The 72,089-nt window shown below is 36.6% G+C and overlaps 4 protein-coding genes across 6 annotated transcripts in view; 3 read left to right on the plus strand and 1 right to left on the minus strand.

The window, feature by feature from the left end:
- Positions 1 to 16,286: 16,286 nt before the first annotated feature.
- On the plus strand, positions 16,287 to 22,788 carry LOC121235710 (PTI1-like tyrosine-protein kinase 1). The gene is made up of 9 exons (XM_041132084.1): positions 16,287 to 16,502; positions 17,824 to 18,004; positions 19,130 to 19,383; positions 20,197 to 20,323; positions 20,438 to 20,711; positions 21,713 to 21,845; positions 21,975 to 22,061; positions 22,188 to 22,333; positions 22,382 to 22,788. Exons 2-8 carry the CDS (start codon positions 17,908 to 17,910, stop codon positions 22,305 to 22,307), a joined length of 1,092 nt encoding a protein of 363 aa, XP_040988018.1. The 5' UTR covers positions 16,287 to 16,502; positions 17,824 to 17,907; the 3' UTR covers positions 22,308 to 22,333; positions 22,382 to 22,788.
- Positions 22,789 to 37,357: 14,569 nt separating this feature from the next.
- On the plus strand, positions 37,358 to 49,613 carry LOC121267965. The gene is made up of 5 exons (XM_041172061.1): positions 37,358 to 38,517; positions 40,081 to 40,345; positions 48,075 to 48,252; positions 48,827 to 49,413; positions 49,464 to 49,613. The coding sequence occupies exons 1-4, from the start codon at positions 37,437 to 37,439 to the stop codon at positions 49,379 to 49,381; spliced, it is 2,079 nt and encodes a 692-aa protein (XP_041027995.1). The 5' UTR covers positions 37,358 to 37,436; the 3' UTR covers positions 49,382 to 49,413; positions 49,464 to 49,613.
- A 1,363-nt stretch (positions 49,614 to 50,976) lies between these two features.
- Positions 50,977 to 51,382, plus strand: LOC121236395 (60S ribosomal protein L6-1-like). Its single transcript, XM_041132823.1, has one exon. It carries the CDS (start codon positions 50,977 to 50,979, stop codon positions 51,340 to 51,342), a length of 366 nt encoding a protein of 121 aa, XP_040988757.1. The 3' UTR covers positions 51,343 to 51,382.
- A 15,845-nt stretch (positions 51,383 to 67,227) lies between these two features.
- Positions 67,228 to 72,089, minus strand: part of LOC121234469 (vesicle transport protein GOT1-like) — a 14,426-nt gene continuing 9,564 nt past the window's right edge. For all 3 annotated transcript variants that reach the window (XM_041130412.1, XM_041130426.1, XM_041130420.1), the window contains exon 7: positions 67,228 to 67,462. In XM_041130412.1, coding sequence (XP_040986346.1) covers positions 67,424 to 67,462 — 39 coding nt within the window. In that variant the 3' untranslated portion in view covers positions 67,228 to 67,423. The remainder of the gene's footprint in view (positions 67,463 to 72,089) is intronic.

Genomic DNA, 72,089 nt, shown 5'->3' on the forward strand with positions numbered 1-72,089 from the left:
GACTCAAGTGGTGGAGGAGTGTTTCTCTCAGGAAGAGGCAGAGCTTATCAAACAAATCCCCATAAGCTACTTTAACTGTGAAGATAAGCTTATTTGGAATGGGACTTCTCAAGGCACTTTTTTAGTCAAAAGTGCATACCATTTGCATAAGGAATTAACAGATATGGATAAAGGACAGGCTTCAAGTAGCTCTCAACACAATCAGTTATGGTCAAAACTATGGAAATTGAAAGTTCCTCCTGCTGACAAAATTTTCTATGGAGGGCCTGTAATGAGGCTTTACCCACCAACCTCAATCTGCACAAGAAGAAAGCTTTTGAGAAACCTTATTGCCCTATATGCTTACAAGAAGAAGAAATAGTCATACATGCCTTATGGACATGCCATGCTGCACAAGATGTCTGGCATCAATGTTCAAGACAGATTCAAAAAAGCTCATCCAGTTTTAACTCCCTCAAGGATCTGTTTCTTGAACTGGATTCAGTTGGGGGCCAGGAGCGTGTGGAAGAGTTAGCAGTGATTAGCAAGCGCATTTGGTTGAGAAGGAATGCTTATGTCTTCCAAAAAGAATTCAAGGGGCCAAATTCAGTAGCTGAGCTTGGCAAGTCTATCCTGAAGGACTTGTTGGATCTGCATTTACAGGATTTAGTCAAGACTCGACAGCAACATCAGATGCCCTCAACTTGGTTACCCCCACGTTCTCAGGTTTTCAAATTAATTGGGATGCAGCAATTGACAAGTCTAGATGCAAAATTGGTATTGGTCTGATTGTAAGAGATTGGAATGGGTTGGTGTTGGCAACATCAAGACAATTCAGATCACTCTATCCTGATCCTTTCCTAGCTGAATCTGTTGGAGCTATGGAAGCTGCTTGTTTTGGTTCTCACCTGGGTCTTAAAAGAATAATACTAGAAGGGGATTCACTCCTGGTTACTCAAGCTATTAAAGGCAAAGTAGAGAACTGGTCTGCAGCTGGTATGATCATTGATGATATTAAGGGTCAGTTAACTGTTTATGACTCATGGTCAGTCTTACACATTTGAAGAGAGGGTAATAAGGCAGCTCATGTGCTTGCCAAGAATGCTCTTTTGTCCTCTACATCCTCTGTTGATGTAGGCAGCATTCCCTCTTGTATTGTTGATTACATTTGATGATTCTTATAATGAAGATGTTCCTTTTCAAAAAAAAAAAAAACTATAATTAATAATTACTTATTAAATATTCTTACCATTGTGAGGTTCCAAACCATTATATTATTAAATATATATATATAAATAAAGTAAAATACTCGTTAAGAAAAAAGTCTTGAACCTATCAAATAAGTAGAGAGTTGGAATAAATAAATATACATATTTAAAATAAACTAGAGAGTAAATAAATAAGGATCAAATAAATGCTTATTTAGAAATTATATATATACTTATTGTCTATATAAATAAATAACTCACTCAATTAAGTATAACAATTAAAATTATAATTTAGAAATGATAATAATTAAAATTATATAATAAGCATTAAAATTATATAATAACAATTATAATAAAAATTATATAATAAAAATTAAAATTACATAGGTATCAATTAACAATGTTCTAAGATATATAATAACAATTAAAATTATAATGTAGCAATAATAGTAGTAAACGATCTTAACTAAATTTTAGTTTAATTACTTGACTGTCGTAGTCTCTCCGAGCTTGAGAGTTTGTGACAATTAAGTAATTAGACTAAAATTTAGATATTTCTTCAAGATTATTCTCCGTCGTTATCTACTCATGATATGAAACTTGTGAATATATTCTTCTATCTCTCTCTAGTTTAACAATATAACACTACTATTTTTTTGACATTGTTAATTCAAACAACATGGGGATATTGTTTGTAATTTCTTTTATAGATATTGTGTGACATTACATAAATAACCTTAGACCCGTTTGGAAATTAGTGTACATTTATGAATCCACTAATTCCTGAATTGTCCAGTGTAGACAGATTGAGATTATATTATACATTTTTGTTACTCTTACTCTCCATGTTTAATATGAAATTTAGGTGTCTTCCTCTACTGTTCTTCGGGTATACTGTTCATAGGGTCACAATCCCTTTATGTGAACATGTATACTTGGAGAACTATAGGAAAGTGTTGCCGAAATTTCTACTAACGTGAAAAGTAGTAGAGTGATGAGATTTGTGCAATATGAATAATATAATCTCGAATGAGATAGGACCAACTACCTTATAAAAAAAATGAGAATTTGAGCATGACATGCATGTGAATTTTCTATGTACGTGTTACTAATATATAGATGTTTCTAGAAATGGACAAAAGCTGGATGTGTCTCGGCGATAGACTTGAAAAGGATTACGTACCTTATGTGCATGAAGTAAGAACCTTCATTGATTTTGCACGGGCCTCTGCTAACAGTCATGGTTACATTAAATGTCTACGTCGAGAGTCATGGTTACATTAAATGAAGTTGAAAGTCATATATTTGTGAACGGTATGAATCTGGGATATTCCCGATGGGCACTGCATGGTGAGCCGTATGAACAGTCAGAGGATGTATTGGTCGATCATCTAAATTATTTGCGGCATATGGATGATGATTATGACATTCCAAAATGTCGTTTATTGTGCGGTTGCTTCACATTAAGTCATTCTATGGGATGTCGACAAAAGCAATAAACATAGTATTGGACTTATTTAACGAGGTGTTTCCCGAAGGATTTGCATTGCCGAAGAACTTTTATGAAATGAAACAATTGAGTAAGGGATTAGGATTTGAGTACAAGTCCATACATGCATGCAAGAATGATTGTGTTTTGTTTTGGAAGGAGAACGAGGAGAAACAATCATGTCCTGTACGCAGAGAGCCGAGGTGGAAGGGTTAAAAAAAAGTGTCAGTTAAGGTGTTGCGGTATTTTTCCATGAAACCTAGGTTGCAAAAACTATATATGTGTAAGAAAACAGCTCACGATATGAGGTGGCACGAGGAGAAAAGATTTAATAATGACACATATATGAGGCACCCAGCTGACTCACTTGTGCGGCAATCTTTCAATAATCAATACGCGGAGTTTAGGATAGAAGCTAGGAACGTGCGCCTGTGACTCACAATCGATGAATTCAACCCTTTTGGGAATATGAGTACAAGTTATAGCACTTGGCTCGTAGTGTTGATTTTGTACAATCTTCCACCATAGATGTGCATGAAGGTGCCCAACTTTTTGTTAGCTTTACTTATCCTCGGCCCGAGATCACCTAGGAATGACATTGATGTATTCATGCAGCTATTGATTGAAGAGCTGAAAGAGTTATCGGAAATAGACGTCATAACTTATAATGCATCCACATCGACATCTTTTCATATGCATGCTGCGGTAATATAGACGATAAATGACTTTTCGGCATATGCGGAGAGTACGAAATGGAAGTTAATGTGTCCGACGTGCAATAAAAAAACTGTTAGTGAGTGGTTAAAATATTCTCAGAAGTTGTGTTTTATGGATCATTGACGTTATCTACCAGCAAATCATGCATGAAGAAGTGAATGTGCTAAGTTTGATGGGAGAGTAGATGACAGAATTGCACCAAATGAATTGTCTGGGGAAGAGATAGTGGAACAACTGGTACATATTAGAGCGAACAACTTTGGTAAATGTTGAGAAAAGAACAAGAGAAAATGAGGCGTAATAGAATTGAATTGGACAAAGCGTAGTATTTTTTTTGACTTGTTGTATTGGTCGTCTTGCATGTTACAACATAGTTTGGATGTAATGCACATAGAGAAGAATATCTATGATAATATACTGGGTACATTGATGAGCATTAACAAAAAGACGAAGGGCATGATCAAGATGAGGAAAGATCTTGAGAGAATGTGAATTAAACAGAATCTAAATTTGCGGGTGGAAGGCAATAGGGTGGTCATGCCGCATGTGTGTTTTATGATGACGAGGGAGGAGAGGATGGACTTCTGCAAATGGTTTCAAGGTGTGAAGTTGCTAGATGGTTATGCTTCAAATATTGGTAGATGCTTGAGCCCAAATGACTGGAAAATCAGTGGATTGAAAAGTCTTGACTGTCACGTATTTTTGCAGAAGTCATTACCTGTGGGAATTCATGGGAAGCTGACATCTAATGTACATGTTGCCATATCTTAACTCTGTATATTTTTTAAGGATTTGTGCACTCGGGTAGTAAATCGAGATATGTTGTGGAAACTGGAAGAAGACATAGCTGATATACTATGTAAATTCCAGCAAATCTTTTCACCATCATTTTTTGATATCATGGTCCATTTAGCAATACATTTACCTCGAGAGGTACTGTTGGGTGGACCGGTGCAGTTCCGTTGGATATATCCAGTTGAAAGATATTTGGGTCAACTGAAGCGCACTATTGGGAATAAAGCCAAAGCTGAGAATTTAATATCAGAGGCCTATATACACGATGAATGGTTAACATTTTGCTCTCTATATCTTCGTGGTGTTGAGACATGATTTAATCGTCAAAAGCGAAATGTTAATCTTGTTGTTCCGCCTCCTTATGAGCTATCAGTGTTTTCCCAGAATGTACGACCCTTGGGTGCACAAACGGGTTACGATTTAATTGATGAAGAGTTGGGTAAAGTTCAATGGTATGTGGTAAATAATTGTCGGGAGATTGATGACTATCTCAGGTATGTCGCTGCATGCTTCGAATAATTCTAGTTTTTTGAAGTTTAACTATAACTGTTATGTTCAAAATATACTTTTGTTGCACTTATATATAGTGAGCACATTGACAAACTTAGGACAGAAGGCGTAGAGAATATAGAGGCAAGACACGAGGAAGAATTTTTTTGATGGTTTGAACAACATGTATGAACTAAAATTATATATATGTTACATTTTGAAACTCTTAACTTTGGGTAACTTTTAATAAATATATACTATTTCGATTGTTAGATTTTGGAACAACGTGCTCATGATCTCGAATCAATTTCTCCTGAATTGTATGCATTGGCCCGTGGTCCCTTAAATAATGCATTTCAATACATTGCATGCACGGTTCAAAGTTATAGATTCCATACTCTGGACTATGAACGTAATAGAAAGACTCGAAACTTTGGTGTGTCAGTCGAGGGGAGTTATGGAACAGATGATATTGACTATTATGGTGTCATACGTGATATTATCGGATTGAAATATCTTGTGGGTCTATAACATGTCTTTAAATGTGATTGATGGGATCTAGGCAGTGGTCAGGTTTCGATACATAGGGATAATTACTTTACGAGTGTTAATACTACATCTAAATGGTATGAAGATAATCCATTCGTATTGGCTTGTCAAGCTACCCAAGTCCATTACTTGATTGACCTAATGAAAAGTGCTGATGAAGATAGTGGAGAGATAACTTGGCGGGTTGTACAAAAATTTATCCCTCGAAATATATATGAAACAGGAACGAGTGTAGATTACGAGAATAGTGGAGATGAAGATGACACTCTGATTGTAGAGGCATACCAGGAAGATGGAGAGGGTATTAACTAGTTTGTTGATCTCGGTGCACTCGAGTTGCTCCCCTTGTGTAGAGATGACATCTCACCCGTCCATCTCGACCCGTCCGTATTAAATGATCATTCAATTCAAGTAAGAAGGAGAAGACGAATCAGAATCCGAGGAACAGGTGGATAAGGAGGACGAAGAAGAGGTTGATGATGATGTTATTGAGGGAGATTCTAAAACAAGCATGGAAAATACATCCGAAGATGAAGAATAAAAGTACTAAATATTTTATTCATATAGGTGACTATAAAATATTATACTTCTCATAATTTTTTCTAATTAATTTTCTTTGATATAATTAATTATTTTCAAGGATGCCGCCAAAACGACAACAAGAAATGTGCCTCAGCCAAATCCAAATCCCAAATCCATTGAGGACTCCCCATCCGAGGAATCTACTCTTGAATATCAAGTTAACACACAAGAGAACAACAGTCAGTCGACACCTACCTGTAAGGAAATATTGTCATTGATAATTAATTATATAGTTAATATTTTTGTCTCAATAACTATATAATTATAATTATACTATTATCATATAGTTGATGCATCTACACGTCGCGGTTGTGGCTATACACGTGGCATCTCTCTTGAGAAAAATAGAATGCACGGTAAACTCAAGATCACAATTCCTGATAATTCCACTGGAGGAGTGAATGATAGTACAGTAGCGCTTTCCTCCTATATTGGCATAGTAGTTCGAACTTATGCTCCATTTTATGTACGCTCATGGCGAGATATTCCGAATGAGATTAAGGAGTACATTCGAAGTTGTGTGCTTGTGAGTTTACTTTGAGAGCACATTTTTTTCACCTAAATTAGTATATCATATTTTTTACCTAATTCACTTATTAGGATAAATTCGACTCGACTTTGGCCGCAGCGAAGATTTGAGAACTGTGAATCAATTGATGGCTACACTATTCCGACATCACAAGAGATGATGTCATGACCACTTCAAGAAGTTTGAGTCGTTGGAAGAGGTTACGCAGTCCCCTTCCCAGCAGATGAAGTTAGATGATTGGAGAAAGTATTGTGATATTTTTGCATCTCCAGATTATCAGGTATTTTACATTTATATCCTTTAATTATTTACATTCATATTCGTTGTATATATTATATGTATATATATATTACAATTAACATTCTTAATTAATTTTGTAGCACTTAAGTTCTACAAATGTACAGAATAGAACTGCTCTGATTGTCCACCATTGTGCCGATTCAAGGTCATTCCACCGTCATAATGAAAAAATAGTAGTTAAAAAATTATAGAATTCATTTATTTTTCTGATATTCTTTTATTTAAGTACTAACATTATCTTTTTAAAATTGCTAATGTCGCTTTATTAGAAACGTGACTGTAACATCCCGCTCCTTCTTCCTGACATAAGCAAATTCAACTGCGAGCCTCGTTATGCATGCCGAATCTCAATGACGTATTTTTAAAGATATTATGCGATTTCTAAAATATGCTCAGTGTTTTAAATGCACTGAAAATATTTATATGGGGTATTTCCAGTGTTATTGAACTAAGTTTGATCTTAAATAATACAATTATAATATTTTTGAAGAGCTCCAAAAATATTATAATTGTCGAAAATCATTTTAATATCATTTATTAAAATGATTTCAGCTATTTAAAATATTATGAGATTTAAATTATATTGAAAACTTAAGTTTTATTCTTTAAAGATATTAAATAAGCCTTCATCATTTTATTAATGATGAATGAATATTATTTTATAAACTAAAGTTTAGTTTAATTGATATTCTACCTTAATTCCTCTCAGTGCTTTTAATTAAGTTAATATTTACGCATTTTAAATCATTGTTTTAATTCCCCACCGTTAGATCGTCTTGTAGATCCCAAGATGAAGGGCCTGGATTAAATACCCAAGCCCCCTCTCTTTCTCCCTCACTTTTCCCTTCCCTCTCTCTCTCTCCTCCCTCTCCCCTTGAACCCGACAAAAGCCCCCTCTCCCTCACCCGATTCTCTTTTCCTCCAGCCCAGCGCCGCCACACGCCGCCCGATCTCATCGCCACCACCACAGGCATCCTCTCTAGACGGCGAGCTCCCACCACCGAACTCAATCTCCACCTCACAGCCACCCTCTCTCACGCACGCCCGTAGCTCCTCATGCACAGCTTCACTGTGCGCAGCCCCTAGCGCTGCCGTACATGGCTACCCAGGCCATCGAGCACCACCACGAGCCCCTGGGCCTCCCCCTTTCTCCTCCCCTTGACCTAGCCGCCATAGTTCCTCCCTAGGCCATGCACGAAACCCACGGGTTTCTCCCTTTCCATCGTCATACGTCGCCACCCACGGCGTCCAGTCGCCTTCTTGAGCCTCCTGTAGCCACCATCGGCCTACCACCCATAGCCCCGATCTACCCCTCACGCACGCCCTCTTTCTCACGGACTCTCCTTCCACCTCACAGCTAGATCTGCCACCTCTAGCCACCGTGGCGCCTCCCCAACGCCACCACAGCTCCACCAACAACCCCCTAAGCCCCTCCATGGCCAGCCACGACCATCCAAGCTTTTCCCCCCATTTTCATGCTTTGAGACGCACGAGTTCCCCTTGGAAGCCCACAGCTTTGCCGTGCTCCACCACCCCAACCACCATGAGACCACCCTTAGCCTCCCTTGGCTTTCCCTAGCCTAACCCTAAGCCCAAACCGCCACTTTATGTGGTGGACAACCACTGTACGTGGGTTAGCCGCCATGTACGACCCTTCCGACGTCATCAACTGTGATAGTCAGCGAGCAACTCACGTGTTAGTTGGTTGGTTAGGTTGTGGATTGTATTGTTAGTAATTGTGGAGTTCGTTATGTAGTGTGGTGATGTGATGTGTTGTGTATGCAAAGTGTTGAGCATAGTTGGGAGGTGTGCTGTGTAGTGTTGTGGACTATGCTATAATGGTGGCATGGCATCGTGTGGATTGGGAAGAGAGTACACGTAAAGTGTACTCTTGTAGTGTAGTATGGGATAAGGAGAGTATATGTAAAATATACCCTCCTAACGTAAGGTGAAATGGAAAGAGTACACGTAGAGTGTACTCTGTGAGGAGTAGCGTGTGTGAAGGGAGTACACGTGGAGTGTAATCCATGTGGTGGAGTGATGCACCATATGGCCAGTATGCCGTAGTGGTGATGGGTCGTAGTGTGTATGGAGAGAGTACATGTGGAGCGTACTCCATGAGGTGCAGCGATATACCATGTGGCTTGTCGCGAAGACAAGAATGGTTGCGTAGTTGATGGGCGTAGAGCGTGGTGAGTAGTGTTGGGAACTGTGGAACAGTGTCCTGAAGTAGTTGTGATGTGGCTTGTAGTATGAGGTGGCAGGTGTCACCATGTTTGACTTATGGCTGGGAGTATGTGTGAAGTGACAGAACAAGTGTAAGAGTGCGCAACGGAAGCATAATTGGGGAATGTCACGAAGTGACATGGTTAAACCAGAAGTCGTGCTTGGGATGGGTGATAAGTTAGTATAGGAGTGGCGTAGCAGGAACGTGACGAGATGTCACGATGTGACAGGAGTACGTGAAGGACCGTACTCACGATGAGTTAGGAGTGGCGTAGAAATGACGTAGCAGGATGTCAGATGATGTGACAAGGTCACAGTGTAGCTTGGGAGTAGTCTCGAGCTATATGACATGACGTAAGGCATAGTTGTGAATGGAGTCTTATCATGTTAAGTATTGGGATGAATTGTCAAAAGGGACGGGTAGCATGAAGAGTCATGCTAGCCGGGTTAAGAGAATGTTGGTATCGAAGTATGATGCTTGTCCTTATGAGCATGTGATCAACGTGTTATATGATGGTTTTAGGTGATGAAGGGGTAAGGTACATGTGTAATCTGGTGAGACACATGTACCGAATGGATTCACCATATGTAATGGATAATTTGTCCTAAGTACAGGCACACGGTGCTTAACCCTCAGAGTTGGCTTAGAGTCGTGTGACGTGTATGGATGGGAATAAGGATTAGTGTGAGCTAAGGTGCATGGAGGTAGTGACGAATGTATTGTCTAGGATTGGGATGAGTGACTCCATCGGTTGGAATCATGTGTCGGAATGCGGACAATAGGAAGAGTAAGATGAAGGTCTTAGTGTCTTAATCCTAACGTGAATCATGAGTTCACTTTAGTGGATGGGCACTCAAGGTAAGACCTTGAGTTTGGAAGATGTAGTGACCGTAAGTGGATCTTGAAGGTTTTAACTTAGTAAAAGGCACGTAAGAGCACATAATAGAAAGAGAGTGTTCCAAGTAAATTGTAGTTTATGTCTTCTAAGTTTAGTTGCTTATGCATTAGATAAAGAATGAAGTCAAGGCTATGTGTATGCATGTAGGTTGCCATCTGACACGCATATGAATGTACTGCATGATACGAAAGTAGCATGGAGTCCAAGTAAGTATTATGTTCATACTCTTCTAGAGTTTTCGAAAATATACGAAATGAAAACGAAATGCTTTTCCTTTACGATACCTTACGAAACGAAAGGAAACAATGTTTTATGAAAAACATGCTAAGTGTTTAAATGTATATGTATGTAATGGCCCTTCTTGGCAGCCCCTTTTTACACAACCAAATTATTAATTGTACGCATGTGAATGGATGACTATACGCAGTATATATTGTATGTATTTTCCACAAAAAGAAATGTTGAGACTTATGCCTGATGTTTTAACTGATGCTTTGACTGAAGCGAAGAAAGTGTTTTAAACGTCCCTATGAACTGATGTTTTAAGAATGCCATGAACTGATACTTTAAATGATGCCATAAAAAATGATGTTTAAGCCCATGCTCTTAAATGATGTTTTTCTATGAATGAACTGTTAAATGAAAAGGATTGAAAAGGAAAAGACTGAACTGAAAGAAATGACTGAACGTTTAATGTATGAAAATATGTAACGGCCATATGAATGAATGAAAAGGGTACAAAAGGAATGGGCAGATTGCAATGCCGGGTATGTAGTACTGGTAGTGCACCCAGTGCTGCCCCCTAATGGAAAATGGATTCCCAACCCATGGCCCCGGGCCGAGTCCGGGTCCAAAAGATCGCTAACCCCAACACATAGGGCGTAACAGTGTGTTCCGACCAATGAAAGTGATAAGAAAGAATGTATGAATGCATTGAACTCTTGAAGAAATAAAGGCACTGACGGGAGATACGTTTCACGAGAAGAAAACCCTTTTTAAAAAAAAATCTCGTCCAGTGATATTTTCAAATAAACGCATGTATGCATGTGCGTATAGTATGTATGGAATGATGAATGCATGACTGAAAATCTATGTTATTATATTTTAACTATATGAAGTAATGCTTACTAAGTATTCGACTGATTTTAGTTTTTATATGTGCCCCTCCCCCGCAGGAACTGAACGAGCAGTACGAGTCAGGACGAACACAGCCCAAGGGGAAGAGCATGGAAGTCTAGGCATGAAAGTTTTAAATGTATAAGAGGCATTTTTATCTTAAGATTAATGTTTTTTGTTCTAAACCTCTTTTATTCTCAAAGCACATTCTATTTTATAACGTATAGTCTTGCACCCTGGGTATAAAAGCAAAAATTTTTAAATCGAACGGTAATTCTCGTCGTTTTTTCTAAAATCATTTTATAAAAAGTCCCACCACAAGAACGGACGTTACAATGACGGTCCTGAAAATTTTTCCCTCATTCATGTCTATGCTGCTGCTCACACTAATGAGCGCAGTGAGTGGATGGATCCTACCACTGCAGATAATTATGTAAGTAATGTTAATTTTGTTAAATAAATTATGTAACATGTGAATAATTTATTTTTTATTTGTATTTCTTTTAATACGTTACTTATTATGTGTTTTCATTCAAATCGCAGGAAAAAATGATGGAGATGCAGTCAGCTTTTGAGGAATCCTCTCCTAGTGACATAGACATATTCATGCAAGTGCTCGAGCCGTAGTCTAGTATGGCAAGAGGTTTAGGACGATCTTTCAAGCATAGATGTTCATCATCCTCAACCTCATCGACTTCACAAATTAATAATCTTACCAAAGATTTAGAAGCTGCACGGCGCGAGAATGAGTATATGAGGTTGAGATAGCAAGAGTTAGAGTCTCTCTTAGAGCGACAGTCTCATTTAGAGACATGTTTGCAGGACCAACAGAACAATTAGGAGGAAAGAATATGCAATGAAATCCAAGAGCAATTGCAACTGGAGATGATGGTGCAAATGGAGAGTATTATGTCATTGCAACAGATTCGCTGTGATGATGAAAGATAATAGATGAATTTTATCAATTTTATCAGTGTATATAACTAATTTTAATATCTAATTTTGAAATTTTATAAGACATTGTTAGTTGTTAATTGTTAATTGTTGGTGTGTAATATAATACAATTGATATGTTTTTAATTTTATGAAATTAGTATTTTTGATTTGTACGTTCGAATGTAAATTAAAAATATTCGAACATTGGTTCACATTCAAACCAACGTTCGAACGTGAATACACAAAATTATATAGTAACATTCAAACATACGCCTCAACGTTTGAACGTACTTACCCTCAAACGAACAAAACGTTCGAATGATTAAACGATTAACATTCGAACAAAGCTCAGAACGTACCACTTGCGTTCGAACGCTTTTTCATTAACATTCAAAATAACGTCCGAATGCTAAACCCATTACGTTTGAACATTGGTCCATTAACGTTCGAACATAAATATGATACGTTCGAGCTAGAATCAACGAACGTCAACTTCTGTCATTCGAACACCAATCGGTCTGGTTGCCGTTCGCACGTTCAAACGTTACTTTCTATGACAGATCTCAACTGTCACAAAAAATAGAACGTTCGAATGTTACACCAAACGAAATACCTCCAACTGTCACTAAAAATATTTTTAGTGACGGTTCAACAGTAAACCGTCATCAATTGTTTTCTGTGATGCACATTAGGTGACGGTCGTGGTGACAGTTTGAGTGACGTTTTGGTTATTTTTTATGATGATTTCATCTGTCACAAAAGACAAATTGTCTTGTAGTGTAAAGTGAACTTGGTTGACACGTAGATCCATGTTTGCATATTGATAAGTTGCCTTAATATAATCATCGATCGAACATTTTTAAAACTTTTGTGAAAGGAGTTACGTACGTACATAGTTGCTTGTCATGCATACGAGAACTATATGTTTCGTCTTTCTGATTTTTAAGCTGCAAAGTATGAAGAGCGCATAGAGTAGTACTAGTTATACTCTTATCATGCAATTTAAAATAACCATCTATTCAAATATATCCAATATATCTAGTTGTTATTATCGACAATTTGTTGTATAAATGGATTCTTTGAAAACAGCCTCTCAAGTGAGGAATGTTGTTGACAATCTGGTTATCTTGTATTTATTTTTTTGGCCTAAGTAGTGGTTGTCTTTACCTTGAGATAGTGGACATAGGTTTGTGAAGCTTAGACTCATCTTATGGAATCATTTGCAAATAAACAATTTGTAGAAGCTTTTATTGAAAATTCACAAACGATTAATAAGATGGATAGTATCAAATAATTTATATTATGTACCATGTGGTTGAGATGCTTATACAACTTTGTGTTTCAACTGTTGCTTGCTTATGGGAGTTAGAGATTGGGATTCTATTAGAAGGTAAATATGATTTTTCTTTCGTTTTGGTGGAGAGAATTTTTTATGTGGCTTGGACAAGTCATTAGAGATCATGACCATCCTGTTAGGATTATCCTTAGAACAAAGTCTTAATTGATTTATCCTAAATGAATTCGAAGGTTGGTTATTTCACATACCGTAGCTAGATACAAAGAGATTCCTTTAATACTTTGAAGTCACAATGATATGTGTTAACCAATATCTAAGGCCATCTTATGAAGGCCTTACAGTCATAATAGGACTTGCTGACTAGAATCTAAGAGTTACATTTGAGTTTGACGGAATATGAGAGTTGCAACACGAATCATAGGCTTTGTGATTGTATAAACACATTTCGTAGGTGAAAGTTGAATCTCTTTATTTATGTTAGTAGGTACATGGGATTTTTTTAGTGTAATTACATGGGCGATTGAGCATGGAGAGAAATTATCCAAACGCTACTTGACCACGTGACGCGATCTCTCTTTTAATTGATTATGTTGATCATAGAGCAAATTACTCTAATTTGTTTAATGAGCAGACAGAGCACCAGGGTACGAAGTTTAAATTATAGGGATATGTTGTATGTGATCATTGTGATATGATTTTGAGCATTCAAAGAGCACACATATCACCATAGGTCATAGTGAGAAGGTATGTCAAATTTCTAACACAAAAGTTTGCCTCTAGCTCTAAGGAACCCAGCAGAGTTAAGATATTGTGTCCATTGATACTTATACAACATATATAGTTGGTTGATATGAACTAATCTCGCCTCAGTTCGGATTAAAATGATGTCTTTATTATTTCACAATTAATGTACCTTGTGGTTAGCAAGATGTAAGATTCTCTATGGTGTCATGGATGTCAAATAAATAGATGGACTCAAGTTAGACATTGTGACACTTTAGAATTTTTACAATGTTTTAAGATTTGGCATACCCACTTTTGAAAAGAAAGCTTCACGTTAACGTATATTTCATACTGCTTTTTTTCAATATGTATATATATATATATATATATAAAATTCTTCTCATCAGTCATTATTCACCACCCCACACGCTATAAAAAATATCTCATAGCTTATGAAAAATACTCACACACCCTATGAAAAAACTATAGACGTGGGATGTGAGATTGAATATTGGTTGATGCATAGTAAATCTCATATGTATATATATATATATATATATATATATATATATGGGAGAAAATAGGGGCCAATCTATATATATGTGTGTGTAGTAGTTTCTCTGTATTTGTAATGCGTGACGTTTATAGAAAATAAAAATAGACAAGAATTAAACTCTATTCGACAGTAAATTCGAAGTGATAAAAATATATAAAAGTTACATTTTTATTAAATCATCTTAAAAAGAATTGCTATTTGGAAATGTAAAAGCAAAATTTTGAAAACACAACTTAGCATCTCTTTATTTTCAATGACAATCTTTTATGGAATAAAATTCTTTCATTATCATCTTTGTAATGAACTTATTTGTAATAATTTTCTCAATATAAATTATCAACCTATATTTTATAAGCTCATCTTTAATTCTAGTAAGTAAGTTATTTTATACAAGTTTTACATAAAATATGGTTATTTTGATGTCACATCAAATTTATAATCAAATATATATATATATATTTTTTTTTTTAAATATGTACATGGATTTAAGAAAATCTTGGGAGCATAAGGGAATTATAATTTTTTTAGGAGGGGCATTTTCTATGCACCTAGAATTGCATTCAAAAAAAGAAGTTAGGGGCATATTTGAATTATTAAGATTTTTTGAGGGGCCATGAACTCCAAACCAATTGTGGAGTTCCACCCCCTGAAAGTAAGGTTGTGTTTGGATGTTGAAGTGAGTTGAGTTGAGTTGAGTTGAGATGATAAAATATTGTTAGAATATTATTTTTTAATATTATTATTATTTTGAGATTTGAGAAAGTTGAATTGTTTATTATATTTTGTATTGGGATTTGAAAAAGTTATAATGATAAATTGAGATGAGTTGAGATGATTTATAATTTCAAACGAAGCCTAAAGTTAGTTGTTTTGAGTAAATTCTCATTCTTTCTGCTTTGTTTATCGTTGCATTTTTTGATTTATCAAAAAGTGAAATATCCTTATTTTATTTATTTATTTAAGAGTTATGTTAGATACAATCATTTTTATATATTCTTTACGTACTTTAATAATGTGATTAACTAAATAAGTTATTTTATATTTAAAAAAATGACGCAATCAATCTTATTAATACAGTGCGTAAAAAGTATGTAAAATGAATTTTTGTTTATCTAAACTTTAGCATCAGTAACTGAACATCTTTATTAAACCAGTAGATAATGATGGAGATCAAGAATCTCAAACATGAATGACAGAACAAAATGATGGATATCTCCAACTACTTATCCAATTAAATCCGTATGTTGATCTCAACCAACCACATGCCCACAACATTGGAAAAAATATAAAAAAAATTACGGGATTTCATATCATATCTGAAATTATAAAATTATAAGATTATAAAAGTTGTCAAAAAAAATTATAAAATTATTTTTATTATTAAATATATACGTTATATTATATTAAATCACGTTAATTTAATTAACAGGTATTCCATTTTATAATATTTTTAATCAAATTTATTAGAATTTGAAAAGAAGAGGAAATGAAAATACCCACATTTCCTTATATATATATATATTTTTTTTTAATTGTTATAAACACAAATGAATTACATAAAAATAAATTTATAAACTGAGGTGCTTCGTATAATTCATTAGAATCTGATCTATTACACATCAATCTACGTGAATTTGTATATTTATTTTAATATAATTTATTTATAATTAAAGTATTTCTCTTTTTATAATTATGTTAATAGGAATAATAGTTATCTACAAGCTGCAAAGTTACCGTTACACATTAACAGACTGGAAGGAAACACCCGTGTCCATTATTTTCTCCCAACAACGAAACCAAATTACCAAAAAAAAAAAAAAAGGCTTACAACCGTACAACGTCCGTTTTCCAAATCTCAAAGAATGCTAAAAACCTGTTTTGAAGTTCAAATCTGTTTTAAGAAGCGAACGTTAACAAAAAAAGGAAAAGAAAAAGGTTGCGGTAGTCTCTCCCCGCGTTGCCTCTCTGTCTTCTCTTTCTCAACACCCCACTACCCTTCCAAAAGCAAAACCAAGCCTCTCTGTATCTACAAAAAAGGAACACAGCGCATCTCCTATCTGCTGGCGACAGAGCGAGAGAGTTGGAGAAGTTAGAGGCTGAGATAAACAAAAGGTATGATTATTTTTATTTTTATATTTTTATATTCTTCAATTTCCTCTCCGATCCAGTTTCTTTTCTGTTATACCTAATCCTGTAATTTCGGATCCGATCTGTAGGCCGAACTCTGGCCTAATCTTGGCTTTTCCAATCTGTCATTTCCTCTGTTTTATTTGACTCTTTCCCTTTTCTTTCATTTCATCTATCCCACAATTCAATCCATCTCTGGCTCTGTTCCTTTTGATTTTCTTTTCAAATTTAGGGTTTTCTTTGTGAATTGGAATTTTCATTCTTTGATTCTTTTCCATTGGACTTTATCGAATTGAGGTTCTTTTGCTTCTGGGTTGTGTTTGAATTTGCGCTGCCATTGGACATATTAAAATTTTTTGTGTGGGTTCTTTATGGAGGGCCGAGATTTTCGTGTGCGTGGTTTAGTGGTAAGGATTAACTCCTCATTTCTTATGCATTCTTTGTAGGATATGTTGAAATTGAAATTATTTTTAACGTTTGTATTTTTATTTTTTTTTTTATTGATTCGGTATTGGTGTTGTAAAATTTGGTACTTGTGTTGTGTTCTGCGTTGCATTGTAGAATGCGCTAGTAACTTTGTTGAATTATTACGTAGATTTGATTCTTTGATTTAATCCTGGTAGTTCGATGGTCACCGGGTTTTATCTAAGAAAAAAATCCTAATCATTTTTGGATTCAAGTTAGCTTTTAAAAGTATTTTCTGATACTAAAATCATTGTTTGTTTTGATGTTCGGGTTAATTAATTTTGATGCCTTTGGATTCTTTACTTGTAACTGTTTCATAATGTCTACTTTTTGACAATAACAGCATAATGAATGTTTCACGCCATTCTGGAGTCTATTATATCACTTTTTTCATAGTAATTGCCGCAAGTTGGATTTGGGATTTTCTTGTATTTGTTAGTTTATTATGTTTAATAACTAGAAGGTGATTTAAGATGAATGTTTATGCAATCAAGATGGATATATCAAATGATTTTGAATGTAGGTATGAAGGTAGACTGTAGGCTTTGGAGTCTTAAAGGTAGCTTGTTTATTTATCCTTTTTTTTTTTTTTAAATCGCAATTTCAGCAGAGTGCCATGTTTCCATGTGATGGTCCTCATTATTTCCCGGTTGAGTTTATTTGTCGGTTAATTGCAGACACTGTATCCAAAGCCTCACCCATCTGTACCACTGGCACTGATACTTTATCACTATCCTAGGAAACTATTGGTCCATTGTTCAATATCAGTTGTTTTTGTTTTAGGATCGAATTATTAAGTTAAATGGGGAATATTCAGTGAATATCTGGTGGCACTATGCAGGCACATGTGCCTCCTCCTGGTTACTTTGTCCGTCTGGAGAATACTAGTTCAGAAGATAATCTATATCCAAGCAAGAAATCCAAGATGCGTAGGTGGCTCTGCTGTACATGTCAAGTAGAAGAGTCTTACCCCTCGAATGAAAACGAGAACCTGAAGAGTCCAAGGAATCATGCAGATGTTGGTATGTTTCCTTAATTCTAACTCTATGCTTCTGGAAACATGCCCCATGGAAAAAGCAAAACAGATTATTACTTCTAATTTGGTTATATTGATAGAAGGTTAGAATCAATAAGGGTTTTGTTTCTTGGTTTTTATTTCTTCCAAATGGCTGCTGCTTGTGTAGTTATGTTTCTTACTATATAGAACGGAGTTCCTTAACCTTTTGTGTTCATGAACTTCATAATGTGGGGTGTGCTATTGAATTGGATGTAGCCATTGGCATTGTTATATGAACCTTGTAAATTTTGAACGTTTTCTTTATATTCTTGAATAAGAACAGCTTAGACACATAAGTTGACAAATATTTGTATCATTTTTTAAATTCTCATTGGAATTCTGTTAATCCTGGTGCACGTGGTATGAGTTCTGGACCAATTCTTGAATCTCTGCTCTCTATTCCACCGCCACTGTCACCACAAAGCATCTGTCACCATCATAATCCTCAGCTGCACAAAACCTATCTGCATTATTTGGATTTTGAATGCCATACTTACCGTGCTACCTTTACCAAATCACTGCTCTACTTTAGTCGAACGGTCGCCGTAACTTTTAGCAAGCAATTAATTGTGAGCTGGTACTAACTTCCCTGCTAGGTAGAGGACTTAAATATGCAAGGCAGTATTGTAAGTGGCAAAGTGGTCTTGCTGCCATGACCTAATGATACCAACCCGTGTCACTTTGATTCTTCAATTTATTTTTAATAAAATAGAAACTCTTATAAGAAAACTAACTTCCTTCCAGGGCAGGATCGCCTAGTCTGGGGAGTCTGGTGGTGATTAGAACATCTTCCTATCTGTACATTGCTTTTGAAAGTACCGACAATTTGTTAAAGAGGGCGATTACATTCTGTAACAGTGTGAAAATTTAATGTTTCTTTCTTTTTTTTAAAAAATCTGAACTTCTGACTTATATTTCTAGTAGAATGTTATATTATGAATTTTCTTGGGATTACTGGGTATAACTGCATCTGTTGATGTCTTCTGGTCTTTGGCAAACCTGCCCTCCACTTTTGGCAACTCATCAGCTGATTTTGCACTCTTGCATTCTTTATCACTGCTTGTATTTCACCTTTTCTCTGCATTTTTAGAGCACCAAAAAGGCGCTAAGGTGGCAGCTCCTGTCAAATCTGAAGTTCATAAGCCAGAACTACCTATTGAAGTGCCTTCTTTGCCTCTAGATGAACTGAAAGAAAAGACTGATAATTTCGGATCGAAGGCCTTGATCGGTGAAGGATCATATGGTAGAGTCTATTTTGCAAATTTAAGTAATGGGAAAACTGTGGCAGTGAAAAAGCTTGATGTTTCATCTGAACCTGAGTCAAATACTGATTTTTTGGCACAGGTATGCATTGATCTCAAGTAAACATAGAATCAGAATATGTCTTTATTCGTACAGTAATTTTATCTCATATTTTCTTCTTCTTCTGAGATTAGGGGATTTGACTACCAATTGTCCCAAGTGTTGGTAAAAGCGCACTTGAATGCAAAGTGCCAAGGCCAAAGCACTTCGCTCACCAAAATGGAAGTGCGTTTACAAAAGCATGCTTTAAGTGCGCTTTTCTGTGAGCTTAAAAGCTTAAAGCGTAGAAAAGCATGAATTTTTATTTTTATTTTTAAAAAAGTTATAAAATATCGGTTCAAGACCCAGAAAACGAGAGCATAAATATTCGTTGATATAGAAGATCATTTACGTACCATAGGCGCCACATGTGGTATGTGATGTATATGCTCTGAACCCGATATGATAGCCCAAGTTGGCTTTCTAGATGGATTGATAGTCGATTACTTATGAGCTTTTTTGGTCATGGCCTTTTTGGTATATTTTGATTCAAACATGTACTTTAATTTGATTATAGCTACCAAATATCATAGATTTGTATATTTAGTAAAACACGAGAATTATATAAAATGTTATGTTTAGATTTTATGTGATTAGTTGATTTTTATGTTGCATGATACTCTAATTAATTGATTTAATAGGCTGAATTTTTATGTTTGCGCTTAAGTGTGCCTAGTGCTTTCACAAACATTGGTTGTCCCATACTTGGGGCAGGTGGAGGTGCCAACTAGCCTTAGGGCTATTAGCAATTTAATTGGTACATGGTTTTGTTTTTAGTTTCTTGACATATCACTGCATTTCTATTTTCTATATTAGGTTTCTATGGTTTCAAGATTGAAGCATGGAAATCTTGTTGAGCTGCTTGGTTACTGTGTAGAGGGAAACCTCCGTGTGCTTGCGTATGAATTTGCAACCATGGGATCTTTACATGACATATTGCATGGTATGCACAGCCAGCTGGTTCTACTTCATAATTACAATATAGACTTAACGCAAACAAATATTAGAAATATAGTTGAAAGTGAGACATTTATGTGATCTGCATTAACAATTTTAGGTAGGAAGGGAGTTCAAGGGGCACAACCAGGTCCAACGCTTGACTGGATGCAGCGTGTTAGAATTGCAGTTGATGCAGCTAGGGGATTGGAATATTTACATGAGAAGGTTCAACCCTCTGTAATTCACAGAGATATCAGATCTAGCAATGTGCTTCTCTTTGAAGACTTTAAAGCCAAGATTGCAGATTTTAACCTTTCAAATCAGGCTCCGGACATGGCTGCTCGCCTCCATTCTACTCGAGTTTTGGGAACCTTCGGTTATCACGCTCCAGAGTAATGCTTCTGAAACTCCTCTATCTTTTGTTTATTTGCTTACAATTTCTTTCCATGGAATGCTTTTTTAAATAGGTTTGTACCATGTTCATATGCGTCCATTCCCAATTGAGAAACTTTTGCAAAATTTTCCATTTGATTTTGAATGCTCTAAGTTTGGATTATAGGTTGGAAAATATTCTCTAAGACGTGAATTGATTTAGTTATTCTTAACCTGAATTAACATAAGTGCAGTTTATATCTCAAAGCAGTTGAGTGGCAGCATATATATAAGCATGAGGAACATGTCCTACAGTGGTACCATTTTATGTTGTCTCCATTGTCCTTTTGCCCTAGTGCATGTCCTTAGTTTTTTTCCCCATTTAGATTGGTTTTTTTAGATAAAATAGAAACCAAAGAAAGAATTGTCAGAAGGATAGAGGATTGATAGAAGTTCTTGTGAACAAAAATTTTCCTTATTTAAGGTTTTGGAAACTTAAATATTTATGTTACCCATTTTCAAATTATCTTGAGCAGAACCTAATCATCAAATGACACTCCTTTCATAAAAACTGTTTGTCATTGTTAGAAGATTGTTTGATGTAGCATAAACCTATATTTAATATGTGTTTGAATGACTTTTGGTTGTCAAGCTGGGGCACTCATGGAAACTTGTTACTCTTTTAATTATCGATTTCAGTGGATCAAACTTCAAACTTGCTGATGAGCTTTAGGCTCCATATATGGATCTTTTTTGGGCTTCCCCCCACCCCCAGGGGCAGGGGGACCAATACCTAGGTGGGTTTTAAGGCTGTTGCATGTACTGGAGAGCTATGTTCATATAATAGATATAATTGTCTCATCATGCATGTGACTGTTGGGGAATATAATTTAGTGAAATTTTATGTTTATGGACATATCCTATACCTTTCCAACTCTTCTAAGGTGTATGTGGCATCTACTTTTCTTAGGATCTTCCAAGTTCATATCGTTTAGGCTTGTTAATTAAAACAATCTTGCAGGTATGCTATGACGGGACAGTTGACTCAGAAGAGTGATGTCTACAGTTTTGGGGTTGTTCTTCTAGAGCTTCTTACTGGGAGGAAACCTGTTGATCATACCATGCCTCGGGGACAACAGAGTCTTGTGACTTGGGTAAGTATTTCTGTTTAGTTTCTTTTGGTGCTGTCATTTTTAGTTCCCTTCTCTCGTATGTCTGTTTGCCACCATGTCTCTTTTTTAAATCTGGAATGCTTTTACCATGAAACTACTCATTTTTTATAGGCTACTCCAAGGTTGAGCGAAGACAAGGTCAAACAGTGTGTGGATCCAAAACTGAAGGGAGAATATCCTCCTAAAGGAATTGCTAAGGTCTCTCTCTCTCTCTCTCTCTCTCTCTCTCTCTCTCACACACACACACACACACAGACCCGAGCTAATCTCTTGTTTCCATTAAGAAATAGTACCTAACAATGTGGTTGTGCTTGGGCAATGCAGCTGGCAGCTGTGGCAGCACTGTGCGTGCAGTATGAAGCTGAGTTCCGGCCAAATATGAGCATTGTTGTCAAGGCTCTGCAGCCACTTCTGAAACCTCCGGCCCCAGCTCCAGTGACTTGAGAAAATAAACTTAGTTTTTTTTTTTTTTTTTTTTTTTTTTTTTTTTTTTTTTTTTTTTTTTTTTTTTTTTTTTGTGTTTTGCAATTTCTGCTTGTGCAGTTTGGTTGAATTTCTCTGCGGATTTCATCAATTTTTTACATATCTTTTTTAAATTTTAATGAATGAGATTGAACGGGCAGGACTGGATTGGCCTCATAATTCCCATTGCTAACTTCTCTGTGTTGTTGGTACTGCATTTGGTGCTAAGTCTGCGGGGTCATAAATTGACAAAGGGATTGGGTTTCATGGGTATGTTCATCTCTGGATGTATTTTTTGCCCGTTCGTGTTTGTCGTATAAAATGGGCTCTCCTTGTATGTATTGTCTTCTCCTGTTTATTACACTGGTTGAGCTCAGGCTCGACTCAAAGTGGACATATTTGTATTCAGTCTTGTTTCTTGCCGAAATTCGTTTATTTAGAGTAATTATTAGGCGTTTCTGGTGTATCTACATGTGCCATTCTCATTTTATCATTGGATGCCGTGTCAATTAAAATTGATGTTTATGAAAGCAATTTTAATTACATGAAATGCTGCGACTAATAGAAGCATCATCATGTTATCTGTCTTCCGGGAGTATCTAATAATTTTCAGTGTATGGTTGCCTATTTTTCAATTTCTAATTTAGCAGAACATGGCGGATCCATGTCGGATAAACAGGCCTAATTAATTACCGTACTGTCATTTTTTCTTTCTTCACTCGCTCTAACCAGAGCTTATTTCCATTTTTTAGCACCAGAAACTTCCAATAGAACGAAGTGGGGTGAGGTTTCCCGATTTGAGTCCAATTACGCAACCTATCGTCCCAAATTCAGATGTCCACAAACCTCATAATCCATCAAGCACAACCTTTCTTTCCGAGACCATTAAGTCTAATGTTCTCATTCAAACATATTACCTGTGCATTGCACAAACCTATTTCTTCCCGACCTCTGTAACCACCTCATCCATCAAATCCTTACCTCTAGACACTCTATCATCCCTTACATGAAGCCACAACAAGACCACCCGATCCATGAACAATATCTACAAGTTGAAATACATTTACCTACTTACCAAACATCTACTTCATCCATTGAGCAAATTTTTGTCTTAGGCACAACGCGGTGTCAGGGGAGTTCAATGCACTCGTTGGCAAAGAAACATTGAAGCTTGTTCCTCCCCAACTACATAAAAATATTGATGCAAAGTGGATATTTTGCATGAAGTGTTGTCTTGATGGTACTGATCTTGAAAAACTGACTAGTAGTTAAGGGATTCTGCTTGAGGCTCGGGCTTGACTATGTAACATTCCGTATTTTAGTGTATTTTTATTGAATGATTATTTTTAATAATTTAAAAATTTATTCTCGTGTTTAAAATTATCGGATATTTTAGATGGTTTATTTTATGATCTTTAAATTGTGGAAATTAATTTGTTATGTTTTCTTAATATTTATTATTGTGATGCATTTAAATTGTTCTTTATTTTAAATTAATTGATTGTTAAATTTAATTATTTTATTTTCATTTTATCATTACGTTTAAATTATTTTATTTGACTTGCTGTTTTAAAATCATTTTCGTTTGATCATTTCCTGTGACCCAAGATGTGAGGATTGGACCTCATTTCTTTCCCTCCATTTTTTTCTTTTCCTCTTTTTCTTTCTTCTCCTTTTCTTTTCTCCCATTTCTCCCCCTGCTTCCCGCGCGCGCACGTCCCTCTCTCCCTCTTCCCGTGCGTCGTTCACCAGCCCGCCGCCGTGTGCCACCGTCCAGCATCATCGCCCACTACCACAGCTTCCCCTCCTGCCGGTCATCATCCCCCACCAAGCTCGGCCCCTATCTCGCCGGCGTTCTCCTCCACGCACGACTTGAAGCCGCGGCGTTCCTTGAGCCCGCGCGCCGCCGTCGCGCCACCTCCGGCCACCATTTCTTCACCACTTCATCCTCGACCTCATAGAAACCCAATACACCCAATCCCAGCTCCGATCCACCACCAGTGAAGTACATCCAACTCTATTTTCGTTTTGGGTATTTTTACACTTCAACCACCCTCTACGCCGCCACCCACGGCAAACCACCACCACCACTAACTTCACCGACATCTCTAAGCCCTACCCTATCAATTTCGGGTCTTAGTTTGTCCCCATTCAAAAATGGGTATTTGAGACCCACGGCCACAGTGCATTTTGCACTGTTACGTTGCTGTGCCGTCACTTCTTGCAGCTTCATGATCCTTCAAAAGTTATTTTATAGCACTGTAAGTATTTTTCCAAATAACTCTATGATTTAAATATATTTTTGCACTAACTCATATTATTGTGAACTGGTTGGACATGTCGAACTGAGTGCGAGGAGTTCGAGGGTCGGATGGATTGTGGACGGAGTTGTGTGTTTGGTTTGCATTGTTGGTTGTTGGTATGGTGTTGTTCATGTACACGGGATATTGCACGCATGATCATGTTTGTAAATGAAACTGAGTTTTCGTGTACATGCATTCATGTTCATGTGTTTTATGACAACTGGATTTTCATGTGAGAATGGATTTTTGGGTGTGTGTGTATCACGACCCCAAGCCGAAATGGGGTATTATCTCGGTGGAGCTCCTTTGATCATTTGGGAGCGGAATATACTGAGTGACGTCCCTAGGTTGTCGTTGGGCGACAATGGGATCGGACGAGATGTTCTCGTGCCGACTCCGTGGCCCCTCTGCTGGCGGGGGCTAGAGGATGCTTGGCTACGAACGCGCTGGGTGCAGAACTGGGCATCGCTCGTTGCGTAGTGGATGCTCGGCCACGAACGCGCTGGGTGCGGAACTGGGCATATCTATGAAGCCAATACGTGCGGATGATCCCTAGGGGAGATCATGGTGCATATGATTAATGGATTAATGGGCTATTTTCTGGAAAAATAGCGTGTGTTGAATAAAAGGATATTATGTGATTCATTTTCTAGGAAAATGATGTTTTATTGATTTGGGTCATTTTCTGGAAAAATGACGGGTTATTATCTTTGGGCCAAAATGAGATTTTGGCGTGTGTTGAAAAATATCTATTTTCAAGGAAAATGGTATTTTTGGATTTGACGCATATTTTGTCATATGCATGCATGTTGGTTGCATCAATATGTTTGTATCCTGAGAGTTGTTTAGTTTATACTTACCTGTGGTACCATTTTATGGTATCGCAGATTTTGATGCAGATGAAGATGACGAGCCTTAAGCTTGGCTCCGTTGAAGGAGTGATCTGAGATTGCTCCCGTTTATCGAGATTCGCTTTATCAATTATTTATGTATTTGTTTTGTAATATATTTTGGAGATGACTGTATAACTTTTTAAAGATGATTTGTTTTAAATATTTGTATTTAAAAATTATGGTACTTAGTAGACTTATTTATATTATCCGCTGCGTTGTTTATTGTATATTGTTGCATATACACACACTTGGCACTTTCGTTGGGATGTGTGACCGTGTTGTCATCATCCTGACGTTACGATTTCCATTTTTTTTGCATGTGGGAGTCGGAGCGTCACAACTATGTCATGAAATTTTGTCCTTTGCACTCTTGTATGGTTTACCATTTTTTAGCTCCGACTCCAACGGAGTTGGAAAGTCCAATTCTGACCTCCAACTCAAACCAAAGTCGGAGGCCAAGTTGAGGTCCGACTCTGACTCCGATCAGAAGTGGACTTCAACTCTGATCAGAGCTTTAGAGCCGGAGTTGGAGGTCGGAACTCTACTCGGAGTTAGGCTTCCTTAGAGTGGTCAACTCGTGGTGGTGTGTAGTGGAAGAGATGCACTGATTTGGTGATGGTGCCTAGCGAGCTCATTTTCTTTTTGCAGTCCTCTCTCTGCTCTCTGTAGAAAAATAAAATAAACTACTACTAGAAAATAGGAAAATTAAAAGAAAAAAAAAATCGCTAGAACTAAAACAAGAAGAAAAAAATAAAACCCAGTAAGAGAGAGGTCGATGAGTCCAAAGAGAGAGTGAGAAAGGGAGGAATGAGAAAAAAAAGATTGAGTGAGAAAGGGAGGAATGAGGAAAAAAAAAGGAACGGAAGAGAGAAAAAGTACAAAGGGATATAAAGAAGAATTGGAAAGAAGACAGAGAGAAAAAGAGGGAGTGAGAGTAGAAACACTATAGCTGGGCGATCTGAGTGGAAGAAATGTATATATTTATTTATTTGTTGATGAAGGTAGATGAAAGGATGGTGGACCCTTCAACTATCCTTTGGCCATCACTTGCACCCTTCAAAACTTCATGATGGTTCCCAACCACTCATGCCACAAAATAGTGCTGCACCGACATTGCTTTTGCATCTAATACTTGGCTCTCACTTGACCCGACATTGCTTCTTCTATTAACAAGCTTTCATAGTTCGTTGCTTTTTCTATTAACAAGCTTTCATAGTTCATTGCTTTTTCTATTAACAAGCTTTCATAGTTCATGCATCGAAGACCCGACATTGCCTTTTCTATTAACAAGCTTTCATACTTGGCTCTCACTTCGCCATTGCCAAGAGACTTTTTCGATATTTCAAGCAAACCATCCATCATAGCCTCTTTCCTAAGGACCCAAACCTTTTTATAACATTGATTAGGCCTCGATGACTGATCCTCTTCTTTTGCATATACTGTGTTCCTTGGTGAGAATCCCATTTCTTGGACTTCTCACAAACAATGATCCCTTGCCCATTCCTATATATATAGGAGTCTAAGATCACACTTTTTTCACTGTTAGATTTGAACTTTCTTATAAGAATGAGTCCCTCCTTTGAACTTAATGCCAACATAAAACAACCTCATCTCCAACTTTGTGATAATATTGGTGTTACTAATTTCAATGTTGATCCTGCCCTTGACTTCTACATGAAACATATTATTATTGATCTTCACTTTGTCTGTGACCATGTGAACAAAGGCTTGCTAACAGTCTCCCATGTGATAAACTAGCTGATATCTTAACCGTGCCTCTTATCTCTTCCATGGTTCTAGACTAGACTATTCGAGACTGGTCATGTCTCCGAGTATTAGAGACAAAGCTTCATCTCATACAGAACCAGCCTTATATAAAACAAAAGCCATGGGAGTCAATTCACACAAGCAAGAGCACCTAAAAGCGGACCATGGATCCATTAATGTAGAACCATATCATAGCATTGGAAGTCTTCTCTCTTGTAAATATTGAAACTCAAAGTGTGGAAAGACATTGATTCAATATATAGGCTTTGTTTGTACAATTGAATCTAGTTTTGTAAGTTCTTCGTTAGACACACAGTAGGATGGTAGTGTAGAGAAGATTGATATTATCTGAGCCGGGACTGCTGCCTAAGCTAGCTAAAAGTGTTTGCTTGCTAGCCTTATATTATCATGGTCTGAATTTTTTGTTGGGTAGATCTTGATAGTTGTCTTTTGAAGTGAAATAGTACGATGGTAGAGCAAAGAAGACTGATCTTATTAGAGAGCGTCTTACCAAAGATAAATTTTTGGCTTGCTAGCTAGCCTTGTATCTTGGTACGGAATATTTGCTTCATAGATTTTGGTAATTATATTTTGAAGTACTAGACATATATATAGTAGGATTGCAAAGAAGACTTACCTTATTACAGCTGAGTGTAATGCCTAAGAAAAAATTTTACTTCCTAGCCCTTGGTCTGGATTTTGGTAAGTATTTCTTCAAAATCTTTTTTTTTTTTTTTTTTCCTTCTTCTCCTTCTAGTTACAGTGAGTGCCAATCCCAAGTTTTCTTTTTTGAATGGCTCTCTCACTGAGAAGACCTATATATCACTATATTACACAAAGTCACATCTTCGTAAGTTTATTTTGTAAATCTTTTTGTGACTGTAACACTTTTTAATAAAAGTAACTTCATAATTTGACATATTACATCAATACGTATCAGTTTGTGAGTTTACTTTTATGAAAGCATTTCTCCTATTTCTTATAAATTATGGCCATTAGTGAAGAGAAGTTCTCAAGAGAGGAAACTATTGACCAGTATGGATAGTTGAGTTATTGAGAGATACGAATGAATCCAATTAACCATTTTGAATTTTAGTGTTGGGGAAACACACAGTAATAAAATAAAAATTATAATGAAATTAAAATTTAAATAAAATCAGTTTGGACTGAAGTATGTAAATATTGTTATCTTTAAAGAGATTTAAATCCTTTGCAGTATATAAAGTTTTAAATGAACTGATACAACAAACCTTCTTTTGACTTATCTTCTTCAATATACAACAATCCATTATTATTATTATCATATAGCTCGAAACAATTTTGTACGTGGTTGAGCTAAAGCTAAAAAAAACACGTATCTTTGTTGAGTGGCACTACAGCCACGACTCCCAGCTACTATTAGTGGTTTTGAGATTTTTTTTTTTTTTTTTGTATTTTTTTATACATTTAAATATTTTTTAAAAAATAAATAAATTCATAATATTATTAAAAAGTACTTACTTAATTATTACAAAAAATAAATAAATAAAAAAATCACAACGATAAAAGCAAACGGTAGAAACCATTGGTAAGAGTAGTATTACTCATCTTTGTTTTAAAAAGTTGGTGAAAAATATCTGCACTATGCTCTTTTTATTTGAGAAAGTTTACTATGCTGCCCCAAACATACCGCTCAGTTTGACCGTTCGGTATTTATTTATTTTTACAAAATGATGAAGAAATTAATTTTAAATGTATTGATATATTTTTTATTTTTAAAAAAATATTTAAATACATTAAAAAATGTGAATAAAAAAAAAGTTACTTTTGCAACTAAGGGTAACATTGAGTAGTGCTTCTCGAGCAGTAGAGTAGCACCGCTCTTTTCATTTTTACAAGTCATGCTATAGCTAATGACATCGTCACTGAGGATGCTTATCGAGAAGACAAAAAAAGAAGGAAAATGCTAGATCTTCCGCTCGAGGCTCCCGTTGGGGTCTACCAATGTATTTTTATGTGTTTTTTTAAATTCTTTTATTATATAAATTTTTTTAACAATTTAAATATTTAAAAAAAATCATTATATTATTAGAAAGTATTTTCTTAATCACGAAGTAAAATAAAAAATTATAACGTGATTACGAAAGTATTTTTTAATGATTTTTTTTAACTTTTTGATTAAAAAAGTATTTTTTTAATGATATTTTAAATTTATTTTATTTTTTTAAAATATTTAAAAGTATTAAAAATTTATATAAAAAATAACTTAAAAATATATATATATAAAATAATACTATACTCCAACAGGAGCGCCCAGCGAAAAATGTAGCATTGTCTAAAAAAGAAATTCATCTGCATTATGCCCTTTTCATTTCTACAAGTCATGCTACAGCTAACGACATCATCACCGAGGATGCCTAACGAGAAGACAAAAAAAGAAATTCTATTTTTTGTACTTTTCAAACATATTTTTAGACCCTTCAAATATTTAAAAAATAAAAATAAAAAGTATAACACCGTTTTCCTTTCTACAAAACATCTCTCAATGAATAGTTTACTATCAGTCTACCACTCTTTTACTATTTTATATTATATCTGAAATTTTTATTTTTTTCATATTTTTTGCAATATTATTTTAACATCTTAATTACAAAGAAAAAATTAAAATAATATATGTAATTTTACTAATAATCACTTCCTTAATTATTAAACAAAAAAAAAATTAAAACAATAAAAAATAGTAAATGAGTGATAGAAAATAATAAAGTTGCGTTTAGATGTTGAGTTAGGTTGGATTTTTTATGAATAATAGTGAGTTGGGATAGTGAAGTGAATTTTGTTGGGTCCACCTACGATGAGTTTAAATATGTTTTGATATTAAGATGAATTTAAATATATTTATAAAAAATTGAAAAAAATTATGAATCTTCTTGTAAAGAAATATTGAATTAAAAAAAATTATAAGACTCACGTGTAAAAACATTTTAAATTAAGATAAATTTAATAATTTAAAAATTAAATTAAAATTAAAATTAAACTGCATTAATCTCAATTAAATCTATCAATCAAACGGGCCTAAGTCTATCGCTATCTCTCTATGAAAAAAATCAGTCCTTTCCGTCTTTAGACTCTTAAAACTGACATCAGTTTGTATTCTCTAGGTAACCTCGCCAGAGTACGAGAAATAAATGACAGGAAGTAAAGCCTCAATAAACGTGCAAGAAAATTATGAGAAACAAATGATGCAAACGTAAAAGAGACTCACGTAAAAGGGATTACAATTAAGAAAAGAGAAGTGTTACACTCACAGCAAGAGATGGGTCCCGATAAGAACAATTAGTTTTTTTCATTCATTTTTTATGCCTTTAAATATATATATATATTTTAAAAATTCATAATATTATTAAAAATATTTCTTTAATTATTAAATAAAAAAAATTGTCAGGACGTAATCGAGACCCAACTAAGACTGAGCAAAAATCTAAAGATTTGGATTCGCTTCGACTCGGATTCGGAATTTTTTTTTCTTGAAAAGTTAGAGTTGGAGTCAAAGGCGAAGGTGTAGATGGACTGGGTCCTGCTCTGCTCCGATCCGACTCCGACTTTGCCCTCCGACTCCAACTCTGACTCCTCCTCCGATATTATACATATTTTATAAAATATATGTATTTTTCTATTTATTAATCATATAAATTTTATATAATTATATTTTATATAGTTAGTTAAACTTATGAATAATATCATAGCATGAGCTAATTATATAAAATAATATATTTATAGTATAATATATATAGACTAAATTGATTAACAATAGTTTAGTATATGTAAATATTATACTATTACAATATTACTGCCATGTAACACTAAATTACTAATGTATTATAGCATGTAATAGTAATGTATAATAATTAAAGTATAATAAGATATAATAGTCATGTATAATAACCAATGATCCTGTTAAGGACGTGTTTCACACCACCAACCTCACGAATGACCTACAACTAATAAAGGGCCAGCACTGGTTGCCCTATGAGTCTCCGATGTCAAAGTCAGTATAGCAATATGAGAGTAAGTATATAAGTAGCCAATAAATCGAGTAAAGTATTTGTTACTCCCTGTAGGCTATTTATAAAGGTTATTCCTTGGAGTGATAGAGTCAAATTTGTCTTGTGAAGCCTTTTCTTTTTAAGAGTCCGAGTCTATCTCTTATTAGGAGCCTAAGTCATCTCCCTCATAGGAGTCTGAGTCCCTTCTTGATTTTATCTCTTAACTAAAATTGTGGGGCTCAAATATCCATTTCAGTTACCTTGCTAATTTTCTTTGTGCTAACATATGGGAAATTAAATACTTTACATTCTCTGTACCTGCCTTTTACCTTATTGGCTCGTGGGCATCTGCTTGCTTTTATTTTTCCCTACCCTGTCGAGGATCCATGCTAGCTAGTGTGTGTGTGGGTGTCTTCACTTCCTTTTGGTTAGCTAACAGTTGGCTACACCGTGAACGAGGCTCGACTTTTGGTGGCTCGACCTTTTGGTTGTCTTGGAAATCTTCAAGTCAACTATGATAGAGGTAACTTGGAAAAAAAAAACAATTCTGGTAACTGTGCTCGGTGATCATTTTTTGTTTTCGGTGGCCTTAGAGGATTTCGCCCTGTGTTGTATTTTTTGTTGGCGTTTTTCCATTTTGATGTAGATGTAAGAGTTTGATTATTTGTGTGAATGTTTGCCTAAGAGATTGTTTATTGTCGGCGGAGAGTAATTGTTTTTGTTTATTGGTTTTTGGTGTGTATTTTTGTGATCGTTTTTGCTTTTATGGGTAGTAGTGGATTTACTGCCCCTTGGTGTAAATTGTTGTTGTGTTCTTATTTTGTTGTTGGTGTTCGTTGGTAGTAACCCGCACTTAAGTGATCAGGGAGCCCGTTGACTCCCTGAATCCACATTAAGTAGTTGTTGAGCCCATCGACTCGTTCTCGAAGGAAACCCGCGCAAGGCGGTTGTGGAGCTCAGTGTCTCATTCCAGAAGATAACTTTGGAAAGGGTCATGTGATCTTCTGACCTCCACGCTCGTTTGATGGTAAACTCTGGAAAGGGTCGTGAAGGTCAGAAGACCTCTATGCCCATTTGATGGTGAACTCTAGAGAGGGTAGTGTGGGCTTCTGACCTTCACGCTCGTTCGATAGCGATCTCTGGAGAGGGTCGTGTGGTTTTCTGACCTACGCCTGTTTGATGGCTATGTCTGGAGAGGGTCGTGTGGTCTTCTGACCTCCAAACCCTTCTTGATTGCTGAGTGGGTCATGGGATTCTTTGACCTCCACGCCCTTCTTGATTGCACCGCATCTTGAGGGATTTTCACTAACACAAAATATGTACGTGTAATACAATTTACAAGTTTGAGATTTGTAAACCTAAGTCATCCTGTTAATGTGTAGTGAAGGTTGGTGATACATGGGCAATGCTCGTTGGCCACCATGTTTTGGCAACGATGAGAACATGGGATGCTCGTGATATTGAAAAGTCTATTCTGATGACAACAATTTAAGATGGCGAACAATGCTTGAAAGGAGAGGCAACCGATGTTTCACGCCACATAGGTGATTTCCAGCAAAATATATTCCTGAGACGTATAGACACTAAATCTTCGTCGAATCTCGATGAATTTTGTGGAGAAAATCTTCAAAAAATCAAATTTGTTAGTAAAAATAGCAAGTTTGAAAGAGATGAACCCGAGTAATTTGTCCTGATTGAGATCATTCGCTGTGAATTATTTTTGGATGGGAAAATTGACCGTCTTTGAGCTTTTGACCATAATTGTCTGTCCTCTCTCTTTTTTTTTGGTTCAACTAAAATCATCAAACTAAATACAAGTGAGTAAATACTGAAATAGTGTTTGAAAATAGAATTCAAGACCTAAAGAAAATCTATATCCCGGTTTAGGAATTGAAGAACGCCACAAAAACCCATTCGTATTAATCCACACTTGAAATTGCATATTAACTTCCTATAGTTTCACTTGTGCATATATATATATATACACCAAAATTAATGAAATAAAAAAATAATAGATTAGTACATAAAATTCTTATCTTTTTTTTTTGGAGATGGTCTCATGAGTTAAAGAACCTGGACTTTTGTAGATGATTGTCATTTGCAGATGATCGCGTTATAATTGACGTTTGAAAATCATGTTGAAGTCTGCTGGTATATGTTAATTATTATGAATAATATTTATAGACTAATAGTCTAGTATGTGTACACATCATAATATCACTAATACGCTATCATACATATTACATATGTTAGGATAGATAAGACTTGACCAGCTAATAGTTAGTCATGTACCATGGTACAATGCATATATTGTAAGACTAGCAATCTATTATCTAGATTATTGAGTAATGTGTAGTTTATAACTATTAACAATTGCTCTATCTATGTATATAATTACACGCCATTTTTTTTATACGAATTCCACTCAATTTTTTTTAGTTACATGCTACCATACAAGAATCTAGATAATAGATTGCTAGTCTTACAATATATGCATTATACATGGTACATGATGAACTATTATCTAGTCAAGTCTCATCTATCCTAACATATGTAATATGTATGATAGCGTATTAGTGATATTATGATGTGTACACATACTAGACTATTAGTCTATAAATATTATTCATAATAATTAAGATATACCAATAGAGTATTGAATATAACTATATAAGTTATAATATGAGTATATATGATCACTATATAAATAATATATATTTTTATAACTTGTTTATACTAATCTTAGAGTCGGAAGTACAAGTCGGAGGCAGATCTCGTTGTGGAGCCTCAAGTCAAAGTCAGAGGTTAGAGTCAGTCAGGAAATAACTCTAACTCTTATTCTAATTCCAATAAAAATGACATTAAAACCTCGTCGATAGTGCGGAGTCAGATAATTGGAGTTTTGCACAACCCTACTACTACACAGTCAACTACCCTGATGAATTGTTTTTATGAGCAGTTACCCTAATAATTAATTGAAAGCCCCCCACCAATTACTACATAGTATAAGTGGTAATATATGACACAATATGTGAATTTGACACGAAATAAGTTGGTTTTGGTTTGATATAAATGAGTTTGGGTTAGAACTGATTAACCCAATAAGGCATGATTAATAAATGAGTCAATAGCTTGAAACCCACAATCAACCCATATAATATGAATCAATTCTATTTTCAAATTGAAAAAATGTATAATTTTACATGCATTGTTTTGTTGTTGGGATGTATTATTAATATTAGTATTTGACTAAATATCTCAACTATTAACCTTTTCTTTGTTAATATGTAATTTGATTTTATGAAAATATTAATTTTCTTATATATTATTGATTTGAATATTGATAATAAAATATTTTATCATAAACCTAGTTGTAATTGTGAATGATTTATATAACTATCCATGTATTATATTTGAAATTATAGAGTTATGCTACCTCATGCCCTATACACTCACACCTTAAACGTGGTCACCAAAGTGGGTATAATTTTTTTTGAAACATTTTTCCAAAGACAAAACATTACCTAGAGACAAAAAATTTCTCCTTCGGGCTTTGATAAACATTTGTTTGGTTGTTCCAAACATGGTAGAAGTGCATGAATGGTCAGGCTCCCAAAGCAATAATAATAGATCAAGATCGGACAATGAAAAGTCCAATTGCCATTGTATTTCCAGATAGTCGTCATATATATTGCCTTTGACACATCATGTGGAAATTGCTAGAGAAATTTGGAGAACACTCCCAATTCAACGCAGGATTGAAGACTTCCATTTAGAGTTATCTATATGACTCACAAACTTGTGGAGAATTTGAGGATAAATGGGGGCAACTGCTTGATACATACAAGCTTGGATCTAATCTTCATTCTGACTTCCAGAATTTTTGTCAGTGCTATTTCAATAGGTATCTGTCATTTTGGAATAAGTACTTATTGCAGACTGCTTAAAAGATTCAAGTTATTTGAAGAATATTGATCTAGTTATGGGTTCATCCTATATTAGGATTTTAAAGTTAGATTAAGTACTGAACAATTCTTTTGTTTCTTTATGAACATGTGGTGTAAGCATAGCAAACATGGTTAGAAGTACTAAGTAGCATGAGTACATGAGATTTGAAAACATCTGCACATCCATTGGATGCTAGAAGGGCAAGACATGAGGACATTGAGAGATGAACTAATTTCAATGAACATTAATTTATATGTTGTACTAATTTCAATGAACATTAGCTATGTGGACTCTTAAATTTTCTGTGTGGGTGTGTAAATTTTCTATGTGGGAGCGACTAGGTCCTACTTTATATCGTTGATTGCTAAGTTCATAATCTTGACCTCCTTATTTTGGTAGTCTTGTTGTATTCTTTACCACATGAACAGTGGAGTTAATATGATAATTGGGTTCATTTGGTAAGCATTTTCAAGGTCACTTTTGTCGTTTTGGGGTCTATTTTTAGGATAAATGTAGCTGCTTGGATATGCCATTATAAGTATAGATTTCCACTTTTTTGTTTTGGTTGGTGAAGTGCTGAGCTTCTCATTTGTATTCCAGACCATATAGTTTGAAGTGGAGTTAAATGAAAGTAGTGATGAATTCACTTGTTTCACTTTGTCCATTTCTCTCTGTTCTCCCCACCTTTATTTGTGTAGCTGCAAGTCGAATATAGAGCTTGATGGGAGACTCTCACTACTCATAAAGAGAATGAACCATTGAACATTACTACATATGTTATCTCTTCCTGCCCCCATCAAATAAGATTGACATCATACCATAGTTTTTTTTTTTTTTTTTTTTCATGTCCTGGTAATCAGGAGATGTTATGTGTAATTTAAGAGCCCCTCCATTTAAGGGTCCCTCAACACTTGAATCTTTACTTGGGAAGTAAGAAAAAAAAAAAGGGCAATGAGTTGGATAATTTTGATACAGACAAAAACTCATGCTGCTGAATATATCGTTATAGTAAATACCGATCAACTTTGTCCATACACTAACAGTAACATTTACAGTTTGATAACATTAACATTAATAACAACAACACCATACATCTTTTTTATTTTATTTGTAAGTAACACCATACATTTACAGTCCATAAAGTCATTGACTAGCTATTTACATGTGTCCTATATTGTTGATCTAAACGAACCAAAAACTATTACAATTGATAAAACATAGTATAAATACAATAATATTCATGCATATCTATTCTCTATGATTCACTTTCGAAGTCCGCTATCAAGCTTGTGAAACTCATTCTCTCTCTCTCTCTCTCTCCCCTTAGTTTATCTTCTTTTCTCGAAACTTTATATCCGCGCAACAATACATCATCATTCTTCTTTCGAACTGTATATTCTCTTATCAAAATTTTCTCATCTTTCATTTGAAGGGAGAGAATCAAACAGGGGTAGAGGACAAGGAAAGCAACCACACTAGGGAGGGGGTGATAATTAGTTGATAAACTGTGACACGGTTTCACACTGAGTTTGCCATGTCAATGGGTGTGTGGTATGTGGTTTCATACTGGACTCGGAATAGAATTTCTTGAAATTATATTAATTCAATTAAAAAATAAATATACAGATAAGCAAAATTCATTTATATGAAACTTGTTAAATAGGTTATACCCAGGTTAATCTAATTAAAGTTAACTATTAAACAGATTAAGTGAGTCGTGTCGTATTACCTCTTATTTATATGGATCGTGTTAAGGTTTAGGATCAGACTCGTTTAATTAAACAAGTTATGTTTGGGTTGATCTATATAATCTAGGATAATATTGGGCGTGCCCTCTAGTGCATTTCTAGTTTTTTTTTTCTTTTAAATATCTTTTAGACATATTTAAACATTTTAAATAAATATATATATTTACTAGTTGTTATTTTTTTAACTATTGAAAAAAATAAAAAAAAAATGATAATTAAAATAGGAGACTAGATTGCATTTCCTATAATCTAATACTCATAATTACGTTAGGCTAACCCCATATAGTCTCTTTGACACGAGCAGCGTAAAGTTTCACGTGGGGATCACTCATCTCAAAAACTCTGTTTAAAACCCCAACACTCGCCCTATTCTGCTCTCTCTTAAGGCAGAACCCTCTCTCTCTCTCTCTCTCTCTCTCTCTGAATCATGGATTCTGATGGATGCTTCGGTTGCAAACAAAGAATCACGGAGATCGGAGACACCCAAGAGTCTCTCACACCATCTCCCCCGTCACTGCAATCTTCCACTCCTCTTTATCCCCAAGAAAATAAAGAAGAGCAAGGGATTGCTGAGAATAAGAAGCTGAGCTTCCTTCCTGACTCCAAGAAGGCAAGCTGTCCTTATCTTGAGGCATCTCAGATCATAACTGAAGAAAATCAAGAACTGGGTTTTACTTCTTTTGCTGGAAAAAGTCGAGAAGTGTTGGGTTCTTTGGTTTCTGGTAATGGGGGTTTGAGGAAAATGGTCGAGGATTTTGGTCAAGGCGTGGAAAAGATTGAGGATTTCAAAGGAAAGCAAGAAAAGGTTGGTTCTGTGAAGGGTGAGGATGAAGAGAGTTTCAAAGAAAGCTCTTCGTCTGATTTTACTGAAAAGAAAGAGGAGGCCTTTGTGATAAACGAAGTGGGTGCCGAGGTGGGCTCTTCTGTTAAAGAAGTTAACGTCGAATCGCCAAAAGAAATGGAATCTCGAAGTCTCTTGGAAGTGAAAAAGAAACAACTTTTGGAGGAGCTTGAAGTTGTGTTGATGGCTGAAGATAAAACACATGCGGGAAAAGTCTCTGATTTTGAGGGTTCTTTGAAGATTGAAGTAATCGATCAAACGGCATTGATTAAATTCAATGACCACTGTGCAGGGAGGAAAGAGAACAGGGATGTGAAACAAGAAGTGGATGGAAAGAAGGCGAGGCGGTCACGTAGAAAGGCTAAAAAGGATTTCGAGTTGATTGGGAGGCCCAAGAATGTCCTTGTGAAGGGTCAAAATGAAAATGGGTGTAGAAACAATGGGGATGGAACCAAGAAGGTATACTCGAAGAAGGAGATGGAGGCCCTGAGGTTTGCAAACATTGTAGAGCAACGGGAAATCTGGAAAGAGATATACAACATGCTCGGGGCTGCTGTTGCGAGGGAGTACGATGACTTGGCAAGCTCTAAGAATCAGAAGCATATCTACTTGAATCTTGATCCTCGGCCGCGCTTCGCGAAGAAGGAAGGGGCCCCTGCGATTCTCAGTAAGTGCTATTAATTCCTTCACATTTATGGTTGTTTTGTTGTGATGAGTTTTTAGTTCACAGCATTTTATTTGAATTGTGAAAACATTATGAACGAACTTGTTTCTGTGGATGCTGTGTTGCAATTAATATGAAGGATTGTAGGTCAATTAATTACGCGTTGACTGTATATTCCCTTGTATCTTTTTAATGTGAACTTTTGTTGTGTGGAATAGTTAGTGGCATCAATATCTTTTGTAGTGTAACGTTGCAATATCAGAAATATGTTAATGACGTTAATGATTCACTAGCTGTAAGAGTTGTACCAGATTTCCCTGAGTGATAGAAGTTATTCACGGCAGCATTTGGAATTTCTAAATTACTTTAAATAGATGTATGAAAATGAAATGTTGCTTCCTAAAATATAATGACCCGAGAGTCAGGAAGAACAGTATAGAAGAAAACATGTCTGAGGAGGTGAGGACTGGTAACTGGTAAATTTCTTCTTCTAATGGAAGGTCACATTGCTTGCTTTTGAAGATTCCAGCGAGGAACTGTTAATTTTTTTAATACTTTTGGATATTATCCTCTGAGGTACTAATGTAAGGTGTATTTAGATTGTTGTGATCTTCAATATTGAAAGACTTGCCAGTGTTGGGTATGTTAGACCTTGGAAAACCTTTATTAAATTTCTAAACTACAGGCGAAATTCTCAAGGTGGTTCCCAATTATTAGAAATAACTCCCTTTCATCTCCTGGTTGACTTGCAGAAGCTTTAGTTAATAGAAGGATGCGAGATCATTAGTAAGCTGTTTTGGTAAAAAGGAAAGTGATTCTTGTAGAGCCTAAATTTACGACCTCAATTCAAACTTAAATAACACTTCAGTGGAGATTTGTATTTGTGACTTGGGCTAAGTTCTTCTAGAGTACAAGGCAAGTACATGGTATATGCGGCCACCTCTTCCTAGAATTGTAATAGGGATTGGAAGGTTTCTGGTGTTCCATGTTTCTAATCTCTTTTGGCTGCTGCAGTCTTTCTCTAAGATACCCTGTTCCTGAATTAAAATCTTTTGTCAAGAACTTGTTGAAGATCATAGAGCTTTCTAAGACCTTTTATTCGTGCACCCTTTCTTACTTGGTTTTTAGGCCTGGTTGGTCAATTTGATGGCTCCAATTCTATTCTGCACAGGGATAGTTGCTGCAAGAGGAAGGAATCACATGAATGTCTTTGTGCACTGAAGAATGGCCTACAGGAACCTGCAGAAGAACTATGTGCTACATTTACCATATATGTTCCTGATTTGTAAACTGGGCACATGATGATTGTTGTGTATACGTTGTGTCCAGTCTTGTACATTGCTGTTGATGGGGTTTAGGAAAACATTCTTTTGTAAAGGAAAAAAAATAAAAGAGCGATTTGGCTGAGTTGTTTGACTAACCATATGAATCAAAGCAGATGATTTTACTTCTTCACCGTTACTTGCATAGATGTCAAACTTAAGCACTTTAATTCTCCTTCTTTCCTCTAGATAATACTTCACAGTATTTAGAACTGTGTTGCTAAAATTTTATGGTGGCTTCCAGGGGAAGCATGTGCTGAAAATATGGATTGTGGTCTTATAAGCATGGAAAATAATGAAACAGAGAGTCTGTCTCTCGTGGATCCCTCTTGTTGTCCGAATGTTAGTGATGGAGATGGCTGCACAGGTCTAGAAAAAGAGAACAGTGAAGATGATGACAGTGATGAAGATTTTGCAAGCATACAGAAACCTGCCTTTTCAGTTGAAGGAGAACCCAATTTTGAGTCTGGTCCTCCAGAAGATGGATTAGAATATTTGAGGCGTGTTAGGTAAATCATTTCTTTCTTTCTTATTTTTTTCTTTATGTTTTTCTTTTCAATTTATTTATAGAAGGCTTTTCTTTGAAGAATAAACTAAGGTACCTTTTTACTTATAAAAAATAAATAAATAAATAAATAAACTAAGGTACCTTTGCCTTTTGAAAATAAAACTGTTACTATAAAAGATTTCATCTAAAGTCCTTGGATATTTTTCTCTCCATACACTTCTATGATGGGAGGACTGTTCCGGTTATTTTTGTCAGAACCAATTTTCTATAGCCATTTTATGATTATTCTGCTGTTTCATGACAAACATGGGCTTCCTAAAACACCTTATAATAGAAACAAAGGTGTTTATTTTATCGTTGGAGGGGGGGAAACTATTGTCGTACCACGAAGAGGAGTAGGAAGGTCACTAAGGAGATGGTGCTAGTTGGTTGGCGACTATGGTGGAAGTGTGCTCACTATTGGTGGGAGGAAAGACTTTTACAAGATATATTATGATGGGACCAAGGCTCTGTTTGCTCATAGGAGTTCTAATGCTTTCGGGCGTTTCTTGGAAGTAACAAACTATTGTGGTGGTAGTGGGGGTCGAGGTCTTCTAGCAATCCCTAAAGGAACATAAGGAAAGGACTAGAAAAACATGCTTTGTCCATGCATATTCCGGCAAACAAGGCTCTAGCATTGGCTCCATGTCTAGACAGAGTGGTGAACAAGGGGAAAGAGATGGGGAGGCAGGCCATCTCTTTTCTAGTCCTTTTCCCTACACCGCGATGGGTGGTGTAGGGAAAAGGGGTAGTGCCCGGTGGTACAGGCCCCTCCTTGGCGTTACATCAAGGAGAAAAAACAAAATGGGGTGCGTAGCAGGGGAGTGTATCACCACTGCAGAGAAGTATGGTCGATGTGATGTATCGGAAATAGGGAGTGGAGGTTTGTCCTATGTCTATCTAGCAGAAAGTGAGATGCAGAAGGCCCTGTCTAGTTTGAAAGAGGAGTTTTTTTGGTGTGAAGGAGGAACTTGGATTATTGAGGAAGGCGGTAGAAGCTCTTCTTTGTAAAGTGGACATGGGCTTAGTCCTGGGCCAAGGCCAATGGTATTTTGAGAAAGGAAAAGCCAAGGTTGTAAATGGGTTGAATCCACTTAGGCTCGATAAAGGAAGGGCAAAGATTGGTTTGGGACGGACAGGCCCAAATCGCTCTCCTAGAATGAAATGGAGGCTAAAACGGACTAGGCCTTCTTTCGAAACGGGCTCCATTTCCACGTCCACGTTTGGCCCCGTTGGTCTGTTTCTTGGCCAGGGAAGCCACCAATCTCTGCGCTAGCAACACTTGGGATTGTTTCCGGCAGCACCTATGCCGAAGACCTAACATCAGTACCGAGTCTGTGCAAACTCGTACACCGGTGCTCTCTGGGCTGAACTGCGAAACTATGGGAGAGCAACTGTTCTGTGGGGGTGGCACATGCTCGTGTGCTGGTGCTCTCTAGGCTGCCTCCTGTCACCAAGGCGGAGGAGACGACGGTCCAGATGTCGCAGATTGAGACGTCGCTTCAAAGTCTCATAGATGAGAGGGTTGCAGAGTCGCTAGGAGGCCTAGAGCATTGTGGGAGGCCATAGAAACTTCTGTCGGAGACTTCTGTGCTGGCATCTGACTGGCGTGCCGTGCAGTTCATTGTTCCGGCATTGGAAAATAATTTGTAGCCGAGAAACAGTTGTCTGTCGTTTGAGAGAGTGCGGAACCAATGGGTGAAACCTTTTATATGAAGGGAGAGGTTGAAATGGAAGGAACACTGGTTTTATTTAAGTCTAACAAGGGGGGAGATGCAACCGTTACTAATGATGGTGGCTAAAGGTAGGGAGGATACAAGGAGGGGTAGGTCATTTGTTAAGGTGGAAGAACCCACTCCTCTAAACACTTTTCATGCCAGTGTCAAATTGGGTAATCCAAAAAGCTATGGAGATTAAGGACAAGTTTGGGGAGTGAGATGAAATGAGATGAGAATTTTGTGAATAGCAGTAAGATAGTTTGTGAATAAGATAGTTTGTGAATAATAGTGAGATAATTTAAGTTAATATTTTATGTGGTTTTGGGAAAGGAGAAAAAAAGTTGAATAAAAAATATTATAAAGTTAAAATATTATTAAAATATAATTTTTTAATATTATTTTTATTTGAGGATTTGAAAAAAATTAATTGTTTTTTATTTAAAATCTTAGGAAAGTTGTAATGATTAGTTTGAAAAAATTGTAATGATTAATTTGAAAGTATTTGTGTTTGAGTGATCTATCCCTTAATTCGGTTAAAAAAAGTGGAAGAGAACTTAAGAGGCTTACGTGGGCAATGAATGATGATGCTGGGGAGAAAAGTTGTAACCGGTGGCGTCTCAAGGGGAGGGGTAAGATGGTTGCTTTATAAAGCCAAAAATAATATCATGGAATGTGAGGGGGGCTACATGAACATAATAAACGGCTCCAAGTTAGAAATTTACTTCGCCAATAGAAGGGAGATATTATTTGCTTACTAGACCAAGTTGGAAGTCATTACTAGAAAACTAGTCTGAAGTTTATGGAGAGGGCAATATGTAGGGTGGTCGTACTTGCCATCTAAAGGAGCATCCGGTGGTGTCCTAATTATGTTCGATAAAAGGGTGGAGGAATGTGTGGGTGATTTCACTATGGCTTGCTCTTTTATGAACTTAGAAGACGACTTCCAATGGTGGGCATTTGCTGGAGTTTATGGCTTGAATATTGATTCAAAGAGAAGGCCATTGTGGGAAGAATTGTCGGGATTTCTTAGTTGGTGGGAGTTACCAAGCTGCATAGTGGTTGACTTTAACGTAACTCACTTCCCGAGTGAAAGATCGGGTGTGTCCCACATCACTCTCGTGATGAGGGAGTTTTCTAATTTTATTTTAGAATATATGGATATTCCATTAAATGGAGGTACGTTTACTTGGTCTAACAACCGAGAACTCCCATCATGGTTGAGGATTGATAGGCTTTTGTTAACTCCATACTGGGAGTTACATTTTCCGGGTAACTCAAAGGAGATTATCCCAGTTATGCTCTGATCACTTCCTCATCATTTTAGATTTTGAAGGCATCCAAGTGAGTACAAGGTATTTCAAATTTGAGAATATTTGATAGTTTTGTAGACAGGATCGGACAACGGTGGTCTTCTTACAATTTTCAAGTCTCTCCAAACTTCATAATGGCAAGAAAGTTAAAAGTGCTGAAATGATATGAAGTTATGGAATGACCAAGTTTTTGGCAATGTGATTCAACAGATGCGCTCTCTCTTAGATGAGCTATAGGATTTGGAGGGCGAGGAGGCAAAAATTCTCTCTGAATCCAAGAGAACTTGTACGAGTCAGGTAATCACATAACTTGAAATAGTAATATTGATGGAGGAGATCTCTTGGAGACAAAAATCAATTGCGCTATGGCTCAAGGAGGGAGACAAGTGCATGAAGTTCTTCTATAGGGTGGCTAATTCTCATTGGAGGAACAATTCTATGGATATGTTGATGATAGATGGGGTAGTTTCCTCGAATCAACTAGTCATCAAGAACCACATCGCGCAGTATTAACACCTGCTATCTGAACAACACACCAGGCAACCGGTGGATAGTATAACTTTTTCAGCATTAGATCAAAAGTGTGCAGGGTGTCTAGAGAGGCATTTTGAAGAAGGTGAAGTGTGCAAAGTAATCCGTGGCATGGCTAGTGACAAGGCTATAGGCCCTGACAGTTTTACCATGGGCTTCTTCCAAGCTTGTTGGGAGGTGATTAAGGGTGATTTTATGTGGGCCTTTCAAGATTTTTATACTAATGCTAGATTTGAAAAAAGTCTTAACGCTACTTTCTTAGCATTCATTCCCAAAAAGATGGGATCCACAGATGTTAGAGACTTTCGCCCCATTAGCTTTGTGAATGGGGTTTACAAGATTCTCTAAAGTGTTAGCAAATAGATTGAGTTTGGTGATGGAAAAGTTAATTTCGAAGATGCAAAATGCATTTATCAAGGGTAGACAAATCCTAGATTTGGTCTTAATTACAAATGAAGTTTTGGATGGACGGCCCAAATCTAGAGAACCGAGTTACTCTTCAATATTAAATATGGAGAAAGCCTATGATCACGTCAATTGGAAGTTCTTACTTTATTTACTTGCAAGATGTGGCTTTGGGAGAAATGGCTGAATTGGGTAGAGTATTTGCATCTCTACAGTTCACTTCTCTATCTTGGTGAATGGTTCACTGGTGGGTTTCTTTGACTCATCCCATGGTTTGAGACAGGGAGACCCGTTCTCTCTTACTTTTTTTATTCGTCATAGAAGCTCTCAGTAAGATAGTTTTCTCTACTGTTTCTCAGTGGGGAATGATGATTATGGCTCCATTGATATTTCTCATCTGCTCTTTGCTGACGATGCTCTCATCTTTTGTGGAGCAAACTTAGAGCATATCCAATTTTTGAGGGCTCTACTACTTTGTCTTGAAGCTGTCTTTAGCTTGAGAGTTAGGCCACGTTTGGATACAAAAACACTCTCAACTCATCTCATCTCATCTTATTATTACAACTTTTTCAAATTCTCATACAAAATATAATAAACAATTCAACTTTTTCAATTCTCAAAACAATGATAATTTGAAAAAATAATATTCTACTAATATTTTATTCAACTTATCTAAAATCTCATCTCACTATCCAAATGAGCCCTAATCTCTCAAAGTCTAAGATCCCGTTTAGATGTTGAGCTAAGCTGAGATGAGTTAAGTTCTTTATGAATAATAGTGAGTTGAGATGGTGGAGTGAGTTTTATGGGGCCCACCTAAGATGAGTTTAGATGTATTTGGATGTTAAGGTAAGTTTAAATGTATTTATAGAAAGTTGAAAAAGGTTGTGGGTCCTGTGTGTAAAAAGGGTTGTGGGTCTCACGTGTAAAGAGGTTTTGAGTTGAGATGAGTTTAGTGATTTGAGAGTTGAGTGTTTGGATGTTAGACTCAGTTTAAAATTAGACTGAACCAAGTTCCAAACGGGGTCTGAATTGGTGCCAGTGGGGACTGTCCCCAGAGCAGAGTATTTTGCCTCTCTCTTGGGATGTAAGGTATCATCTCTACCCCTGAAGTATCTTGGCTTACCATTGGGTGTTTCCTTTAAATCAAAGAGGATTTGGAATAGTGTGGTTGAAAAGGTGGAGCACAAATTAGCTTCTTGGAAGAGGTTGTATTTGTTGAATGATGCTAGGCTCACTTTGAGAAGCTACAATGGGACTTCTTGTAGAGTGGATTGGGGGAAGAGTTCAAATTTTATTTGATTAATTGGTTAGCAATCTATACTACAATTTCTAGGGGATGGATTGGGGATCCGCAACTTAGGTGCCATTTAGATAGTAAGTTGAGATGAAATTTGAAAGTTGAATAAAATTTTGTTAGAATATTATTTATTATTATTATTATTATTATTATTATTATTATTTTGAAATTTGAAAAAGTTGAATTGTTTATTATATTTTGTGTGGGAATTTGATAAAGTTGTAATAATAACATGGGTGGGATGAAATACTTTCACTATCCAAATGGAGGTACCAACTCGAAAGTGGAGCCCTATGGAAGTCCGTTATAGATTCACAGTTTGGGGAAGCTTGGAGAGGATGTTGCTCAAATGAGATATGCGATATTCAGAAGACATGAACATGTTGTGGTGGGCGACGACTTTCGTGTCAGATTTTGATATGACAAATGGTGTGGTGAAAAGGATGTAGCGATAACTGATCTCTTGGTCTTTTCTAGGTGGCATTGTATTTTGTAAGCATGGCAAGGGGTACCATCGATAAGATGTGCTGGATGCCCTCCAAGAAAGGTAGATTCACTGTTAGATCATTTTCATCAAGTTCTAAGGAGTCCCAGAATGACCATGTTCCCATGGAAGAGTATATGGCAGACGAAAACTCATTCAAAAGCAGCTTTTTTCGTATGGACAATATCATTGGACAAGATTCTCACCATAGATTATTTAAAGAAATGTCAGGTAATGGTGTTGGACTGATATTGCATGTGTAAGAAAAATGGTGAATCAATAAATCATCTGCTTTTACATTGTGAGGTGGCTAGGACCATGTGGGATGATTTTTTCGTGAGAATTGTCTTGGGTCATGTCTTGTAGATTGGTGGACTTCCATACAAGCTAGAGATGCCTTCAAGGTAACTCACAAGTGGCAGCAATATGGAGAATGATTCCTATATATATGTGTTGGTGTATTTGGCGAAGAGAAATGATAGAAGCTTCGAACATCGCGAGAGAACAATGAATGAGTTTAAAGTTTTCTTTTTTGAATCATTGTTCTTATGGCCGTGGGCCATTGTATTTTTTTTTTTTAAATAGACGAAGGTGTCCACAGGCCATTGTTTGTAATGAGCTAAATGTCCATTATTTTCTCATTTTGATTGAAAAAATCTAATTGGGTGCTTCTCATGTATACTTCCTATGTACTTGGGCTTTGCCTACTTGATTACCTATAAAAATAAAAACTGAGGTACAAAGCAATGCCTGAGCATTTATTTGGAACTGGTTTGATTATGTAGGTCCAAAGTGGGACCCATATTATTGATGCGCGCTGAGTTAATGCGCAACATGACTAGACATGTGCCATAGTTGGCCTCATCTTGGCATGACTTTATATCCTTCCTTTTTTTTTTCAACTTCTAAACCTAGTGGTTCAAAGTCCTTAAGATATGGAATAGGGTTTCTTACACCTCATTTGAACCCATAAAATCACCCTTTCCATGCCACTTGCTTGCCAAAGCTATCAAGAATATCCCATACCCTTGCCTCCAATATACCAAATTTAACATCCTTAAAAGGAAAGAAGAGTGATTCTTTTCCATAATGGTATGCCCAATTACTGTTATTATCTCAGAGATGGTGCAAAGATGAACTCTTAAAACTCTTTAGGGTTGTGGATGCAGCAATCACGTGTGAAATAAGAATTTTTGTTGACCTAAATAAATTGCATGGGGCCATCATCTTTGACAATCATTTGGGCTCACTTGCTAAAACACTGAAAGGGACCATATCTAAGATCTTACCTTATGGGTTTTGCTATGGCTGGACTAGTGCTGCAAATGGCCTTTAATGGTCCATTATGATGAAATTACATGTTATTTATTTAGTGTGCAAAATATTCCCATTTTTACTTGTATAAAAAGAAAAGCTAGACTGCAAAAACTGTTAGAGGTGATTAGGTTTTTAGTACAATCACTGTCCTTGTTGCCAGAGCATGTGTCAGAAATCTCAATGTAGTGATTGATATCTATGGAGATATTGCAAATGATTTATTTATAATATTAACTTATGAACTATACACTCTATGTTGCCTACCAGCCAGCCAAACGTTTTGAATCTTGCGTTTAAAGACTCATATAGGTTCCTTAGGTGCACTTTGACCATGTATCGAAATATGTTCCTTTATAGAATTAGTGTATACAACTATTTTACAACTTTTACACAACTCTTCAGTAAAACTTCTTTTTTTCATTTGAATCCGTCAAAGTCAAACAAAATTCAAATAAATTCAGAAAATAACAATATTTAATTGAAATGCTGTGTAAAAGTTATAAAATAGTCGCATCTGTATCCATTTTTAATTTTTTTACTCCCCTTAGATTTAACACTCAATCTTTATGAAAAATGGAGCATTGCAATATTCATATCAGTCTAAAGAATTTTTCTCTCTTGCTTAGGTGGGAAGCTGCTCAGATTCCAAAAGTGAAGGTAGCCAAGTTTGATGGGAGTAAATTTAACAAAGAACAGAGTGTTTATATGCCCCAGATTCCAGATATTGCCCAGTGTCCTGAACATCTACTACCATTGAAACAATGGGAGGATTCATTTCTTGCTGATTTTTCAGAGCTACGGCTGGTAGTTCTTATGGCCTCAGTTTTTCTTTTTTCTTTTTAAATTATGTTTATGTTTTTTTTCTGTTCTCTTTTTATTTGCTTCTTTGTGTGTCTCTCTTCAGAAGCGTGTATCTCTTCATTTCTTCATGAGGCATTGAGGCAGCACTAAGAGTTGTACGAAATTATCTTATATCTTAACATTGCAAAATAGGAAATAATGCGTGGAAAAGGCTTTACCCGTTCTACCCTCGTTCCCTATCTCTGCATGCACATTCCCAGAAACGTACTGCTGCCATTGCCAAATTTGTTTTACTGACAGGAATGATGCTGTAGAAATAGAGAAAGTTCTATACTCCTTTGGGTTTTGGAAAAATCATGAGATAAGAACTGCCACATATGCTTATGAAATAAAACAACTTCCGGCAGTTTCTTTTGTTATACTTCTCTGAATGTTTAAAATGGTTAAAATAGCTGCGTTTGGTCATGAATCTTGAATGCATGACTTTTAATTTTCTTAAGGAGTTCTCTATATCTTGAATCATGAATATTGTCATTTGAAAGAGTAGTTGACTTTTTTTTGTTCTCTTAATTTTCAGGCCCTGTCACGTCTTGAAGGTTCTAGTGAAAAGCTGCAATCTTTGCTGGTTATAAATGAACAATGGCATTCCCACCAGCTACTCCGGGATAATATTCACAAAAATTTGGATACCAACACAGTCCATTCAAATCAGTCTCATGATTCTTCCAGGCCTCAATGTACTGTCGATGAGCCATCAATATTTACTGCTGAAGATGTTGAGAACTCTCAACCTTTGGGATATATGAACCCAAAGACTCTTGCTGAAAATTCTGGCCCGCCCTTGTCTGTGATTTTAAGAATGGACTCGGTAACTCAAGTTTCAACATTGAGAAAATGCATAAGCTCAGTAGAGAACATGAATACTCTGTCCAGAAATGATTGTTTATGGCTGTTTGCCCTATGTGCTGTTGTTGATACTCCGTTAGATGCTGACACTTGTGCTGCCCTTCGGAGCATGCTTCGGAAGTGCGCTACATTGCGAGCTGTGAAGACTGAGCTTGACGATGAGGTTGTAATGCTAAATATTCTGGCCACAGTTGCAGGCAGGTATTTTGGGCAGTCAGGAAGGTGAAATGTCCTGGTAACTATCTGTTTTGCTAATCATTGTCTCTGATGTCTTTCTCAAGTAAATGAGAGAGATGATATGTAGTTATTATTTGTTGAGCAAACTGAGATTAAGGCAATTATTATAAAAGTTTTCTCCTATGCAAGAAGATTTAAACATCCAAACTCCTAAACTAAACCTCCAAAATTTCCCAAGTTTCACCAATATATTGCAGTTGTTAGGCGGATTGGTTTTCTCATTTCTTGTATGGAATGATTAGGATTTCTTGTTTCTTATTATTATTATTTTTTATATAAGGGGGGTGGGGGATCGAACTCAGGTTTTTTATTTGGAGAACCGGATTATATTCCATTTGGCATTTGGCGAGGAATGATTAGGATTTCAGAGTCCATTTTCCAAGTTTTCACCATCATGAATGTAGACCATCCATCTATTAAGAAAGGGGAAGGAGGATAGCCTGCCCACAAATGTTGTAAATTGACTCAGTATGAAGACATTGAAGACGAAAAAGAAGTCCTGCCCACATATGCTTCCTCACTCGTGCCAAGGAAAGAAGACTGTTATTTATAATTTTACATTTTCATAAATTGCTTCTTTCAAAAGTTTTATTGGATTTAAATGGAAAACCGTTTATCTATAGCCCTTGTTTATGTTTGATTTTTTGTTTTTTTAATTTTATTTTGCTGTCCTCATTTTCAATAAGTATGAATATGACACAGTTTACCAAAAAGATTGATCCCTTTGTTGAAAGCGTATATCTTGGAAAATAACGAATGTGATTTTTAAAAAAATCGGCTCCTTTTCAGTCATAGAGATTCCTTGAACCAAATCGACAACTATCATGATGTTTAATATTAACAATTATAAAATGTTAGATACTAAATCGTTATTCTACTCTTATCTAGTTGTCTGGATGATGAATGTCATTTGCTGAGATAATCTGGACTTGCCAAGTCCTTGCCTGTTACTTTTATTATTTTTGGCCTTAGTCCAATTAGAATTTAGCCCTATAGAAGATGGTAAGATGGGAACCTACTAAGTGACAAAGGCCTTACCTGTTTGCTAAAGACATAGGTGCCCAAGCCCACAATAAGGCCCAAAGAACTAGTGATTTTCGGCCATTTAAGGGATTTAGGGTTATAAAATCCAAATTAGGGTTTTAAATTATGAAGGAGATGCCCTTAAGTTTTCCCTAAGCTTCAATCATTTGAGCTTTGGGAAGCATGCAACCATACTTCTAAAAGGAGCTTGTAAGAAGGAAAGGAAATGCCATTTTCGGCCATAGGAAAGAAGTGCCACTTGACACACATGTAAGAGGGAGCTTGTAGGCCTATACAGAAAAAATAAATATCCAACCCGTCCGAATGAGTCGAGTCGAGCTGACTAGACAAACAGTTTAAACAAGCTGATTGAACCTGATAAATGCCGGTTTCAACTAACTAACGTTTAAAAGAAAAACTCACTTAAAGCTTTTCATATCAACCCTAGCCGCTAGCCCTCCCCATTCCCGTCGTCATCTCATCTCCATTTGACAGAGTTGTAAGCTAAGATCATGGCCTGACGTTTCCATTTTTACTCATGGTGGGCGAGCGAGAAAATCAATGGCTTTGAGGCAGAGAACCCCGAAGGTGAGCAGGAACCCTGATCTGGTTCGTGGTATCGGCAAGTGCTCTAGGTCGAAGATGTACCACAAGAGGGGCCTCTGGGCAATCAAGGCCAAAAACGGTGGCGTTTTTCCTCGCCACGGTGCCAAACCCAAGGCAGTCCTTCCAGCTGAGAAGCCTCCCAAGTTCTATCCTGCGGATGATGTCAAAAAGCCCCTCTTCAACAAGTGGAAACCCAATACCACTAAGCTCAGGGCTAGTATTACTCTGCGTATCGTGCTAATCATACTTGCTGGGAGGTCCATGGGAAAGAGAGTTATTTTCCTGAAGCAGCTTCCAACTGGATTGCTTTTGGTCCACTAAGCTTAGAGTGATCGTTTTGGTTGGCTTCGAGTTCGAGAATTACCCAAAAAAAGAAAATGTGGGCAAGGCAGAATAACCAGACGGAGGTGCTTTAAGTTGGGAGGAAGATGCCCAAGAAAACTAAGCAGAAGAAGTTCATCCATTGTCTCGAAAATAGAGAGAGAGAGAGAGAGAGAGAGAGAGAGTAGAAGGGGATGGGATAATGGTAGCCAACCCTTTTAGGAAACTTTTTTAATTCTTACATTTTTTGGATTCAAAAGATTAGAGAGAGAGAGAGGAATGGGTAGAAAAAGTGACTGAGACAAAAAAGATAACACCAACAGTTTGTAAATTAATTATTTATTTTTCTTAATATTCATTTCTTTTTTCAGCACAAAAAAAAAGGACCAAAAACGGGTTGACTTGACCCGGTCGGGTCGGGTTGGATTAAAAAACAGACTAAAATGATCGGATTGCAGGTTTGTGTAGCGAGAATACTTGAGAAGTGTTGAGAATATTTGTGAATAGTAATGAAAAAATAATGAAAAAGTAATAATAGAATATTGAATAGTAGTAAAAAGTAGGTGAAAAGTAATGAATAGTAGAAAAAGTAGGTGAAAAGTAATGAATAGTAGAAAAAGTAGGTGAAAAGTAATGAATAGTAGAAAAAGTATGTGAAAAGTAATAATAAAGTAAAGAGTAGTAGTGAGAGTATTTGAAAGTACTTGAGGTACCCTTGGCTGCCAAACTCAATCCAAAGAAGGGAAGAAGGCCAAGGGATTTTCAATTTTTGAAGAAGCTACACACCACTTGGCAATCATGCCATATCCTTCCACTAGATTCATTGTACTTGGACCCAAAATGGAAGAAGGAAGGGATCTCAGGCATGGCAAGGGACTCACATGCCACTTGCCACATGGCATCCATGCATGAGTCCTAGGGACTCTAGAAGGATCTAATCATGATGAAGAACATCTAGGGTTTGGGCCATGAGGCTCCACACGCCCCTCCTTGTTCAAAACATAGGTTCATTGAACCTAGACCATAAATGTAACATCCCGTATTTTAGTATATTTTCACTGAAGGATTATTTTTAATAATTCAAAAATTTATTCTCTTATTTTATAATTATCGGATATTTTAAATGGGTTATTTTATGATCTTTAAATTGTGAAAATTAAATTGTTATGTTTTCTTAAATATTTATTTACTGTTGTACATTTAAATTGTTTTTCTTTTAATTTAATTGATTGTGGGATTTAATTATTTTATTTTCATTGTATCATTACGTTTAATTTAATTTAATTGATTCGCTGTTTTAAAATCATTTTCGTTGGATCATTTTCTGTGACCCAAGATGTGAGGATTGGACCTCATTTCTTTCCCTTCATTTTTCCTTTTTCTCCTTTTTCTTTTCTTTCCTTTTCTTTTTCCCCGGTTTCCCCCCCATCCCGCGCGACTCTCTCTCTCTCTCTCTCTCTCTCTCTCTCTCTCTCTCTCTTTCTTTCTCTCTCGCCGTGCACCCGTTCTTCACCCAGCCCATCCCATCGTGCTCCCCACCGGCCGGCGACCTCACCCCTCCAATTTCAGCCTCCCTTGTGCCGCCGTTAGCCACCACGAACCCCTTGAAGCCGCCGCCTTCCTTGCACCACTGCATCGCCGTCGCGCCACCTCCGGCCACCATCTCTTCACCACATCATCCTCGACCTTCTAGCAACTCATTGGACCCAACCCCGGCTCCGATCCGTCACCGGTGAAGCACATCCAACTCCATTTTCGTTTTGGACATTTTTAGCCTAAAAACACCCCTTGCGCCGCCACCCACGGCAACCCACCACCACCACCACTAGCTTCACCTACCTCCCTATGCCCTACTCTATCAAATTTGGGTCTTCGTTTGTCACCATTGAAAAGTGGGTATCTGTGACCCACGGCCACAGTGTATTTTACACTGTTCGACAGCTATTTTTCCACTTCGAGCGCACCCGTGATCCTCGGAAAATTATTATATAGCATTGTAAGTATTTTTTCAAAGAACTTTCGTGATTTAAATGTATTTTTGCACTAACACATATTATTGTGAACTGGTTGGTTATGCCGGACTGAGTCCGAGGAGTTCGGGGGTCGGATGGATTGCGGACGGAGTTGATTGTATGTTTGGTTTGTGATTGGATTGTGTTGACATTGTTGGTTGTTGGATATTGGTGTCGTGTTTTATTCACTGCATTTGTACGCATGTTCATGTTTGTAACTGAAAACTGGGTTTTCGCATGATTGCATACATGTTCATGTGTTTATTTGAAAACTGAATTTTCATGTGAGAAATGATTTTTGGGTGTGTTTGAAACAACTGGATTGACTGGTTTGAGAAAGAGGAAAAGGAACTGTAGGGATGGTGGTAAGTAGGGATGGTGGTAAGCAGGGATGGTGGTAGAGTCCCGCCTACAGTGCACGCGGTAGGGATGATGGTAAGCAGGGATGGTGGTTGTGTCCCGCCTGTGATTCCCGCCTACGGTGCACTCGATAGGGATGGTGGTAAGCAGGAACGGAGGTAGAGTCCCGCCTGCAACTCCCGCCTACAGTGTCCGATAATTGTTTGTTTTGTGTGAATCATTTTCTAGGAAAATGACAGACTATGTTTTTGGGCCAAAATGAGATTTTGGCGTGTGTTGGCAATAATCATTTTTTTGGGAAAAATGGTATTTTATGGCTAAGTGTATTTTGTCATATGAATGCATGTTGGTTGCATTAATATGTTTTTATCCCGAGAGTTGTTTGGTTTATACTTACCTGTGGTACAATTTTATGGTATCGCAGATTTTGATGCAGACGAGGATGACGAGCCTTAGCTTGGCTCCGTTGGAGGAGTGATCTGGGATTGCTCCTGTTTATCAAGTTTCGTTTTTATCAATTTATGTGTTGCTTTTGTAATATATTTGGGATGACTGTATAACTCTTTAAACATAATTTGTTTTGCATTTTTGTATTTAAATTTTTGGTACTTAGATGACTTATTTATATTATCCGCTATGATTTTTATTGTGCACTCTTGCATGTTGCACACACTTGAGCACATTTTGTTGGGATGCGTGACCTGTGTTGTCATCATCCTGACGTCACGATTTCCTTATTTTTGTACGTGGGAGTCGGGGCGTCACAATAAAAAGGTGGAAGAAGGGTTTAGGGTTTCAACTAGGGCAAGGAATTGCCATTTGTCATCCATGCAAGAAGTATCTCTTGACATTTCCAAGAGAAGTAATGATGAGGGAAGGAGAAGGGGTGGAATTTCGGCCAAGGCAAGAGGGACCATTTGGTTTCCACATCAGAAATGATGATGGGAGAGAGAATGAATGGGAATTGAGGAAGGCATTTAAGGAGGGCATTAATGGAACTAACGCCCTACCCCCACCACAGGCACACCAAAGGTCATTTAGTCCCATTTTCAGATTTTCCTCTCCTCTCCTCTCTCTATCTCTATCTCACCTCCCTTAGGGAAAGAACGCCGAATACTATTTTCTTTACATCCAAACACTCTCTTTGCACAAGTATAGGAAGGAAGCTTCAGACGTCACGTTGGAGAGGTTAGCACGGTGAGAATTTTCATGTTTCTATGTTACTCTCTTCTTATGAACACACAAGCACTTGCAAGGGTTTTTAAGTTGAAGAAGGTTCGGCTTGAGAGAGAGTAAGGGATGTGTGATATGGCCTTGTCATGAACCTTATGGGATCTATGGAGTATTTGGTTCAATCATGCTTAATTTCATTGAGTGTGGGTTGTCTATGGGTTTTCTCAAAGAACCCGAATCATCAATAGCCAAATGTAGGAACCCTTTAGAGTTGGGTAACTCTCGGCCACCACTAGGGTTTCCATGAAAGTCTTCCTTCTAGTAAAGACACAAGTTAGAAATTCATACACATCTTTGAGAACTTTCAGCCATAGAGTTGTTATACACACACTAGGCTATTTTCACACAATGCACGTAAGTGACTATTAGGGTTACAAGGATTAACTAGCATCGAACCATTATGGGATTCTACCAAGTAGGGGAAGTACTAATATCGACCTAGGGTTTTTCCTTAAGGCACGAGTCTATGAGGCCCGAGGTAAGGGAAGGGCCACAAATTGAGGAAAGAAACCCTAGAATCAAATAGGGTTAAACCCTAGAACATGAAAAACATGTTTGGTTTGAAGTATTGTTGATTTCAATAAGTCTAATGATTGAAACATGCACTAAACATGCACTTTCAGCTTGCTTGATCATCGAAAAATAATGCTTTTGAAGTTTTGTAAGTTAGCATCTAACTTACTCCTAGATAATGTATTTATGTCATGTGTAAACTTTGCATTTGTTGTTCAAATTAGATTATGGAATTGTTACTTGTCACATGCTATGGTTTATATCTTATACATGCATGCTATGCTCAAATGTTGCTTATTGATTCAAATGACATGTTTGAAGTTTTGAGAAATTGTGTATGCTTTGTTGAGCTTCCTTATGTTATACCCAAGTATACGTTTCTACATGTTCTAATTCTTTCAAGTTGTAAAAGTAATGCACTCTTTGTGTGTGGCATAAATACATGACATTGTTGCATGAAAGTTACATGGTCACATGTCACATGATTTTCGGGTTGTGCATTAAAGAAATGGTTTTGCCACGACCCCATTTGCTAGGATGAGCGAATATCGTAGTTGAACTCCTCTGTCCACTCTGGAGTGCTTAAATCAGATTGATAACCCTTGGGTTGACGAAGCATAGTCAATGGACTTTGAATGGATTCTTTTTAAAGGATTTCAGAGCGAAGTAGCACCTAACACTAATGGGTGCAACACATTGAAAATGCGATGAAGGCAAATTGAGAATTGCCGTATCATATGGTCTTTAACATACTCACACTCGGTCAAGAGAGCCAGCAATGTGATGTGGTAACTAGTAGGGAGCCCACGGTGCATAAGGGAGCTATGAGGTGTCCACCCACATTGTTATATGGATTAATGGTTATAAGTGATTGGTATGAATTGAAAAATGATATTCTTACATAGTTATTTTGTCACTCTGTTACATGATTACATGGTAATTGCTGCGAAAAGAACACATACAAGAATGAAATAAGTTTTTGGTCAAATTCATGTCCGTGCATTCATGCTCATAGTTTGCCTATACATGCTTATATTATCTTCTTGTATGTTATTGGTTTAACTTGCTGAGATTTCTTGAAATCTCACAATGGTAGTTTTCACTACCATTCTCCCGGAATGGTAGAAGTTGTGACATGTCTCGGCGAAAGTGATGGGAAAATGCAAGAGGAAAGATCCCCCACAAACTAAGGAGGCTCCTAATAGTCTAGAACGCTCTGTGGAGCCAACATTAGTAAAAAGACTAGAGTCAACCGAGAACTTCATCTGTTAAGTGCTGAAACTTTTTGTGGACCTGCAAAAGATCATAGAAAAGGATAAGGGCTAATAGGACATTTTCTCGGCTATGTAAACATGGTACAATGATATTTTGATGGCAGGGGTGGTTGTTTAAACCCTCATTTTTTTTTTGAATCTCTGAACAAGTACTTTTGGGATTAATTGTTTTCTTTATTTGGTACCATACTTTAATTGCTCAATCTTTACTTAGATTTGAACTTTTTTCGCTACGATTATTGCATGCTATTAGAAACATACTACTTGCATTTTATGTTAACTATCATGAATGTGGGATGTGTATCATTGAGTTGCATGTCTCGACGCTTCAATCTCCATCCAATCCCAAGCGGGGTGCCGGGGGGAGGGGGGTCACATATGCCAATTATTGAGTTTGTTACTTTGAAAAAACAAGAGTTGATCTAGAGATTTTACGGGTAATAATATATATATATATATATATATATATATAACAATGTGATGGAAGTGAGATGAGAATATAATATATAACACTATTCTCAAGATTTGGTATGATTATCTCGGTAGCAAAAGAAAACATTTCTGCATTACGTATTACTTTAAAATTAACAAAGCAAAAGATGAAAAGGTCCAACTTAGAAGCAAAAGCGATGGCCTGAAACTTTGCAGATAGCTACATCTTTAGGAGGTGGGAGTGGATTCCGAATCCAAGTTGATTTGTTTATGGTGGCAAAACGATTATGAGTTTATCTGGACAATGAAGGATCCACGGGACCAAGCAAAATTCTTTGCTAACCTCATGTTTATTCATATACATCATGCGTACTGTGAAGTCAATCAAGTGGCAGATGGACTAGCAAAAATTGAAACTCAAGAGCAATCAACTGATATCTTGGAACTCCATGACCTTTCATGCAAATTTAAAGGGTTGTTGAGACTTGACAAATTGGGCCTTTCGTATTTACATTGTAAGTGATGATGACTGTTAGTGGGGACTTTTTGTAACGCTTAGCGATTTTGTGTTACCACAGTTTTTCTCCACCATAAGTGAGGGCTATTAATAAAATTGAGGTTATGTCCTCTTACAAAAAGAAAATAAAAAGAAAAAAAAGTAATGTTATTTAGTGGTATATTTTGAAGTAGTTTTTCAATTAAAAAAATATGTTTCCTACAATGAGGTGGGAGAATCATTAAGTAGTCCTGGAATATGGATGGGGTAATGCTACGTACTGTCATGGAGTGCGCAAGTGCCGCACAATCGGTTTGAAAAAGAGTGAGATCTATTATTAAAATATTAATTTATTTTTATGTGAATCTCATATTTATTCACTTTTTTCAAAAAGATTGTACGGTACTTACGCACTCCATGACTGCAAATATCATTTCTGCATGACGTTGTAGTTCTAATTTATTGTAACATACCACAACATTAAAAGTACATGTTAAGCATTCATTTTTTTTATAACATGACATTTTAGGATAGTTTGAGAATACCACATATTTGTATATGGGGCTAATTATTAAGTGTTTCCTATCCTGTCATCAAATGTCATTTCAATTAGTATGGTACTTAAATAAGAAAAAAAAATAGATCCATGAAAAAAAATAGTTTGTTCCCTACCTTCAACAAACTATCATGGAGGCTGGAAATTTTGAGAAAATCATCAAAAACTCAATAAATAATCTCAACTTAATGAAAAAGCTCTACAAACTTTTGAGAAAGTCCCAAAACCTAAACTTGTAGAAGTAGCCACGAGAGATCAGCCATCTTCTGCTTTGATTACACAGTTAGAACCAGCCACATAGGGGTTATCCATCAACATCAAGTTTAAGCTTATCAAGTAATGGAAGAAACAATTTAACAAGAAATGGTTTTTTCAGCTTGAGATGGATTAGTTGAAGTTGAAGTGTTTCCAAAACATGAATATCCCTCGGATCATTTTTTTTTCCATGCTGGCCAAAATTCTAATAAAACTGTGGAATAATAGAAGCTAACGGAGATACTTGATTTGGTCTTTTAAATAAACTAGTAGCATGATAGGCCTCGGTGTTCAAAGAAAGGCCAAAAGCCAAATCCCATGTATCAAGGATAAGGTTGTTACGTGAAGATCTCGTCGTATGCATGCAGCGTGGACTGGGTCATTACATGAAGATCTCGAAAACATGCTTCGCAGACTGGGTCATTGCCAGTTAGAGGATGTTTTCTACATATTTACTTCGTTTGTTCGTGTACTTTGTTTTTCGCATGTTTATTTCGTGTGCTCTGTTTTCATGTTGTTACGTCATGTCATGTGTTTTGGTTACTAGCTACTCAATTGCATGTTGTCATTTATTTTGACAATTTGTTTGTCATGTATTTTGGTATTCTTGTACATGGCTTTACTTATTTAAGTAGCCAAAAGTTATCAATGAAAGGTATCAAGAAATCATAATTATCCAAACCGTGCGGTACTTTCTCACCCGAAGAGAAAACAATTCACTTTATCATTTGAATATTTGTGTTGGGACCTATCAGAGCCAGGTTATTTATGGCAACCAATAAAGAACGTATTGAGCAGATGGAGGCTGTGCTCGGTGGAGTGAAGATGGGTTACATAGGATGGAGCTCAACATGGCTGACAGGCTTCGTCATTTGGTAGAAACTCTCAATCGCCTCTATGATGTTTTGCTCGCAAACCAGGAGAACCCCGACCACAGTAACATCACCGAGAAGGCAACAACGGGGTACATCTGGTTGTATCCTCCAAAACAACGAAGCTTGAATTTCCTCGATTCTTAGGAGATGATCCAAAGGAGTGGTTCAATCGTGTGAACCAATTTTTTGAGTTCCAGAATACTCCCGAAGCCTAGAAAGTTTCTTTGGCCTCCTACCACTTGGAAGGAGATGCCAACCAGTGGTGGTAGTGGATCCACAGGACATTCCGAAAATAAGGACGCGTGCTCTCGTGGGCAAATTTTGAAGACAAACTCTGGGCTCGCTTTGGGCCTTTGGAGTGCGAAGATTTTGATGAAGCTCTTTCAAGGATAAGACAGGTTGGTTCTCTGCATGATTACCAGCGGGAATTCGAGCACTTGGGCAATCGGGTACGAGGCTGGACGCAAAGAGCTCTTGTGGGATGGCTTAAAAATGGACATCTCATATGGTATCCGGATGTTTAAACCTTAGTCCCTCAAGGATGCCATTAACTTGGCATGGATGCGAGATGATCAACTGACACGGGAGCAAAGGTCCGTGCAATCCCCACCTGCAAGAGCTCCTTTAGCTCTTCCACAAGCCAATCGTGTAGCTCCTGCTACATCTGCGGCCCCTATTCAACGTTTATCTTGGGAGGAAATGCAAAGGAGAAGATTACAAGGCCTCTGTTTCAACTGTAATGAACGCTTCACAGCTGGGCATAGATGTCAAAAACCGTAGTTATCTCTTGGAGGGACATGCGGGTAACGTGGTATGTGAAGACATTACTTATCAGCAGATGTTGGAGGAAGAGCAAGGCGAAGGATGCCACGTGGGAGAGGAAGCAGTCGTTGTTGGACTAGTTTCCTTTTGTGGACCTTGAGGACAAGAGTCCACTTAATGAGAGGGGTATTGATAGGCCTCGGTGTTCAGAGAAAGGCCTAAAGCCAAATCCCAAGTATCAAGGATGAGGTTGTTACGTGAAGATCTCGTCGTATGCATGCGGCATGGACTGGATCATTACATGAAGATCTTGTATGCATGCTTCGTAGACTGGTCATTGGCAATTAAAGGATGTTTTCTGCATATTTACTTCGTTAGTTCGTGTACTCTGTTTTTTGCATGTTTATTTCTTGTGCTCTGTTTTCATGTTGTTATGTGCATGTCTTGTTTCGGTTACTAGCTACTCAGTTGCATGTTGTCATTTATTTCGACAATTTGTTTGTCATGTATTTCGGTATTCTTGTACGTGGCTTTGCTTATTAAAGTAGCCAAAAGTTATCAATGAAAGGCATCAAGAAATCATAATTATCCAAACCGTGCAGTACTTTCTCACCCGAAGAAAAAACAATTCACTTTATCATTTGAATATCTTTGTTCGGACCTATCATAGCACACTTGCACGATAAGAATTTTTTATATAAGCGCGAAAGAAGATGAAGTGTTACAGAGCAAAGAAAATTAGATGTTTTAGACCATTCAAATCCCAAATGGTCTAATATTTATGAGAAAATATATTTGCAACTGTGAATTGTGCAACTATCGTGTAATCGCTTTGAAAAAAGTAAATAAAACATGGGACCCACTTGAAAAAAATTAATTTTTAATAGTAGATCTCACTCTTTTTCAAAACTATTACGTGGCGTTTACGCACTTCATGATTGTATGTAGAATTACTCAATATTTATTGATGTAACATTTCAAATATTAAATTTATCACCATTTAATGTATGAAATGATTGACATGGCTCAAAGTTTGTCCACCAATTGTAAAGAACAGAAATGGAAATGGAAAACAGAAATGGAAATAAGAAACAGAGGTGAAAAATACAATCTATATTTCCGTAATCTAAAAGTATTACAAAACGTGCCTTATATACACTTTAATAAAGGCGGGAAAAACAGTTATAAGGTTAAAAATGTACTTTAACTCTAATACGCCCTCCTCAAGCTGGAGCATGAATGTCAATGAGGCTCAGCTTCGACATCATGGTAGAAAACAGTGGATTGCCTAGAGCTTTGGTGAAGCAGTCAGCTAATTGATTCTTTGAAGAAACATGCATTGTACGCAGAAAACCATCTTGAAGCTTATCACGAATAAAATGGCAATCGATTTCGATGTGCTTGGTACGTTCGTGAAATACGGGGTTTGAAGCAATGTGCAACGCAGCTTTACTATCACAATATAGAGAAACAATTCCTGGAGGTACTTGCAGATCGGAAAGCAGTGAGGATAACCAAACTAATTCACAAACTGTGGAAGCCATTGCCCGGTATTCGGCTTCTGCAGAGGATCTTGATACTATAGCTTGCTTCTTGGATTTCCATGACACAAGAGAATTGCCAAGGAAAATACAAAAACCAGTGAGGGATCGTCTACTGTCTTGACATCCAGCCCAATCTAAGTCAGTAAGAGCACTCAGTTGGAGTGAAGAATTAGTAGAGAAGAAGAGTCCTTGGCCAGGAGCAGATTTCAAGTATTGTAAGACACGATATGCAGCATTTAGATGAGGCTACCGAGGTGAATCCATAAACTGACTAAGGACATGCACAACAAAGGTAATATCGGGTCTAGTGATGGTAAGATAAAGCAAACGACCAACCAAACGTCTATAAAGTTTGGCATCCTCAAGAAGAACACCTTCACTTCGAGACAACTTCAAGTTTTGTTCCATGGGAGTCTTAATTGGTTTACTTCCCAAATATCCAATGTCGGATAGTATCTCCAATGTGTATTTCCTTTAAGAAAGGGATATGCCTTTGGAGCTGCGAGCAACTTCAAGGCCCAAAAAAAATTTCAATGGACCAAGATCTTTCAATTTAAATTTATCATCAAGGAACTTCTTGAGAGTGTCCACTGCAGCAACATCATTGCTAGCAATTAATATGTCATCGACATAGACTAGTAAGGCAACAAAAGAAGAACCTTGTGACCGAGTGAAAAGTGAATAATCAGCTCTTGATTGGACAAAACCATGTTGAATAATAGTGGAGGAAAACTTTGCAAACCACTGTCGGGATGCTTGCTTTAACCCATACAAGGATTTATTGAGCTTGCAAACTCTAGTGTCGCCTTTTTCACCAAAACCAGGAGGTATAGACATATACACCTCTTCTTTCAAGTCACCATGTAAAAAGGCATTATTGACATCTAATTAAATAAGATGCCAACCTTTAGTAGCAGCAGTGGCTAATAAAGACTTGACTGTAACCATTTTTGCAACTGGTGAAAAAGTATCGAAAAAATCAATCCCTTCTTGTTGAGTAAAACCTTTAGCTACCAGCCTAGCCTTATACCTTTAAAGGCTTCCATCAGACTTAAGTTTGACCTTATATACCCATTTGCATCCAATTGGATGTTTTCCAGGTGGTAGAGTTGTCAATGTCCAAGTCTGATTTTGCTGAAGTGCAGTAATCTCTTTTGCCATAGCAGTTCTCCAATGGGGATGTTTTACGGCTTGATGATAGAATTTTGGCTCAAAAAGTGATGACATGGCTAGAGAATATGCTTGGTGTGGTGAAGATAATCGAAAATAAGAAATAACAGAGGAAAGGGAGTATTGCTTACCTGATTCAGGACCAATAAATGGATGTGAAGATGGGATGGAACAAGCATTAGAAGTTGCCAAATGACAGTGGTAATCCTGCAAGTAGCCAGGTGGTTTGTGTGTTCTCAATGATCTTCTACATGGAGGTGATGAATCTGGTATAGTGGGGACATGTATAGAGTCGAGAGAGGAAGAAAAAGAAGCATCAAGAGAATGATTATGATTAGAAATATCAGGAATTGGACTAGGAAGGACAACAGACGAGGATGGATTCATAAAAGAGAACTGATCAATATTATGTGGAACAGATTTGAATGGAAATATCTGTTCATGGAATGTAACATCTCTGGAAACAAAAATGGAATGATCATCAAGGTCATACAATTAGTAACCCTTAGAAGCAAGTGGATATCCAAGAAAAATACATCTATGAGCTCGAGGGGCAAATTTAGATCTGTTATGCGCAAGAGTGGAAGCATAACACAGTGAACCAAATACTCTTAAATGAGTGTATAATGGGGATTTATGAAAGAGCAACTCATAAGGAGTTTTATTGGAAATAATTGGAGAAGGAGTTCTATTGATTAGATACATGGCAGTGAGAATACAATCACTCCAAAAAATCAATGGAGCATTTGATTGAAAAAAGAGAGCATTTGATTGAAAAAAGAGAGCTCGAGCAACATTTAAAATGTGTTGATGCTTTCTTTCAACCACTGAATTTTGTTGGGGAGTAGCTACACAGGACAATTGATGGATAATGCCTTTGCTAAAAAAGAAATGATCCATAGCAAACTCATTTCCATTATCAGATCGAATGATTTTAATAGTAGAGGCAAACTGATTTTCAACCATAGCAGTAAAATATTGTAAATGACTTCGAGCATCAGATTTTGATTTGAGCATATAAAGCCATGTACTGCGAGAATAGTCATCCACTATGGTTAAAAAATAACGAAAACCTTCTATGGATGGAGGAGAAAAAGGTCCCCAAATATCAACATGAACAAGATCGAATAGATGTAAAGAAGTGTGTTCACTGTTAGGAAATGGTAACCTCTTGTGTTTGGCAAGAGGACAAACACTACAATGTTTGGGATTATTATGAGAGGTGATAGAAGAGAACTGAGGCAGCAGTTTCATTCGAGAGAAAGAGAAAGATGGATGTCCCATCCTTTGATGCCAAATAGAAACAGATGCATTATTACAAGAATTAGAAACAGAACTGACAATTTGTGGTTTAACACTAAAAGAATCAGCATGAGAAGATATATTTTGAGACACAAAACCATGAACTGGTGGAGGTTGTAGCAGGTATAACCCTTCTTTAGCTTGTCCCCTCCCAATCGTCTTCCAATGTATGAGGTCTTGAATAAAGTATTCATGATGAAGGAAAACAAAACAGCAAGATGAACTGGTTAGCTTGCTGACAGAAATGGGGTTAAAGGTAAAAGACAGCACATATAGAACATCATGTAAGATGAGGTTCGTTGATAAGAAAATAGAACCTATATGACTTACATGAGCAGAAGTTCCATTAGGAAGCTTCACAACAGTGTTGTGTACAGGTTGATATGAAGTGAATAAAGAGATTGAGTGGACCATATGATCAGTCGCACCAGTATCAATTATCCAGTCATGATCAAAAAATTGTTTGGAAGTTTTATTAATGGAGGAAAAAACCGAATGATTAAAGGAAAATTTACCTGAGAGATGGTCAGGAGGAGATGAGGTAATTGTATTTGCTGCCTGATGAGTAGGAGCAGGATTGAGAAGTGCCAAGAGTTGTTGGCACTGTGTATGAGAAAGAGGTAGAGATAAATTGGAATCATTGGAGACTGCTTGGTTAGCATAAGGAGCTGGAGATCTAGCTTTAACACGATATCCTGGTGGATATCATGAAGTTTAAAGCATTTGTCAACAGTTGACCTTGTAATCCACAATGAGAACATAGAGGTCTATCCTTTCGAATAGAAACCTTATTGCCAGCAGAGGATTTGCCAATACTGCTTGAAGACAAAGCAGTAGAAGGAATGGAAGGGATCATGAAAGATCCGATGTCTCTTTGTCTTTCTTCTTGAAGAATAAGAGAAAAGACTTTGTTTATTGGAGGAAGAGGATCAATTAACAGAATCTGACCTCGAATGTGAGAATATCGATCATTTAATCCCATAAGAAAAAGCATACGTAATCTTGCTATTGGAGATCAGATAGAGATCGTAGAGCACCACATGAACAGGATGGCAATGGTCTGTAGTTGAGTAACTCATCCCATAATCCTTTCATTTGTGTAAAATATGCACTAACCGTGAGGTTATCTTGAGTAAGAGAAGCAATAGCCTTCTGTAATTGGAAGATACGAGGTCCGTTGGCTTGAGAAAATCGATCTTTGAGATCGCACCACATTGCCATTGCAGAATCTTCATAGATCACACTAGCGGCAATTTCTTTAGATAAAGAATTAAGTAGCCAGGACAAGACCATATTATTACACCGAATCCAAGAGGAAAACTGAGAAGAAGAAGAGGAAGGTTTCAAGATAGAGCCATCAACAAATCCGATTTTGTTCTTCGCAGTTAACGCCATTGACATTGATCGACGCCAGGTATGATAGTTCTCACCATTGAGAACTTGTGTTACGAGCAATGTACCTGGACTGTCACTGTGATGAAGGTAGAAAGGACTTGAAGAATCTTCATGAGGAGGAGGAGTAGGAGTTGAAGAAACAGATGAATCAGACATTATTCTATTTTGCGAAAAAATTCTTCTGATACCATGTAAAGAACAGAAATGGAAATGGAAAACAGAAATGGAAATAAGAAACAGAGGTGAAAAATACAATCTGTATTTCCGTAATCTAAAAGTATTACAAAACGTGGCCTTATATACACTTTAATAAAGGCGGGAAAAACAGTTATAAGGTTAAAAATGTATTTTAACTCTAATACCAACAAAGAGTATTTGGCAAACAAATCCTAGAATCTACCCACGCAAAGTTGGAAGCTAAAAAGGCTAATTTTGCGGCTAGTTTTTGAGCTAGAGGCCAATCTAGAGGTTGTAAAGGCAAGCGTAATTGGCTGAAAAATGTTGCTTGAGAGCTTAAGGTAGAAATTAGGCTGACTTTGAGTATGAAAAGTAAAAGAAACAAACTGATTAAAATTGAAGATCATACTAGGACTAAAGTTCCGATAAGAGTCCAATTAAAGGGCTCAGAGAGCGATTGATAAAGTTTGGACAAACATCCAGATGGAAAGATTCAATCAATGCCTATAAAAGGGCAAAATCCAATAGAAGCAAGCATCCAGAGATCGTCTCAGGATACAAAGTAACGCCCTAACTTAAGCTAGAAATCTAGATATGAAATGTTTGCACATGCTTCCATAGGAGAGTGTGAAAGCTGCCCGTTGCGTAATAGAATGCGAACATCGATTTAGATATCGATGTATTTTTCTGGCTTGCTAACTATCGAGAGAATGCATATCACTGACTAGAGGTTGAATGGTCCAGTCTTGAGATATTTTCAAGATCATTTATTAGTGGGCATTACTCGGTGGACGTGTTCGTTCCCCATATTGGATCATTATATATGTACTGTATATGCTTCTCTCATCACAAGTAATTAATTAAACACGTAATACTTTCATCTTATCACATGATAACAGTAAAAAGTAATGGTTATATTAACACTTTCATTAATAAAATATCACATGATAACTAACCATTCTTTAACAATTTCTAGCTTGTATTAGACTCTGTTAGATGCATCAACATACTATTTTATTGCCTCACCCTTACTAGCAAACAGCCTCACCTACGTGAGATGGGATATTTATAGAGGTTAAGGATAAGACCATGTCACGCACATTGGACTTTTTCTTCCTAAAAATAGAGAAGGCGAAGGATCTTCTTTGAAGAAATCATAATCGCTCACTGTTCTAGTAGCTCCATGGCAACGAATTACCATCACAAAACCATTCAAGACGTTAGAGGCAGCCATAACATAATTGGCGAATCTATTCTTGGGCCAAGGCATATACAAGGGTAGAGGCACAATGATAAGGTTTGTTACTTTCGAAGTAAAACTATCAAACAATCAACAAGGTCTCTATTCTCCTAGTTCTAAGACAGTCAGCTATTGAAACATGTACTTTGAAATCAGTCCCTCTTGTCTCTAAAAAGAATAAACAACAGCAAAGCTCCCCAATTGATGTGGTGCGACATGCACCACCACAGGGTAGCAAGTTGGTGATAGAACTTCAAATTCAGCAAGGGCGGTAAAAGGAGACACCATGGAATAGTAAAAGATAAAAGGCTCGAATTATGTATTCTTTAAAAAAAATTAGACAAAGCTCATCATCAAGTGAGAATCATTCTCTACAGCCACCATTTCAACTGAATCAAAAAATTGATGGGTCTCAATCCAACCGTATACTACAAGAACTTACAACTGGGCCAGTCTGCAATTTCCCTCAAATATTGATTCCTGGCTTATACGGGTACCCGTCTGCCCCGGTACCGATCAAAGAACTGCAGACAAGAAAAAACAATAGAACACTTAGTTCCAAATTACACTTGAATATAGAATAAAATGGTTTAACTGCCAAGAGTGAACAGTGGACAAATTTGAACCAGACATAAAAGTAATCCATTCCACCAACTGAAGTGAAAACACTTGTACACAGAAGTATTCAAATCTGCTTCATTTAATTAGCATTGTTGTGTGAATGCATGTTCAATGCCCCAATTCTCCAATGATTTTCCACCATTTAAAGAGTCCTACAGATTCTTTATTGGTAGTCAGTGTTGCACCAAAGAGCTCCCTTGCAATACCAACCCCAGAAATTATTTAGCAGCATAACGGCTTAACGGCCTAATTACATCTAAACATGGAATGCATACACAAAAACACAAACAAATATATATATACATATTTGATGTCGAGAATCCCGGAGACCGTGCAAATGCAACATGTCATTAACCTGGTGAAACCCCAAACCCATGTAACTCATCCCCAACACACGGATCGGGTAAGTTATCGGTTTTTTACTAATAGAAAGTGACCCCTAGAAAATGTTTGCAGCCAAGAGTTCAAACCTTAGACCTAAAGGGAACATACCACCAAGTCCAAGGCCCATACCACTTGAGCCAAATGTATATTTTTAAGTAAAGCAATCTCACTAAAACTATAAAAGGGTGCAACCGAAATACACGAGAAGTGTACAAGAGAGAGCACCCATCTAAGGAGAAGAAAAGAAAAAAGAGTCCATTAAAACTAGGAAATTACAGAGGGCAGTTGTTGTGAGCAGCTTTCCAAATAAAATAAAGTGCCCATATTTAAAAAATGATGTATAATAACAAAAAATCATAAAATACAATAAGATTTAAAAAGTAAATTAATATATTTAGCATATTGATACAATTTGTTAAGGTATTATGCAACCTAACAATCAAGCGATTGACTAATCACATAAAATTTAAACATAGGATATTTTATAATCTTTCTAAAAAAAATATACTTTTTTAATTGGCACCGGGTGTCCAAGAGCAAGTTGTCAAGTCCTGACTAGTATCGGAGGTGCATAGGCCCTCAGAAAGAAGTTTCTCACAAGTGCACCTTGAGCAATTTAAGGGTAAGTTATCCCAGTCTAATGGCCCCTAGAAATTGTTTGCACCAAAGAGAATTTGAACCTTAGACCTAGAGGGAGCACACCACCAAGACCAAGGTCTTTACCACTTGAGCCAACCCCTAGGGGTTTTTATAAAAAAAAAATATACAACCATGATATTTGATAGCCATAGTCAAAATATATCCAAAATGCAATGATCAAAAAAGAAAAAAAAACACAGGTATTCACTTCATGCTAACATTAACAATACAACACAATTAGTAATCATCCTCATCATTAAGTATGAGATCATCTTCATCGTCATCAAAAGATTTGTAACCTCGTCATCTATTTCATCTAAATTAGTTGTACAAATAAACAATATTAGTTAAATCTGATATTTTATGTATTTAAAAAAAAAAAAACACAAGCGCAATTTTTGCCTTTAAGCGCACCAAAAGCACACTTGACTCATGCTTTTGAAAATGCACTTCTTTTTTGGTAAGCAAGGCGCTTTGGCCCAACACTACAACGTGGGTTTTACTCGAGGGTTTTGATGATGAGCCCAGCTCAATGCCCATGGCTTTGTTTGCCACCATTGAGCAGGATGCAACCAAAAGGACTCAGTCAGCTCTCCTAATTCTTAAGTAAAGGGTTAGTGGGACTTGCAAATTGAAGAAACTTGACATGTTCTATCAACTATGACTCTTAAGGGAGTTCTTTCTAGCCAAGGTAGAGGCAAAGGGAGGGGTTCATTGTCTCATACGAAGCTTAAGATTATATTTTGGAATGCGAGACTTGACATGCTCTTGGAAATGCACTTCTTTTTTGGTAAGCAAGGCACTTTGGCCCAACACTACAACGTGGGTTTTTCTCAAGGGTTTTTGATGATGAGCCCAATGCCCATGACTTTGCTTGCTGCCTTTGAAGCAGGATGCAACCAGGCACTTTATCCCAACACTACAACGTGGGTTTTGCTCAAGGGTTTTGATGATGAGCCCAATGCCCATGGCTTTGTTCGCTGCCATTGAAGCAGGGTGCAACCAAAAGGACTCAGTCAGCTCTCCTAATTCTAAGTCTAGGATTAGTGGGACTTGCAAATTGGAGCAACTATGAATTTAAGGGAGTTCTTTCTTGCAAAGGTAGAGGCAAAGGGAGGGGTTCATTGTCTCATATGAAGCCTAAGATTTTATTTTGGAATGCAAGGGCTGATTGAGCCGGATAAACAAACGAGGGTTAGGAACCTACATAATGATTGGAAGGCAGATATTGTCTGTTTACATGAAACTAAAATGGAATTTTCAAGGGCTGTTATAGTGTTGTGCCAATTTGTGGGTCTACAAACATGTGGATGGATGTTATCAAGGTTCAGAAAGGGCTTATGAGGAAATTTTGGCTATGTGGGAATAATTGAGCGGTGGAAAAATTTGAGAAATGTGTAGGGGTATATTAGGTAGCTTGTTCCTTTAAGAATGTCGATGATGACTTTGAATGGACTTTTGCGGGTATGTCAGTTTTTTTAATTCATCTGTGAACAGTATCTCGCACATGTTCACTTGGTAGAGGGTAGTTTCACATGGTCTACAAATCGAGGCCTACCATTTTGGTCTAGAATTGACAATCTCTCTCCTCACTGGGAGACCAATCCAGATATTCCACAAACCACTTTCAAGGTTCTTCATCTTGGGCCTATCATTGCATGTATACATTTTCATCTCCTGCTTGGTTCACTATACCTTTAATTGGCAAATATAAGAAAAATCATTGTTTCCCAAATAATCAAAACCTTTGTTCCCCTGAGCCTCTATCATGATTACTCTTGATCATATATTTCATACATCATAGAAGATTCTTGACCTGATTGTTTCTGATCTACCTCCCATACACACGCAAGAAATTATAATAACAAGAAAATCATGATTCCAATTAATAAAATAGGAGATGCTTTTATGATGACTATAACTGGTTTAACAAAGTCCACCATGCTTGCTACAAAATACGATCCGTTTTAGTTGAAGAAAGAGAAAGGAAAGGGAAGGCTGCTGGGAAAAAGATAAGATGAATTAGAAATATCCAAAGGCATTCATGAGATATATTATAAATGTATATATAAATTTATTTTTTTAAACTAGTCAATCACCTGAGCAATAATAAAAGACTACTGTATTAAACTGGTCAATCACCTGAGCAAGAATGAAAGAATATTGAATCAAAAAAGAACACTCCAATGCAGTTGAACCTTTTTATATTGATGACTAAAATAAGTATCTTTCCAATTGGCCAGAAACCTTCTTTTCTAATTACAATCAGCAGCCCAGTCAGTAAAAATTTCCTATCAATGCACAAGTCTACACACATGATATGTTTCCAGGAGTACCTGTTTTGTTCGGTTACTGATTCCAAATCCATCACTACAACTACAATAGCATCCCTGAAAGTCTTCACAACTGACACGGGAAGTTGAACCCAACCACTTTGGATGCCACGAATCCAAAATAAATAGTAATGCATTTATGGTTTTAAGAGTGCTAAACTATCTCTTGAACTACTAAACCTATAAATGAGAGCTTATGTTAAAGATACGAGTTAATTAATTTACATAATGCTCCACTATATTATAACATCTTGAAATTTCATACTGCTTTACTCCTACATATCATCAAAAACATCCATAATGACTAGAGTTACCCCCAATTCAAGTCCAAATGTAAATCCATGAAGTCCTGCATAACTCATAAGACTCATTCTCTCTCTCGTGTGTAAATGGGCTTCTGTGAGACGAACCACTTGTTCCTTCCTATATGGGCTTCTATGAATACTAAAGCATGGCAAACATTTTATTTTAAAATTTCCAACAGTATATATTTTCTAACGTCACATTTGGTTCGGGGAATCTAGCATTCCTTTCCGCATCCATATTCCCAGAATGTGATGCCTAGGAATCTTTTTTTTTTTTTTTTGATAACTACCTAGGAATCTATATTCCTAGGAATATGACTACACACACGTTTGGAACCCAATAGGAATCTGATACAATTCCTTCGAATATAATATTCTCATCTTTCATTTATTACTAAGTATCCTATAGGAATTTGATTAATTACTAAGTATCCTATAGGAATTAATCATCTTTCCCAAAATATCCCTATGTTTTCACTTCAAATGTATAAGACTGGTTGGTACAAAAAATTGGGAAATTAAATAAAATTTATAGAAAATAACGACTTCATACAAACTATGATTTTTCTTTCATTTTTAAAATATGAAACCGTATATCTTGTTTTAAATATTTTATTTGTTTATTATTTAGAACCAACAAAAACATGTTTGCCTATGTTTTCTATGGAATAAAACAATTACTTGCTTTTACATATAGCATTAAAAAATAATCATAAAGAATTCAAAATAAAGAAGCAACTTTTCTTGTGCACCGATAACTCCAACCAACATATTAAAAAAATACTAGCATAAACCAAGATTTATTTGAAATATATAGCATAGATAAAAAGTGACAACAAAAATATAAGTAAAAAAACCCTAACATTTAT

The sequence above is a fragment of the Juglans microcarpa x Juglans regia genome, chromosome 1D (genome assembly GCF_004785595.1).
Source record: "Juglans microcarpa x Juglans regia isolate MS1-56 chromosome 1D, Jm3101_v1.0, whole genome shotgun sequence".
Lineage (NCBI taxonomy): Eukaryota > Viridiplantae > Streptophyta > Magnoliopsida > Fagales > Juglandaceae > Juglans > Juglans microcarpa x Juglans regia.

Excerpts from the sequence above, each read along its gene's own strand:
- LOC121235710 (XM_041132084.1), top strand. The coding sequence starts at position 17,908 with ATGCGTAGGTGGCTCTGCTGTACATGTCAAGTAGAAGAGTCTTACCCC. Across the intron at positions 19,384-20,196 it reads ATACTGATTTTTTGGCACAG|GTTTCTATGGTTTCAAGATT; the intron begins GTATGCATTGAT and ends TTTCTATATTAG. Across the intron at positions 20,712-21,712 it reads TTCGGTTATCACGCTCCAGA|GTATGCTATGACGGGACAGT; the intron begins GTAATGCTTCTG and ends ACAATCTTGCAG.
- LOC121267965 (XM_041172061.1), top strand. The coding sequence starts at position 37,437 with ATGGATTCTGATGGATGCTTCGGTTGCAAACAAAGAATCACGGAGATC. Across the intron at positions 38,518-40,080 it reads AGGGGCCCCTGCGATTCTCA|GGGAAGCATGTGCTGAAAAT; the intron begins GTAAGTGCTATT and ends GGTGGCTTCCAG. Across the intron at positions 40,346-48,074 it reads GAATATTTGAGGCGTGTTAG|GTGGGAAGCTGCTCAGATTC; the intron begins GTAAATCATTTC and ends TCTCTTGCTTAG.
- LOC121236395 (XM_041132823.1), top strand. The coding sequence starts at position 50,977 with ATGGCTTTGAGGCAGAGAACCCCGAAGGTGAGCAGGAACCCTGATCTG.